The sequence below is a fragment of the Mauremys reevesii genome, linkage group 3 (assembly GCF_016161935.1).
Source record: "Mauremys reevesii isolate NIE-2019 linkage group 3, ASM1616193v1, whole genome shotgun sequence".
NCBI lineage: Eukaryota > Metazoa > Chordata > Testudines > Geoemydidae > Mauremys > Mauremys reevesii.
Window position 1 is genome coordinate 182,592,496 of NC_052625.1, and position 72,089 is coordinate 182,664,584.

The 72,089-nt window shown below is 43.5% G+C and overlaps 2 long non-coding RNA genes and 1 pseudogene across 4 annotated transcripts; 2 read left to right on the forward strand and 1 right to left on the reverse strand.

Annotated features, from left to right (window-relative positions):
* The first annotated feature begins 1,102 nt into the window (after window positions 1–1,102).
* On the forward strand, window positions 1,103–52,295 carry LOC120402264. Of its 3 annotated transcripts, none has more exons than XR_005597089.1 (5): window positions 1,103–2,397; window positions 44,456–44,591; window positions 45,799–46,166; window positions 48,281–48,588; window positions 51,889–52,295. It is a non-coding gene; the product is annotated as an uncharacterized LOC120402264 (long non-coding RNA). The 3 variants fall into 3 exon arrangements; XR_005597090.1 differs by lacking the exon at window positions 1,103–2,397 and adding an exon at window positions 35,996–36,196; XR_005597091.1 differs by lacking the exons at window positions 1,103–2,397; window positions 44,456–44,591 and adding an exon at window positions 45,518–45,616.
* Window positions 32,622–35,944, forward strand: LOC120402263. Its single transcript, XR_005597088.1, has 3 exons — window positions 32,622–32,720; window positions 33,807–33,962; window positions 35,744–35,944. It is a non-coding gene; the product is annotated as an uncharacterized LOC120402263 (long non-coding RNA).
* Window positions 41,839–42,347, reverse strand: LOC120402262 (annotated as a pseudogene).
* Window positions 52,296–72,089: the final 19,794 nt, after the last annotated feature.

Sequence of the window (72,089 nt, forward strand, 5' to 3'; positions counted from 1 at the left end):
GTTAGTCTTTAAGGTGCCACAGGACTCTTTGTCACTTGTAGTAGTAGGCATCATTAAGTCTGGAGAGACCATGGATATGTGCCCCTGAGAGGTAAAGAATTTACTGAGTTGGTTTAATGGCAGCCATGGCTGTGGCTGAAGAGAGACGCTTGAGAGCGACAAGCTCTGCAGCATCTGTCACATTTAAAGGTGATGTTTCGACCTTGTGGGCTCTGCCTTCTGCAAGCTCTTTTCTCCTCTGCTAAGCTGGACAGCTTCCTATCGTAACTTGATTAAGCTCTTGTTTCCACAGGCTACGGTCTTGAGTGTGATCTTCACAGTTATTCACATCCTTGTCCGTTTCTTTGAGGTCTTGCTTGCATACATCCTTGAACCACAATTTTGTGCTTCCTTTGGGTCTTTTTCCAGATGCCAATTCACCATAGAGGAGGTCCTTTGGGATGCCCTCATCATTCATTCAGCACACATGCCCGAGCCAGCGGAGGTGTCTCTGTTTGAGGAGTGTTTGCATGCTGGGTATGCTGGCCCATTTGAGCACCTCAGTGTTGGTGACTCTGTCCCTCCAGGAGATTCCAAAGATTTGACGAAGACAATGCACATGTTGAGCCACTTTTCCTGATGAGAGTATAAGATCCATGCCTCACTTCCATACAAAAGTGTGCTGATAACATATGCATGATAGACACAGATCTTTGTGTGTTCTGTCAGTTTACTGTTTTGCCATACCCTCTTGCTCAGTCTAGCTATTGTTGTAGCAGCTTTTCCGATGTGGATGTTGAGTTCCATTTCAAGTGAGAGGTTGACTGCGATAGTGGACCTCAGGTATGTGAGCTCATTCACCACTTAAAGTTCATAGTTGTAGTAAGTCAACTGTATTCCAAAATATAGAGCTTTGATCCTGAAACAGGATCTGTGCAGATGGAGTCTTCCTGTGGGGTGGATCCCATTGCAAGATTGAGACCTAAATGATAATCTGTGAATAAGGTAATGGGGTACCCTATCGCTGCTGTTAATTAAATTATGGTCAGTATTTCCCAGATAAAACCAGATCTTATTTTAATTTTTGTTATTATGGAGGGTTTTTACATTATCTGTAAAAACATGTCTTAGTTTGAAATTTGACATACAAAATAGTCAATACTAGAATCGATCTTTTGACAAAATTTAATTTGATTTTTTTTAAAGTTTCAGTAGAAAGAAAGTAATGAATGATGGGATTAGACACTTCTTTGAGCTGTTGTATATCAAAAAATAGGAGTTGTGTATGTTGGCAGTGGAGTAAGGGTGGAGACAATGAGCCAGATTCTGCTCTGATTTAAACTACTGTAAATCCAGAGAAACACCCTGTTTTAATGGATTTTTCTTCAGATTTACAATGAGGTAACTGCTAGCAGAATTTCACCCCTACTGTACATTTTAAAAGTGGCTATTGAATATGTGCATTTTCCACTTTGCAGAAGAATTTTACTACAGCTAAATAATACAGATCTACATCTTAAGATGAATGTTCTGAACATACCGTAATGGTGACATATGGTTGTATGCATATTAATAGTATTGGAACTATATTATTCTTGGGAAATAAACTATAATTGGCCCAATGGCATTTTATATTTAAAGCAGCCAATAGTATGTACTTTAATTTTGTATTAACAGCAAGACAATTGTGAGCTAATCTATCTTGTGAACTCTTAAATACTTTCTTGATACTTTTATTCTTTTCTTTTTTAGGGCCTTAATCTGCAAACACTTATACACATGCTTAGCTTTATTCATATGAGTATGGGATGACTCACGTGAGTAAAGATACTTCAGTATTTGCAAGATCAGGCCCTTAAACACTGCTTAATAAAAGAACAAAATTCCCTTAATTTAATATTTATGCTAGGACTGACTTTTCAAAACAGGGATCCAATCCAACTCTTCCCAGGCAAACTCTCACTGGGAGTTTTGTGCAAGTGATATCTGCAAGATTGGCCTAAATAGCACCTACTTAACTGTACATACACCAATTGTCCATGCAAAATTGGCTTTCCTTTGTGCAAAAGGGGTAATTGTTTATGTAAATGATTCAGACTTTGTGTGTATGTGCGCAAGCGCGCCCATGTGTGAGAGGTGCAGTTTATGGGCCTGATTTTCAGCAGTAGCTGAGTAGCCATATCAATTGACATTGATGGAAATTTTTTATTCTAGAAATCAGGCTCTATTTGAGCAGGTTTGGACAATAATGTAGTAAAGTCTGAGATTTATCAAACAGAGCTTCGTCTGAAATTCCTTTCTTTCTCTCTGTTGTCCCAGGAGCACAGGGGTCTCCAAATGGGAGGTAACTACTCAGCTCTAATGCAGTAAAATCACTCATACTTCGGAGACTCCTTAAGCTACCACAGCAAAAACAGGGTGAGTAAAAAATGTGGTATATCATCTGCCTCAACTAATACATATAATAAGTTTTTTAACATTATTTGAACATAGAGTGGCACTGGTGACTTAAGTGATAATCCATTTGAAAAAGTCACATTCAAAGTTTAAACAAAAACAACAAGGAGTCTTTGTAGCACCTTAGAGACTAACAAATTTATCTGGGCATAAGCTTTTGTGGGCTAGAACCCACTTCATCAGATGCATGGAGTGAAAAATTCAGTAGGCAGGTATAAATATACAGCACATGAAGAGATGGGAGTTGCCTTACCAAGTGGGGGTCAGTGCTAATGAGGCCAATTCAATTAGGGCGGATGTGGCCCATTCCCAACAGTTGACAAGAAGGTGTAAGTATCAACAGAGGGAAAATTATTTTTGTAGTGACCCAGCCACTCCCAGTCTTTATTCAGGCCTAATTTGACAGTGTCAAGTTTGCAAATTAATTCCAGTTCTGCAGTTTCTCGTTGAAGTCTGGTTTTGAAGATTTTTTGTTGAAGAATAGCCACTTTTAAGTCTGCTATTGAGTGTCCAGGGAGATTGAAGTGCTTTCCTCCTGGTTTTGAATGTTACACTTCTTGATGTCTGATTTGTGTCCATTTATTCTTTTTCATAGAGACTGTCCGGTTTGGCCAATGCACAAAGGCAGAGGGGCATTGCTGGCACATGATGGCATATATCACATTGGTAGATGTGCAGGTGAATGAGCCCACTGATGGTGTGGCTGATGTGGTTAGGTCCTATGATGGTGACCCTTGAATAGATTTGTAGACAGAGTTGGCAACGGGGTTTGTTACAGGGATTGGTTCCTGGGTTAGTGTTTGTGTTGTGTGGTGTGTAGTTGCTGGTTAGTATTTGCTTCAGGTTGGGGCGCTGTCTGTAAGCGAGGACTGGCCTGTCTCCCAAGGTCTGAGAGTAAGGGATCATCCTCAGGGTAGGTTGTAGGATCAGGTTAGGCCTCAATTTTTCACTCCATGCATCTGATGAAATGAGTTATAGCCCAAGAAAGCTTATGACCAAATACATTCGTTAGTCTCTAAGGTGCCACAAGGACTCCTCATTGTTTTTGCTGATCCAGACTAACACGGCTACCCCTCTGAAACCTGTCACCATCCAAAGTTTAGTTATAGACTAATTGGTATAGAGCAAACAGCAAGTGGAAGACCTCAGTACCTAAGTCTTCCTTGCTGATCCACAGACAGCGGAGCTGGCAGCCTGATTTGGATCTCTTGCACACAGGTGTGAATCTGATGAATAGTTATATGGATGTAAAACCAGTAAAAATAAGATAAAGAATCTGGGCCTGCATTTATAGCCAGCATAGAATCATAGGGTTAGTAGGGACCTCAAGGATTATCTAGTCTAACCCCCTGCCAAGATGCAGAATTTGTTGTATCTAAACCAACCAAGACAGATGGCTATCCCAGCCTCTTTTTGAAAACCTCCACTGAAGGAGCTTCCACAATCTTGGTAGTCAATTCTGTTGTTCAGCTGTTTTTACAGTTAGGAATTTTTTTCTTGAGATTCAATCTAAATCTGCAATGCTGTAATTTGAGCCCATTTTCTCTTATCCTGCCCGCTGTGGCAAGAGAGAACAACGTTTCTCCATCTTTTTTATGGCAGCCTTTCAAGTGGTTGAAGACATGTTCCCCCAGTAATCTCCTCTTTCCAAAATTAAACATACCTGGTTTCTTCAGCCTTTGCTCATATGGGTTGCATTCCATCCCTCTGATCATCTTCGTCACTCGCCTCTGGATCTTTTCCATTTTCTCTACATCCTTTCCATACATTTGGTGACCAAAATTGTACTACACCTGAGACCTAACCAACACCAAGTAGAACAGAACTGTCACCTCCCATCACTTGCATACTGTGCCTCTGTTAATGCAACCTAAAATTGCATTTACTATTTTTGCAACAGCATCACATTTCTGACTCATGTTCAGGTTGTGATCCACCACAGCTTCCAGATCTCTCTTAGCAGTGTTGCTGCCAAGCCAGTTATTCCCCATTCTGTATTTGTGCATTTGTTTTTTCTTCCATAAGTGTAGCACCTTACATTTGTCTCTCTTAAATTTCATTTTGTTGTCTATAGCCCAGTTCTCCAATTCATCAAGATCCCTGTGAATTTTAGCTCTATTATGCAAAGTGTTGGCCACCCCCCACCCTTGGGTCATCTGCAAATTTGATCAGGCATGACACAGTCGGAGGTATGGGTAGGGAACTAGCAACACTATAGCTAACAACAGGAGTAACTATTGAGGGCCAAATTCTGATGTGCTTTCTCAACCTCAGCAGGACTTTGCACCCTCTGACTTCAGAGGGAATACTGGTGTATTATTCAGCATGAGTAAGAGTATCACAATCTGGCTTTAAAAAAGAAGTATTCTTATTCCTATGTGCCCTTTGAATAAGAGGAAAGATCATGGAAAGCAATACAAATGAGAGATTGTTTAAAAGAAATATAAGAATTGACTGTAAATATTTATACACACATTTAATTATTAGAACTAATATATATGGATCATGATTATTTTATTAGTGTTGGTATAAACTGCATTGTCATTTCAATGTGTTCCTTATGTGTGCCACAGACAGATGCCTGAGATTAACCACCAACTGGATTTAACACTATTCAAACATCTGTGCTTTAGGGTATGCCGCATTCTTCTGACATCAAGAGAAGTGCATTAAATATGTGGTCTTTGACATATTAGTGCTTAGTGGAGAAAAAAAATCAAGGAACACTACACTTTGCAATAATAAAGTACTATTTTAGAATGAAATATGTTGCTGCGACTTGTGTGTTTATAAATAAGAGAATGCTCCAGAGAAATACCCATCCATCCTTCTGTTCAGTATATTTAAAAAGACACTGTCAAGGGAATTTTCATCATTTGAATATTTTTTCTTGCTGTTTGTAATCCCTTGGAAGCTTAACACTGAAATTAGCCGTGCTCCATTGTGTACAGATATTAATCTCTTATTGTATAGTTGTTCCTAAGTGAGGGGAAGGGAGCCTTGATTTATTATTTTAAAGCATCAGTATGTTTGTTTTCAAAAGCAAAAGGGTAAGAGTTTCAAAAGCACTCAGTATTGGCCTAACTTGTCTCCCACTGAAGTCAATAGTGAACACCCATAGGGTATGGCTACACTTACGGTTTGCAGCGCTGGTAGTTTGCAGCGCTGGTCATCCAGCTGTGTAGGAGCAGCGCTGGTGTGTGGCCACACTCACAGCTACCAGCGCTGGTGTGTGGCCACATTTGCAGCATTTCCAGCGCTGTTGGGAGTGATGCATTATGGGCAGCTATCCCAGCATTCAAGTGGCCACAACGTGCTTTTCAAAAGAGGGGGGTGGAGGGGGTAGTGTGTGACAGGGCGGGGGGGGGAGAGAGAGGGATTTTGCCAACACTGTGTGTTTAGCTTCCTGACTTGAAAAAGCAGAACATTTTCTGACCCCTTATTCTTAACTCTTAATTGCAACAGCCTGCCTGACTCCTGTTTCCCTGCCTGCCTCTCATTTGATTGTTTACAGCCAGGTACAGATGATCACAGCAAACAGGAGCTATGTTTGTTTTTTAGATAGCAGCAGCGGCAACGGAGGAGCTCCACAGAGCTGTTCACAACAGGGAGGAGGATCTCATTTGATTGTTCACAGATTGATCACAGCAAACAGGAGCTGGTAGAGCAGCTCCGGTAGCAACGGAGCTCGGAGGTTTTCAAAACAAAGACAGGCTGCATAACAAAACAAAGGGAGTAATTTTAGTTAAAAGCATTCTGGGATATCTCCTTATTCCCGGAGGCCAAATAAAGCGGGTGTGTCCACACTTGATGAGCAGCTGGATCACACCAGCTGCAAATCTACCCCCCCCAACCTGGCCAGGTGTACAGCCAGCGCTGCAGCCAGGGAGTTGCAGCGCTGGTTGTGCCCTGCAGGTGTGGACGGGGTGTAATTGCAGCGCTGGAAAGCCTCTACCAGCGCTGCAACTTGCAAGTGTAGCCAAGCCCATAGATTGCAATGGGACTAGAGTTAAGTAAATGCTGACTGCTTTCAGAAATCCCACTCAATATGCATAGGGTGAAACTCAACCTCACCCACTTCCCACAAAGGCCAGTTAATCTTGTGTGGGAGATTAATGTGGAGATGGACCCCAAAGCCCATGGCAGAGTAGCTGCCACAACCCGATCCCACAAGAAGGTTTTGCATCACTTGAACCACATAGTTATGGATTTTCTATTCCATCTACAAGCCATCTTCATCCATATCAGCCTATCTGGACCTGGTGCAAGGCCCCACTCCATGGCATTCACAGAGTGCAGAGGCTGCCCAGTATGGGTATTTAGATGGTAGTCACTGAACAACGCCACCAGTGGAATTAACTGGTGCCTGCGGGACGTTGCAGAGTTCAGTCTCACTCTTGAGAACTGCATCATCTTTGCAGGCAATGAAAGAAAAATATTGGGCCTACCAATCCTGTTAATGTCCCTTGAACTAACCAAATTTTCTGAAATGAAAATATGCTGCTATTTAAGATTAATACATCAAATAACTGATTTCCACAATAGTGCTGTCACCTAAAAATCCCCCTCCTTTGAGCATTGGCAACAGTTATTTCTATCTGCTGTACACTGTATCTTTAGGTATATTTTAGGCTATTTATATTTATGCTTTGTATACAGACAGGAATTAGGAAGAGGGTAAGTTTGGATCAGATACAATGTGTGTGTACTGTGTTAGGAACAGAGTTGTGCAAAATTTTTCAGTGAATAGTGAATCCACCAATAAACGTGTTTTGGGGACACTGAGAATATTTCTTGATTTTTTGTGTCAAACTCAGCAATTGGTTTTGGCTGAAAAAAAATAATTAAACTCAGAACTGTCAAAATTAACTGTTTTTGACATTTTTTTCCAAAAATGTTATTTTGAATCTGAAATGAGATTCTAAACACTTTGTTCAACATGAATGATTTTTTTTTAATTTTAGTTTGGTGAGGAAAAAAAATTAAAAGAATTCAGTTTTGATTTGAAATTAACCAAATTTTCTTTCAGATTTTTCAATTCAGCCACTAAACTGAAAACTCAATTTGCTTGCCTGCTTACAGAAATATTATATCATTTATATTTCTGTATAACAGAGAAGTATACATATATGTATGTATTGCATAGAGAGGATAATGTTAGGGTTTCCATTTCATAGAATGCTAACAACTTTTATTAGTCCATTGTACAAACTGATACCAAAAGTTGAGCTCTCTATGTTGCTGATAATCAAACTCACTGGCAGTAGGAACTGTAAATATTCAAAGTGAATCTCATACCTACATTGATCTTTTGATGATTCTTAACATCCAGAATAACCCAATGTGGAAGTAGGCAAGAGCACAAATGGCTTAATGCCTAGCTATACATTGCCATGTCTTCTGTTCCTCTGAACTAAGAGTAGAACTTCCATTGTTCTCAATCAATGTTCTGCCTGCAAGACCAGGGCAGTATATGACTCTAAAAAGGCAATATCTCAATGTAGATATTTTACATAGTTCAAAACAGTTTATAATCTGAGCTTTGTGGAAGGAAAATGCATTGTAGATGTTATATGGTATCTGAAAAAAACACTCTCTAGTCATACAACTAACCATTTGAGCTGATCATATTATCTATTTCAGTCTGAGAATGACTTAACTTTACAGGCCACTTGGGATTCATTAAATTTCTTAGATTTCTTCACCAAAGTCAAGATATTCTAAACTGATTAGTGGTTTTTAGTGTTTCTGTTTCTGAGTGCTCAGCTTGAGACCCCCTAGAATAGGCCATATGTTCCAAAAGAGTTGTGCATCTACTCTCTGACAATCAGGCCCTTTTTAAGGACACTTAAGTTTGGCATACACACACACAAATCCCAATAACTCTGAGGCACCTAAAAATTACAAGTCAGTTCTAAAAAATCATGGCCAAATGCTTTAGTAGGCTTTGATAGCAGTAAAACAGATATTATAAAACGCTGAATTAAATCAGTCTACTGTTCCTAATATTAAATACAAATATATTAAACATTTTATTTTTAATTCTGAATTAGTAACTTGATCAAGAGTAAAAATAAATAGATTAAAGAGTTTCTTTCTCCCTTAGTCAAGAATAATTCCAGTTATTCTGAAACCTGCATTCAACTACTTAGCCAAATATAATATTCCGTTTGTAAAAGCAAATAGGAAATTATTTAAAATGTCCTAAAATTCCCTAGACCTTCCATTCTCTCATGAGACATTCAAAGTGTCATTGATTTGTTCATTCTTCCTAATGTATTCAGTCAGAGAATGACGTTATTTAGATGACCAATCATAAAATGTCTAACAAAGAATTATATTGGTCAGTTTATGGTTAATCCGTATCTTATTTGTACAAATGATTCAATGGACAGTTAGTTACAAATAACTCATTTGTGAAACTTCAAATAATGCTTGAACAGTAAAAATGATTAAGTGTGTGGAATAAATTGCCCATTGAACAGTTTGCTCAATTCTAATCACACACACAGGAAAAACCTGTGCCCTCCAGTAAGTTTACAGAATTCATTTAATTATTTTAAGGATTTCTTTGGAACTCATTGGCAGAGCATTTGGGCATCTTACAATAAATTAAAAACAAATATTAATTAAAAACACCCATATGGATAGCTTAATGCACTCTAACTGCCTTTTATTTGTCTTACAAAGGACCAGCATACTGACATATTAGTTAATTGAATGGTTGATTGAACAAGTAAGCCTTACACTATGCTCTGAAGGCTGCCAAACTTAGATTCTGGTGGTCTGCCAGAGGAATAGAGCCCTCCATTGAGATCTCTGCCGTGGGCCTTGGAAAGTTTTAATCCCATCACTGATATTAGGAATGATCCAGCTGATTTTATCACCCACAAAACTGGGTTCAAGACAAGTTCAAGGCTTTAAAGATCGTTATCAATGCCTCTAATTGCTGTTGGAAGTAAGCAGGCAGCCAGTACACAGAATTCATGTTTCATGCTTTTATGGATTGGCCCAATCTAAGAAGGGAGCAGTTGAAGATCACATGGGGATTTTCAACTAATTCAGAATTCAAGTTGAGCCCTAAGGAGAGTACCTCCATGTAGATGAAAAAAGGATGGGTAACTAATAAGGACCACATTTGGGAGGAAACGTCCTATATCATATGAGGGAGGGAAAATTAAAGCAGTAGGAACCATTACTCCTATCTGTGGATCCACAGAGTAGTATCCAAGTGGATATCAACACACTGGATTATACTGGGAAAAGCCTGGCATACCCACTGCCCTGTATGCTTCTGTAGATGCTTCTTCCTGCCCACCAGCATTCCATTAATCTTGCCTTCACTGAGCCTCTGATGGTTCTCTTTCATCTAAATCTTGGTGTTGGTCACATACCAGGAAGCAGCAAGACTAGAATATGGGAAGAAGTGGTAGAAATGAGTGTGATTCATTTTTCAACTGAGTTACTTGTTATTCTAATAATAAGAATGTAAATCATTGCCCCAACCTGAGCTTTCCTCAAATAAAGAAATGAATTGTAAGGAATGACAACTTCACAGGAGATGTCTGAGGAATTACAAAACAGAGAGTACGTCTACAGTGCAAAAAATGATCCACACCCGTGTGTCTTAGAGGCCAAATCAACTGCATGGGCTCATGCTACAGAGTAAAATTTGTGGACAAATTGGAGAGAGTCCAGCGGAGGGCAGCAAAAATGATTAGGGAGCTGAGGCACATGATTTATGAGGAGAGGTTGAGGGAATAATCTGCAGACGAGAAGAGTGAGTGGGGATTTGATAACCACCTTCAACTCCCTGAAGGAGGGTTCCAAAGAGAACGAAGCTAGGCTGTTCTCAATGGTGGCAGATGACAGAACAAGGAGCAATGGTCTCAAGTTACAGTGGGGGAGGTCTAGGTTGGATATTAGGAAAAACTATTTCACTAGGAGGGTGGTGAAGCACTGGAATGGGTTATCTAGGGAGGTGGTGGAATCTTCTTCCTTAGAGGTTTTTAAGGCCTGGCTTGATGAAGCCTTGGCTGGGAGGATTTAGTTGGGGTTGGTCCTGCCTGGAGCCGGGGGTTGGACTAGATGACTTCCTGAGGTCTCTTCCAACCCTAATCTTCTATGATTCTATGAAAAATAGCAATGTAGACATTTGGTTTTGATATGAAGCCCAGGCTCTGAAATCTGGTAGGGTTGAGTCTCAGAACCTTAACTCCAGCCTGAGTCTGATCATCTACACTGCAATTTTTAATCCCCTAGTGCAAGTCCAATGAGTCTGAGTCAGTTGACTACGCTCTGAAACTAACTGCTGCAGGTCTTTTTTTTTTTCTCTTCAGTATAGACATACCCAGAGACTTTAAAGACTGAGGGGTCAGATCCCAAGCTGGTGTAGCTCCTTTGATTTTAGTGTCAGTTTACTCTAGCTAAGGATCTGGCTTTAAGAAATGTTTTATGTGCCCCACCATGTAGGGAAGTAAAAACAGTTATGCACTAAAATGTCTATGGGCATGACTACAATGCAGGGGGAATAAACACCTCCTGTGGCACTAAGTCTCAAAGCCCATGTCAGATGACTTGCTGGGTTTCACAGCTGGGCTCCAGCTGAAGCAGGAATGTCTACACTGGTATTTTTAACCCCATAGCATGAGCTCAAGTTGACCCGGGCTCTGAAACCTGCTGCAGGTGAAGAGGAGGGATGTTTTTGTTTTGTTTTGGGTTCTTTTGCAGTATAGAGGTACCATATGTCTGCCAGAATCACTTTCTGCAGCATTATGTCTGTGATGTTGCACTCCATATTTTTATAAAAAAATATTTTTATAAGTGTGGATATGATGTAACTGGAATATGCTTTATGCAAAAGGTCTCTTGTAAGGTATCATTACAAAGCATATAATCTACTGAGTGTGGTCATCCTATTTGTATGAATGTATCATTCTTATATCTGAAACTAGGAATATGAAATATAACGCTGAGGTTCTATTGTAATTATGCAAAGTGTGGGCCATTAATGGTGGTTTGGAATCTTGAATGGCTCCCATTAACCAGGACACTTGGTTGTAAATGGTTCTGTTTACTTGTAAGACTTCCTATATACCTGTGTGCCAGTGAGTGGGTAATGAAGTCTCACAGGACATGTGATCATGTCACCTGAACTGGAATCCATCTTTAACCTGGTGCTTTTCCATTTAGAAGGAGGGATGGGAAACCAGAGAGAGACAAAGGACTCCTGCCTTATGTCAAAGCTATTAAAGGGGTGGAACAGAACAAAGGGTGCCAGTCATGGAGAAATCCCCTAGTTACCATCTGAGCTGGAACTAATAAGAACTGTACCAGGGGAAAGGATTGGTCCCAGACTAAGAAGGAGTCTTGTCTGTGAAAGAAGCTTATTGGAACATCTCTGAGGGTGAGATTTACCTGTATTCCGTTTCTTAAATGTATTAGGCTTAGACTTGCCTGTTTTGTTTTATTTTGCTTGGTAACTTACTTTGTTCTGTCTGTTATTACTTGAAACCACTTAAATCCTACTTTTTATACTTAATAAAATCACTTTGGTTTATTAATTTACCCAGAGTAAGTGGTTAATACCTTGGGGAACAAACAGCTGTACATATCTCTCTATCAGTGTTATAGAGGGCGAACAATTTATGAGTTTACCCTGTATAAGCTTTATACAGAGTAAAACGGATTCATTTGTGGTTTGGATCCCATTGGGTGCTGGACACAAGAGCACTTCTTAAGCACTTGTTAAGTCTGCAGCTTTGGGGGCATGATTCAGACCCTGGGTCTGTGTTGCAGCAGGCTTGCGTGTCTGGCTCAACAAGGCAGGGTTCTGGAGGCCCAAACTGGCAGAGAAAACGGGCTCAGGGGTAGTCTCAGTATATCAGGTGACAGTCCCAAGGGGGGGTCTCTGTGACCGAACCCATCACAATGTCTATTATTTTTTTAAAGCCATTCTCTGCCAACTGTGAATGACAAATATTCAGGTGGGTAAACAAATTCTAGCACATTCTAACAGGGGAATAAGAGGTTGTTGTGTAAGCTGGGAGGGATAGCTCAGTGGTTTAAGCATTGGCCTGCTAAACTCAGGGTTGTAAGTTCAATCCTTGAGGGGGCTACTTAGGGATCTGGGGCAAAAATTGGTCCTGCTAGTGAAGGCAGGGGGCTGGATTCAATGACTTTTCAAGGTCCCTTCCAGTTCTAGGGGATTGGTATATCTCCAATTATTACCTTTGTTTCCCCAAATTTTGAAGTGGACATAGTAACTCCTTTGCGTACAGTGCTTGGAAAATATCAGACCCCAAAGGAAACAGCATATTTTGATGGTAAAGTCACATCTCAATGACAGTGAGTGTCCAACACAGGCTGCGGGTGGCATGCTACTTTCAGCAGATGTGACAGATAGTTCACTGCATACCAGTAATAGAAATAAGAGATTTAGGGTAAAATTTAAGAGTACCTCGGGGTACTGCAATTAAACGCTTGCAGCTGGTCCCGGTCAGCTGACTCGGGCTTGTGGGGCTTAGGCCTGGGGCTGTGTAATTGTGATGTAGACATTTGGGCTCAGTCTGGAGCCTGGGCTCTGGGATCCTTCAAGGTGGGTGGGTCCTAGAGCCTGGGCTCCAGCCTGAGATTGAACATCTGCACCACAGTTAAACAGCCTGGTAGCCAAAGCACTGCAAGCCTGAGTCAGCAGACACAGGCCAGCCACAGGAGTTTAATTGCAGGGTAGAGATACCTTAAGTCTGTCAGAGTCTGTCTACACAGCAACGGGGGTGGGGAGGTTGTTGTAGCATGTGTAGATATATCTGTCACAGTTCAGGGCAACTGCACCTATATTTCCCCTCATGATCCAGCAAAGGCACCTAGTTCCTCAGAAGTCACCTCCCATAGATGGGGACCCAAGTCTCTCTTCCTCCTGGCATGGTTTTTTCCAGGCTTCCCAGTTCACTGGCTACAGTTTGCTGGATCACAAAGAAGGCCCTAAGTCAATTTACCACGAGACTATTTATCCAAAAGTCATTTCTTTGTCTGTTGGTCTCCAGAGAATACAGTTTGAACTAATATATGCGAGCCTCTCCAGGTGGTGGTATTCCTCTGGACATATTACAACCTGAATGAATTTGCCTAATCACCCACCACTGTTCTGAGTTCCTGGAGGAGATGTAGTCATCCTCCCACATAGAATTACATACAATCCCTGGCCCACAATATTACATCAAATGATAGAATCTCTCAAAGATACTGCAGGAAATGGCCATATCTGTCACAATCCCCAAAGCTGGTTTTAATCTACCTAGCTTGGGTACCAGTAGCAATGAAGCCACAGCAGAATGGGTTTCTGCATGGGCTAACTGCCTGAGGATCCGGTGCAGTCCATGCTGAAGCCTGCACTGCCCCAGTATCACTGCTAACAATACTTGGCCTACCTAAATTAAAGCTAGCTAAAATATGTGAGCATGTGCTGCAGTCACACCACCTGATTACAGTGTAGCATACCCTTAGTAATCTATCTCCCCTTTTCAAAAGTGACTGACACTTAGAAGCCTAAGTACTATGGATTTTCAATAAGACTTATGTTCCCATCCTAAGTGCCTAGGCCACTTCTGAAAATGGGACGTGGGGCCAGATTTGTAAAGGTATTTGGCACTAAAGATGCAGATAAGTATCAGATCAGATTTTTTTTAAAGCCTTGTCACTTAAGTGCCTATCTGTGTCTTTAGGTGCCAAATAACTTTAAAAACTGGCCCTTAAGCTCTTACATCACTTAGATTCTTAGAATTTAAGGCCAAAAGAGCCAGTAGATCATCCTCCTGTATAGCATTGGCCATTACATTTTATCCCCGTATTTAGCCCAATCACTTGGACTAACACATAACTTGTGTTTGGCTAAGGCGTATCTTCGAGAAAGGCAGACAGTCTTGATGTGAAGACCTTCACAGATGGAGAGTCCACCACTTCCCTTGTTAGTTTGTTCCACATTAATTAATTAATTCATTCATTCATTCAATCTCCTTTACTGTTAAAATTTTGTGCCCGGTGTCAAATTTGAATTTGTATGTCTTCATCTTTCAGTCATTGTTTTTTGTTATGCCCTTTCCTCTAGATTGAAGAGCCCTCATTTTCTCCCTGAGAAGATACTAAGGGCATGTCTTTATGTACAGTACTACAGCAGCATAGCTGGGCCACTGTAGCGCTTTAGTGAAGATGCTACTATACCAATGGGAGAGCTTCTCCCGTTGGCTCAGTTAATCCACCTCCACGAGATGCGATAGCTACATTAATAAGAGAAGCTGTCCTGTTGGCATAGTGCTGTCTACATGGGTGGCTAGGTTGGCATAACTGTATCACTTAGAGGTGTGAATTTTTCACACCACTGAGCGATATAGTTACATTGATATAGGTCTGTAGTGTAGACCTGGCTCCAGACACTGTAGTCAAGTCGCCTTTCAATCTTCTTTTTCATAAGCTAAACAGAATTGTAGTGGGGCAGACTGCCCCACTCCCTGTGAGAATGGGCTGCAGCAGGCCAGGATGCCTGCGCAGACAGAGCTTATTGTGAGCCAATCAGCGAGGGGCTTATTGTGAGCCAATAAGGGTCCAGTTTAGAGACAGCCAATCAGGGCCAGGCTCAGAGGTGTATATATAAAGCCTGCCCAGAGCTGGAGCAGTCAGTCTGTCCCAGGCTTTCGACAGGGGAAGGTCAGTCTCCAAGGGAGGAGACTAGCACCACGGACAGAGCAATGCTGGCCAGGCTCCGGGAGGCTAGGGAGCTTGATCCCGTAGCCTGCCAGGCTGCAGGTCCTGAAGGGAAGGGCCTAGCGGGTGCAAGGGGCCGTAGGGGAAGTGGCCCAAGGAAACAGACAGTGTAAGGGGAGAGAAGGACAGCGAGGCTGACGCCAGAGGGTCCCTGGGCCGGGACCCAGAGTAGAGGGCGGGCCTGGGTCCCCCCCCTTCACTCCTTGCAGTGCACCCAGCCATTGGCTGTAGGGAGCGGTCATATTGCTACGCCAGATCCCTGACAAGAGGGATTGGACTCAGAGGGCGGTGGACATAGTGACTGGGGTGTGGGACTGCTGATCGCCGACCCCTGGAAGGGGGCGCAGATGGACTAAGGGGCACTGCCGGAGGGCAGTGGCCTCGAAGAGAACGCCGCCGAGCACGCAGTAACGCGGGTCTGGAGACGACGACAAAGGACAGAACGATGGACGGGACACCGCCAGGAGGAGGCGCTCCACTGGAAGGAGCTAATTCCGAGAGTCACCAGCAGGAAGCACGGCAAGGGTGAGTCCCGACCCATTTACACGAATGAACTCTCTAAGTTTACCACTGGAAGACATTTTGTCCAGCCCTCAAATCATTTTTGTGGCTCTCTTCTGAACACTCTCCTTTTTTAAACATTCTTTTAAAAGGTGGACACCAGAATTGGCCACAGTATTTCAGTAGGTGCTTTTGAAATTTTGCCCCGTAGTCTGCACCCCTCTTGCAAATAGAGGATTGCTCCCTATAATGCAGAGTCTAGTACTTTTTCTCACCTTGTTGTAAAAGTTCCAAATGAAGGCAGGTTACAGATTCCAAGGCCAAAAGCAACCACTGTGATCATGTAGGCTGATCACTTGTATAACGTAGGCCTTAGCACTTTCTCCAAAATAATTCCTAGAGTATATCCTTTAGAAAAACATCCCATCTTGATTTAAAATTTTTAGTGATGGAGAAGCCACCTCAACCATTGATAAATTGTTCCAATGGTTAATTACCCTCACTGTCAAAAATTTACACCTTATTTACCTCTGAATTTGTCTAATGGCCAGTACTAAACATCCTTGGAATAGAGGAGAAGGGGGTGTCAGGACAGGACTCAAAGGCCTTGAGCCAAAGCTCACTGAACTCAATGGAAAAAGACTTTCATCAACTTCAATGGGTTTTTCATCAGAGCTGAATTTCCTAATGCAAGTCCTATGGACTCATATAAGTCAGTAGGTGCTGTGGTACATAATATCATATAATAATTATAATTAATTAATATAACCTCTCTGATGGACCACAACCTTGTCGTGGTGGAGAGGCTTGCATGGGCTAAAGACCATTGGAGCTATATCGTCCAGAGCTTTTATACTCCTGGTAGGGTCCCCCTTGGTGAGCAGGTCTGAGGCGAGGCTCCTTGCTAACTGTGGTCCATACTTCAAAAGACCACAACGGTGGATCAGGCACATATAGAGGAACTTCTAGTACTCTGTGGCTGTGAAGGCAGATGAGGGCTACAGTAGAAGGTTATCTTGGATCTCCTCGCCACTGGGTTATCTTGGATCTCCTCGCCACTGGGTCAGGGTCTGTCTCCTGTCAAGTTTTGTGTGGTTACTGCCTGCATGCCAGTTTCCCCATGTTAAGATTTCACATGCAGGCCTCTGCCAAAGGGTTCACAGCCACACAAAGTCCTGCGGCAACAGACGAGTGGCGGGGAAGACAGAAGAGTGATCTCTGGGAGTCTTTAGTCACAAATCTGCATGCAGGTGGCAGCTGTGTGACAGTCATCTTGTGCTTGGTTGAGACAGAAGTGCATTTCAGCAGCAGTGGCTGTGACTGAACAGGCCTTTTCCCCTCTGATCACCCCAGATGGGGAGGGGGCTAGAAAAGGTGCCCCAAACATAGGCTTTCTCACGTTCTTCCGACTGGGTGGCCATATCCAGTGAAATCACTCAATTCTGTGGCCAAAAAAGAGTTATAAGACAATGAATTTCTCCACCTGGAATGTCCACACCTTTATGGACTCAGCACAGTGAATGCCCAGAAAGAAGAACTGCCCTAATTGCCAGAGACTCAGTATTGACATTGCAGCTCTTAGTGAGACCCGCTGGGCCAATGAGGACCAGTTAAAAGAGGATGGAGGTGGCTACACTTTATTCTGGAATGAAAAGCCACCTGAAAAGAGATGCATTCATGGGGTTGGCTTTGCCATCAAAAATAAGATCGCCAGTCTGCTTTTGGAGCTTCCCATAGGGATCAACGAGCATCTCATGACTCTTTGGCTCAAGATTAGCAATAACCAATATGCCATGATCGTCAGTGTATACGCCCCAACATTCGATGACGAGGAAGACAATAAGAAGCAGTTTTATAGAACTCTTGATGCAGCCCTCACAGCCATACCTAAGGCAGACAAACTCATCCTCCAGGGAGATTTCAATGCCAGAGTCGGACGGGTTTCCTAACTCTGGAGAGGCACAATAGGCAAAGAAGGGGTGGGAAATGTAAACCCCAATGATATTCTCCTCCTCAGCAAATGTGTGGAGCATGACCTGCTCATCACAAATACCATCTTTAGGCAGAGTAACAAATTTAAGACTATCTGGAAACCTCCACGGTACAAACACTGGCACCTCCTTGACTATGTTATAGTCAGAACCCAAGACTATACCGACCTCTGTATAACCAGAGCTATGATAGGTTCCTGACAATTGCCTGACAATATCATTGACATTCAAGAGCACTGGGATCAACTTAAAAATACCATTCACAATGCATGTGCTGAAACCATAGGATATTCCACTCATCGGCACCAAGACTGGTTTGACGAAAACAGCAAGGAAATCATAGCATTAATTCAACACAAAAGAAATGCATTTTGTAACTGGCAAAATTATTCTTCTAACAAACGAAAACATGAGGCCTTTCACCTGCTTAAAGCCAAAGTCCAAAGGCAGCTATGTGACATCAAAAACAAGTGGTGCCAAGAGAGGGCCAGTGAGATCCGGGGTTTCGTAGACCAGGATGACATGAGAAGCTTCTTTCAGGCAACAAAAGTTATATATGGGCCAAGCTCCAAAGGCCCAACTCCCTTATGTTCTCAGGATAGCTTCACCCTCCTCAAGGACAATGCAGCCATTAAACAACACTGGAAGGAGCACTTTGAGAACCTACTAAACCATGAATCCATGGTCTCTGCAGTCATCATCAAGTTTATTCCATAACACTCAGCACTGGAACACCTTACTGATCCCCATCTTCTGAGGAAGTCTGGCATGCCATCACTCAGACAAAAAATCACAAGGCACCAGGCCCAGACGGCATCCCAGATGTTTTTAAAGCTGGTGGAACAATGCTCCAGCAGAAACTTGGCCAACTCCTCGACAAAGTCTGGACCTGTGAAGAAATTCCACCTGACTTCAAGAATGCCAACATTATTATAATATTCAAGAAAGGGGACAAATCCTTTTGCGGGAACTACAGAGGTGTTGCTCTCTTCTCCATCATAGGGAAGATTCTTTCCCAAATCCTACTAAACTTCCTCCTCCCCCTTGCCAAGGGACTCCTCCCCAAATCACAGTGTGGCTTCAGGCCATCCCGAGGCACAACCTACATGATCTTCTTGGCACGACAGAGTCAGGAAAAGTGCAGAGAGCAGCACCAGGAACTGTTCATGGCATTCATCAACCTAACCAAGGCCTTTGACTCTATTAACAGTCATGCCATTTGGAAAGTGCTACATAGATTTGGCTGTCCACAGAAATTCATTTCCATCATCAGACTACTCCATGATGGAATGACTGCCACCATTTTGTGCAACGGCTCAGAGACCGAACCATTCACATTAGCACCAGTGTCAAGCAGGTCCATTTCATTGCTCCAACACTCTTCTCCATTTACCTTGCAGTGATTCTGATTCACGGCCACCTTCCTGACAGAATCAGGATTGAGTATTGTAATGGATGGCCTACTCCTCAATCTTCGATGTCTCCAAACAAAATCAAAGATCATGAGAATTGGTATCACTGACCTCAGTATGCAGATGACTGTGTCATTCTTGCACACACAGAGGCAGATGTGCAAAGCACCTTTAAATCTTTTTGAAGATGCCTATCACAGCCTGGGTGTGTGTCTCAACATCGGGAAAACCAACGCACTCTACCAGCCCTCACCTGCACAAACTACTCTTTGTACTCCTCAAATCTCCATCAGTGGAGAACCCCTGGAAAATGTGGACCATTTTCTGTACCTTGGCAGCCACCTCTCCCAAACAGCCAACATCAACACAGAAATCAAATACAGGATCTACTGTGCCGGAACATCTTTTGGAAGACTACTCAAATGAGCCTTCAGTTATAGGGATCTACAAACAGGTACCAAGATCTTGGTTTACACGGCAGTTGTCATTCTCCACCCTTCTCTATGGATGTGAGACCTGGGTAACGTACAGACGACATCTCAAGTGGCTGGAGTGGTTCCAGCAGAGCTGCCTCAAGAGGATTCTCAGGATCAGCTGGGAAGACTGATGCACTAACATCAGCATTCTCTCTTCAGCCAACATTAGCAGTATAGAAGCACAGGTCATGAAATACCAACTCCACGGGGCTGGCCACTGTGTACATATGCCTGACACTTGCCTCCCGAAGCAACTACTCTTCTCTCAGTTAACAGGGAAGAAGGGCTCGCAGAAGGCAGAGGAAGTGTTTAAAAGACATACTGAAAGTACATCTTAAAAAGGGAGGCATCAACCCAACAAACTGGGAGATTTGATGCGGAACAGAACACAGTGGTGCCACACCATACACCAAGCCACAGCTCACTTTGAGGAGAACAGATGTTCACAGGAGACAGAGAAGTGACAAAGGAGGAAAGAAAGGGCACAACACTTCAGCCAACAACTATATCTCCTCCAAGATTACACCTGTCACTTCTTTGGGAAAATCTGCAGGGCAAGAATTGGGCTCCTCAGCCACTTAAAAACTCACTAATGAACCCCCCTTGACAGACATCATCCTTGCATCGAGGTATAGTCAAAGAAGAGACATAATATAAAGAGATTTGACTAAAATGCAGAAGGCTGTGGTGCTCGTAGATCAGATGCCTGCTCAGGCCAAGTCCCTGGGTCTCACTTAACACTGACAAATGCGTAGCTGGAAACTAGTCTGGCTTACTTGTGGATCAGTATCGTTAAAATAGATATTAGTGTTTAGACTTTCTGGAATGCTTGTATGATGCTGCATGTATTAATCCTGCTTATAATATCTGTACCCCATGCTATAAGACAATACTTGAGTGTTTGCTGTATAACTGTAAAACGTTTGTTTTGAAAGTCTGTAACCCATCAAGCAGTGGGGAGGAGGGGGACCCTTCACCTAATGCAAAATGTTGGGTTCCTACAGAAGGTGTTTTCTTCTGCCCATCACGAAAGACTATTGAATTCAAATTGGCCATTATGGAACAAAGACTTTGTTGATTGCCATGCACCCCCATGAAGACGTTACATGCAGAAGCACTTGTCCCATCAGCTTGGACTCTAGGGGGGTGTGATAAAAATCCCTGACCAGAAGCAATTGGGGTCTCTTTATGCTGTCTGGACTCTGAAGGGCAAAGATTCCTAAAAACAAGCAAGAGATCCCCAAGCTGCTTGGTGTGGGTCAGCCCTAAAGGACATACAGAGCTGCTTATTATAGAACCTTAAATTATCTTTTTAAATCTAAGACTGTAACTCGTTTGTGTGTTTCCTGTTTTAAACCTGTACATAACTCTCAATTCTTTTCTTAGTTAATAAAGGTTTAGTTAGTTTCTTACAGGTTTGGCTACAGGCATTGTCTTTGGTTTCAGATCTGAGTACAAATGATCTGGGGTAAATGACTGGTCCTTTGGGACTGGTAGTAACCTGAATATTGTTGTGATTTTTTTGGTGTAAAGTGACCCTATATCACATAGTCTAGTTTGACTGGGTGACAAGATAGCCTGGAATGCACAAGGGAACTGTCTGTGATTCCATGGAGAGACTGTTATAGTTAAGATTCTATCACAGGTTTAGTAAAAGTCAAGGACAGGTCGTGGGCAATAAACAAAAATTCACAGAAGCCCATGACTTTCCATGACTTTTACTAAAAATACCCTGGAGGCGGGGGACACAAACAGAGTGCTGCCGGGACTTGCAGCTGTTCCTGCAGCAGGGGATGACCACTACTTCTCCAGCCCCCATGGGGGTTGACAACCCCGGCTGCTGCTCTGGCAGACCAGGGACCACTGTTCCGGCGGCCCTGAGGCTGGCCCTTGGTCAACTGTTCGGTGGCCCTGGGGCTGACTGCCAGACAGTTGTTCCAGGGACCACTCCAGCAGCCCCAAGGCCACCTTCACTCTGGCAGCCCCAGGACAGGCCACAGCCGCTCCAGCGCTGCCCCACAAGAAGTCACAGAGGTCCCAGAAAGTCACAGAATCCGTGAATTCTGTGAGCTCCATGACAGAATCGTGTCCTTAGTGCTTTAGGAGTTCACACTTTTTACTGGGTGGGTGAAATCTAATAATAGAACATTGTCATATAATACAGATAATGGTAGCATAAAATCCCTCCTGGGTAGCTGTACTGAATCTTTACCTGTAAGGGGTTAGGAAGCTCAAATAACCTAGTTGGCATCTGACCAGAAGGGCCAATGAGGAAGGAAGATACTTTCAAATCTGGGGCGGAGGGAGGTTTTGTTTGTGCTCTTTTTGTTTGTTCCCTCTTTGGATGGAGAGAGAGACCAGGCAGGTAAAACATCTCCTGAAAACATACCTGAAATGATTCATATAAGATTACAAAAACTGTAAGTAAGGCAACAAAATGCATTAGATTAGCTTTTGTTTTAGCTTGTGAATTTTCCCTATGCTAAGAGGGAGTTTTAGTCCTGTTTTTGTAACTTTGAAGCTGAGCCTAGAGGGGAATCCTCTGTGTTTTAAATCTTTTATTACCCTGTAAAGTTACCTTCCATCCTGATTTTTTCAGTTGTGATTTTTTTACTTTTTTCTTTATAATAAAGTTCTCCTTTTAAGAACCTGATTGATTTTAGTGTCCTAAAGATAAAGGGTCTGGTTTGTACTTACATTAAAGGCAATTGGTTCTTATATTATTCTCAAGCTTCCCCAGGAAAGGGGGTGAAAGGTCTTGGGGGAATATTTTTGGGGACTCCAAGTGACCCTTTCCCTGAATTTTGTCTAAATCACTTGGTGGTGGCAGCAATACCGTTCAAGGACAAGAAAAGAATTTGTGCCTTGGGGAAGTTTTTAACCTAAGCTGGTAGAAATAAGCTTAGGGGGTGTTTCATGAAGGTCCCCACATCTGTACCCCAGAGTTCAGAGTGGGGAGGGAACCCTGACAAACATACATCCAGTTTGGAGTTTCTGCCCTGCTTTTTGACAGTCTGCCCTCAGGTTGCCACTTATGGCCGTTAGCTACTCCAGACAGGGTGACAAAGGCGATTAAAGCATTCATTATTTCATAATTGTTTCCCTGTTATCATGTGTAAATTTGTATATTAGGAATCCCCAACTAACATTTAGGTAGGATCTCTTATTTTTTAACCTTACCTGTAGGTCCTAGCCAACAAGTTTTATTCAGACATTGACAGGAAGCATTCATAGATCTTTTTGTTCTTGGTAGTCTTCACTCTTATAACTGCACTGTGTTGGTTTAAGCTCTGACCGATCAAACTTCACACATCAGTCTATCAGACGCCATCAAATAATGGCATTTTCTATCTAGAAAGACAAATGAATACAGATGACCTGGATTAAAAAATGCGAGCTGCACAAATCTAAAATGTTCCCCTGGCGAATTTCACACTTGACTGAAAATTATCTAATGACAATTGCTGCCTGTGCAATTCCAAACTCTGTCTTTGGTTCCTGCTTAAATAACTCTTTATGAAGCATAAAATAATAGATTAGCAGTGAAGCAGGGAATTAAACCAAAGTATCATTTCCAGTAGCAGGACAGGCACTGGCTTTTCTTTCCTAAGGACTGACCTTTACTCCAGTAATGAGAAAGTGATTAATTTACAAAAACACTTACCTAGTCCCATGCTGCAATATAAAATGCACAGCATCTATCCATGGAAAGATGAGGCACTGAAAAGTGTTTTATTAATTTTAACTATTATTCCATTCATTTCATTGTAACTGTTATCATTTAGAAAGAACAAAATTTTGAATGGTGTGCAGGAATTCAAAAGCATTTGGAATCCTTGTAGCCTGGGGGGAAAACACTCTTCTAATTGCAGAGGCTGGATATTACTTTTTCTTTACCTGCTTGCCCCTTGGGGTCAGAGCATTTTAGCAGAGACCCAAAGTACAGGCAATAGATCGAATTTTCTACTACTCTCAGGTGAAAGATTAAACTTTTCTGAGGCTCAGTGCTATAAAAATCAAATAATTAGCCTGGAGCTTGCTTTCATTTTGAAACTCCCCTGTGTGCCTCCTGAGGATGTCATCAGAACACAAAGAAGACAGAGAGGTTTCACAGCTTTTTATTTTCTCAGCTAGGGGACCTGCTCTAATCATGGTGCCACAAGCTAGAGCTGTTTTCTTTTGTTTTGTTTTTAACACTTATTTGATGAGGCTTTCAAACTTGTCCCTGTTTGCTCTTGCTTTTGTGTGATATGGAAAACAATGAGCTGTATTACCCTGTTCATGGTACATGTTTGGTAGGATATGTTGATTTTTGTAGCCCAATGGCAGGGGTAGGGGCTATAGACATTCTAAAGAGAGAACATGGTTGCTGCTGGAACAGTTGTTTCCATGGTTTTCAACAACCACAGCAAGCACCACCTCTGTTCACCTCCCTGTTGATACAATTCTCAACAAATTGGCTAACCTCATCTACCTGGTACCCAAAATGTTATGTCTTTTGATCTAATACACGTACAGATGTCCTGTTCAAATGAACAGTATAATAAATACCAGTGTATAAATTGCTCTCCATGGCATTGCTGTCCAACTGCAGCTGCTAAAATCAAATAGATATTCCATTTGTTCTTCCTTTCAGCAGAAAACATCAGAGCAGAATACAGTCAAGCACTTTTATAGGCTCTTGTCCACTTGCACTGATTGGAGGACTGTACAATATATCTTTGGCCTTAGAAGCCTCTCAAGCTCCAAAAGGCTGCATATCTTGGCTCTGCAGTAGGTCAGTTTCTTCACAGAAAGATTGGTGCACTCTGGATAAGCTACATCAACAGATATCTTTGTTGTTGCAAGTTACAGAGTTGTGCTGCTTGGTCTTTTAGTGTTTTATACCTCCCACCCGGCCAGCCCCTTTGCCCCTTCCGACTGGTTGCTTGACTTTGAGATAGGGGTTGCTAAGTGTGCTCTTGAGTAACAATTTAACTACTCTTATCTGTTTTCATTGTACTAACAAATCCAGCTGACTAGGCAGAAGCAACATCACAGTGTCTTTTCCCCTTGTTTACACATTTTAGTATAAGAGTATCAAAAAGTCAAACCCAAAATTCTATCCCAGGCTAACAAACAGACCTATATACTAACACTCCACCCCTTTATTTTCTTTTCTTCTAAGACCCTCCTGCCCAGGTATCCTGGGAAAAGCATAGGACATATGGCGGCACATTTCCTGAAAAGGCCAGCTATCAAGATGGAACGTGTCCCCTATGCAGTATGATGCCCTGCATGTTCTCTCGTATGGACATACTGCACATATATTCCAATGAGTGTGTGAGACTCCCCATAGAAATGGGCCCGAAAAGGTTGGGTCTGGGTTATCTGTTACACTGTGGTGAAGGGCCAATTACATTACTTATATGTGACAATTAGTGGTTATACGTTGTGGGTCTGTGCCCCCCTTAACCACCGTAGTATACATTGCAAAATTAGCATACTTAACACAGTCGGCCAATAGCCACAATAATCCACAGTAATATTGTCAGCCCTGACCATCATAATATAGTCCAGCATCTGGGTCACCACCAGAAACACTGCTTCTCCTCTGTTGATAGGGTTAAGATCCTTTTAACACCATTCTGGAGAATATATTTTAAATGTGTCCCATTGTTTATAGTGGCATTGAGCTGCTCCTGCAGGTTTTGCATGTTTTTGTCTATATCATGAGTCCACTGAATGTTCACAGAGAAATGGGGTATTGTCCAAACCAGCTTAACCACGTGGTATGGAATCAGGTATTATGCACTGGTTCGATTGTCCACAGCAATGAGTTCCACAGATCCATTCATGCACCGAAGTCCTGATGGCAGTGTGTCAATGTGCAGAATTGTGCCAGATGCTGGTGCACTTGTACTCCCAAGTGTTATATTGCAGAACTGTGTGCACTCCCAGCAGAACACTCCATACCCAATACATTACATACATTACACTCAATCGTCCATTCCTGGCAACAGGCCATTGGGTCTGCTCCTCCATGGCCATCGGAGAGGGACACTTCCAAATATTTTCTCTGGACAATTACTTAACTGAATTATTGTCCAATTTACACCATTCCGTCTTCCCCATCTATCCCCCAGTGGTTCCCAGCAAGCCCTTCCCTGTCTCATTATTCCTACAGGACTTATGGGGACCACCTTAGTTGCTGTCCCATTCCAAAGTACCACAGTAACTATTACATAGGTGCTAGCCCCACTGTTGGGTATTTTGTATTTCCATACACACTTCCCCTCAGATTAGCCTCTGAAGCCATCCCCCCCTCCCATCACAAGGTTCCCTGTCCATTGCATTAACTGCAGGTTCACCTCTGCTGCCCTTTTCCAGCCTGTTGCAATTGCAGACAGATGTGCCAGTAGCTCATTGATTTTGCTTCTGCAATTTTATATTCTGGCTTATCAGTTACTTTAGTTACTCAATGGTCCCCCAGATACACTCAACCCTATGTTTCCTGCTGCCCACAAATACCTTTTCCGGCGACTATTCCATGTGTGTCCCCTCACCCACCAATTAAACTGTTGCTTCAGTCCTTTTATATATGTACTGCAGTTGAGGTGTACCCGGTCCACTCACCATTCTCTGGGATGTACCACCCATGTTATGGACTGGAAAGACACGTTTTAAAGTGCTGGTTGCACCCGCTCGCACAGTGGCTCCTACAAATTTGCCTGTCAGGAAGTATTTCTGGCTTCAGGCTGCGGACAGCTTAGATCAGGATTCTTCCAGCTTGACATCCATATTACCTGTGGGGTCACATTAACAGCAACAATTGTGATTAGCAGCAATGATTGTTCCATCCCAGGCCAGGGAATCCTTGGGTTCCCCTTTGTAGGTACACCTATAATATGCATGTAAAAATTTATACGTCCTCCTTCTTAACCCCCATTTTGGGCCTTTTTATTGATTTCCCAGCTTGTTGACTTTTGCTGCTATATGTGTTAACCCTCCTTGTACAATATCCACCAAAATAACAGTAATAACAAGACAAACAACAAAAACACCTCCTCCAACCACCTTTAAATCCTCTCTGATGACCAGTCAGAACTGTGAAGTCTAACTGTCAATCAAAGCTGTTACACAACAAGTCTTAGAATTATGGGTTGTTTACTATTATGGTCTGAGGACCCTCCCTGCAGTGCTGGAGTGACTTTTACTTAACCTCAGTCCACATTCTGCTTGACAATACATTAGCCATAGGCCAAACTGCTTGAAACTGCCAATTCATCATCCTTGGCTGTGTGCCAATATTGTGTGCACACTTAAATTATCAAACTTTTAACTTATAAACCATCACCTTATTTCTTTAGTATATGCTTAATTGTTAACTTATACACCTTAATGTTATAGTCTACTACTGCCAACCCATTTCTTACCAATTTAATTAATTTTATTTCAGTTTTTCCCCTATTTTTAGTTAATAGTGGCAAAGCAATGTTCTCAGTGCTGTGCTTAAGAAACAAAATAGCTCTTCCCAGGTCTACTATTGCACAATGGAGAAAGGGACGACCTGGCATCCCTCCATCTGCCAGCCTGGTTTCTGGATGGGCAAAGGACCTAGAGAATTCTTGCTCAGAGGAGGTTCAATCCATCTTTCTCAATAGAATAAAACCCTCCACAAGGAAGTGCTATGCCACCAAATGAAGAGGTTCTCCTTGCGATGTCAGCAACATCAGTTACCTCCCGAGGAGCCCAGGATTCCTCTTGTACTGGAATATTTTCTCTCTTTGAAATCATTGGGCCTATCCATCCAGTTTCTGAGTACAATTAGCAACTGTTGAGGCCTTTCATCCTCCAATAGAGAAAAGCTCAGTTTTCACCCATTCCACAACAGTAAAGTTACTAAAAGTTATCAGAGCGTTCTCTCAGTGTTGAAACCTGTCTGCTGAGATTTGAAGCTGGTGCTATCTATACTTATGAACCTACAATTCGAGCTCTTGGCCTCTGGAGTTCTCTCACATTTACTGTGCGGGAAGCCTTCCTAACTACTATCACCTTGGTCAAGACAGTGGATAAGCTCCGGGCCCACATGGTGGACCTGCTTTATACAATATCTTTCACAAAGACAAGGTGTTCCTGAGCTAACACCCCAGGTTTGTCCCCAAGGTTCCTTCTAACTTTCACTTGAACCAAACAGTGCAGCAGCCTTAAGCAACCATTTGACAGGCAGGTACCTGTTAATCCTTTACAAATCCTTTCCTTGCCCCAGCACTCAATTGTGTAAATGTTAGCACTTCTATTATGGAAACCTAGGAATTTTCACACTGAATCAGACCAGTTGTCCATCTAATCCAGTATCCTGTCTCCAATAGTGGCCAGCAAGATATAAGGACCTTGCAGTAGCAATATATGGGATGATTTGCCCTCTCTTCCCCCATTAGTTCTCATCTTGATGTCCAGTACTTAAAGATGGGCTTAATTACTGGAACACAACGTTTATATTTGTTAACACTCCTTCCACAACATTTATTATAATTAATTATAATAATTCTGCATTTTCTTGATACCCATATAAATGTCCAATCCCTTTTTTGTATCCTTGTAAATTCTTGGCCTCAATGACTTCCTGTCGCAATGAGTTCCATAGTTTTTATAAGTTTTGAATTTCCTACCTTTAAATTTAATTCATAATCTCTTTGTTCGAGTGTGGTGAGACAGGGAGAACAGAAGGTCCCAATCTTCTTTTTCTATATCATTCATCATTTTATCATGTCCTGTCTTATTCATCTCCTTTCTAAGGTAAGCAATTCCAGTCTTTTCAGTCTCTCTTCATCTGAAAGGTTTTCCAGGTCCTTCATCATTCTTGTCACTGTTCTCTGAACCACCTTTAGTTCTGCAATATTCTTTTTGAGATGGGGTGAGAAGCACTGTGCACGGTATTCCAGATAAGGCCACACCATTAATTTATCTGAAGTCATGATAATATTCTCTGTATTATTCAGCATCCTAGTCCTTATGAATCCTAAATCTTGTTTGCTTTCTTGACCATAGCTGTATACTGAGGATGGGTCTTCACTGCCCTGTGTACGATGCCCAGGTCCCTTCCCTATTTTATTTGTCCTTCGTAGTATAGAAAAAATATTTTCAGGTCTTTGATATTATTAGGCACAAATTTAGGGGTTGGTGGTGAGAGATCATTGAGTCAGGTTTCTGTGGGATACTTATATAGTAGCTGTAAGCAAATTGTTAGTCTCTTTTAATCCTATGGGTCCAACAGTGAGATCTTGCATTGTACTGCAGAACTGGGGGAAGCGGTCATTTTGAATTAGCTCTTGAGAAGAAATTTTCCCCACAGCAGTTTAAAATATTTTAAAACTTCATTCCAGTAGAAAACCTATGCATTAATAAAATGCAGGTTTTTCAATTATTCAAGGTTTAAAGCTGCTTGTAGCAGGGTTCCCACCATGCCCCTCTGGATTCAGCCACTCTCCTCCATGAATCAGGGACACTTCAGTCTGGTGCAACACCCATATTCTTTATTTGTGAAAAGTTTCCAGCTATATACAGGCTTTACACAGGCCTGGCCAGCTACAGACTGGGCAGCTCCTACTCCAACTGAACCTGACCTCTTAGTCTCCACCCGCTTCCTCTCACTTCCTTCCAGCCTTATAGCTCCTGCTAATGAGGCTGGCAGGTGTGGTCAGTTACCCGGCAAACATAGGGCAGTTCATTCAGCCTCAATCCATTCTCCCTGATTGGGGCTGGGGTGGCAGGTGCTGGTTAAGGACTTCTCCAGCAGCACCCTGCCATACAGATGATAGGTCTAAATCCAAAATGGCAGCAGTTCAGAATTATGGTGGATTTAGGATAATTTCAAAATAAATACAATAAATTAATGGAGATATCCTATCTCCTAGAACTGGAAGGGACCTTGAAAGGTCATCAAGTCCAACCCCCTGCCTTCACTAGCAGGACCAAGTACTGATTTTGCCCCAGATCCCTAAGTGGCCCCCTCAAGGATTGAACTCACAACCCTGGGTTTAGCAGGCCAATGCTCAAACCACTGAGCATTGGCAATTTGGTTATGTTTTTATTTCACCCCACAAAATAAAAACATAACCAAATTGCCACAGTAACTTGTAAAGCTATCCTCAAATTACCTTTGTGTTATTTGACCAGCTCTATTCCAAACACAGCGCAAGCCTCTGCTCCTCACTTACAAAGCATTCCATGGCCTATCTGCATGTCTGCTCTCATTTCCTCTATAGCCCCTCTCATGCCCTACAGCCCATCAAGCTTTTCTGTTTCTTTTGATCCAGATGGTGGTCTGGTTTAGAGGTCCATCAATTTACAATAGCTGAAAAGAAGCTCAATTGATTTCCACTATCTGAGAAGATGGCCCTGTGCACTCCAGAACTGACTCATCTTTGGGGAGCTCCCTGGTACATATGCTCACTGTGCCATCCCTTAAAGAATGCAGCATATGTTCCCCTCTCTGACTAGCCAGCTCTGCTGACCAGTGCAGGGGACAAAGAAGAAGGCTATGGTCCTGCCGCTCCATTGCCCCTTTGGAGGACAGTTGTGCCACAAGGAGCATTCAAGGAATAGTGAGGACATTAAGAGAGTACAGGGACCACAGCTGTGGCTGGTCCCTGTGGTGGGTCACAAGCAGGTTTGGCAGAGTTTGACTTTTTTAAAATAATTTTGATGGATAATATCAATGTTTATTTTAAGCACTTTTTTGGTTTATTTAAATGTTTACATTTGTGCAGAATTATGGGGCTTAAGCATTTTTTTTAAATTTTTATGCATTTAAAGTTTCATAGTTGCAGAAAATTAGGATGGACAGGGTCAGACAATGATGATTTAATGACTGTAGAAGATGAGATTAAAAGTGTTAAACTTTCCAATTGTCAAAACACAAATTGTCACTATCACGTGTCAACATATGCAAAGTAAATACTTTCAAATCAAATTCTAATAAGTTCTTAAGCAGCATTTTTCTGACTTTGCCTGTATGTAAATTTTGATGATTATTTATTGACATATGCAGACAAAAATCTAATCCTTCCAAACCTAATCACAAGGAAAAGAAACAATTAGATCTAACATTTTGTCTTTTCTCTTTCCTCAGTTTCATGTCTTGTTACATTTGGTCCCTTATGCTTGGAATAGCCTCTCAATTATTGTATTTCAACCACCCTGAGATCTATATTCAGAATATCAGCCCATTCAGCAATGCCCACATGTGACCATGCCCACATCACTCTTAATAATAATGATAATTAACTTGTTGCCTGACAATGGCACCCTGAAGTCCCAGTCTAGGTTCCCCTAAGTGCTGCTCAGTTGTAAACTCTTCAGGACAAGAATTCTGGGGCTTTGCTTGTGGCAATATTCTACATGTTGTAAAATGTCAAGTGCAGCTGCAAGCACTAAATAAATAATACATTATCCTCATTGTGGGACTCACTGGAACAACTTGCCATTTTATCTAACCTTCCCACCATCTTCGCACCGCCTCCCTGAATTCAATTTGTGAGTTCAGCAGGGAATGTAGTTACTGAACAATGACTGCTGCTCGAAGAAGCCAACATGGTGTGCTTGGAGAATAAACAGCCTTTTCACTTTTCTCCCTCTAAAAAACCCTTGTAAATTTACTTCAATTCTGAAGAAAAAAAAGACCGTGGTGTTCAAGAGAACTAAAACAGTGTGAGTCACAAGGAGCATTTATTCTCTGTAAGTGAGAAGGAAGGCAGGGGTTATTTTTTGTCCCTCACCCCACTCCCGGTCAACTGTGGGGGTCTTAAACATTATTAGCACTGGCAAAGACCTAAGTGCCTGCTAAAAGTACGGTAGAAAGGATAATCCAGCCCTGTTTTAGACACAAAAAGACATTAACATTTCAGAAGCAGAGGTGTTGTATGACTCAGGACATATAAAGTAAAAATAATTTCAAAGAGAAAGCTAGTGTCAAACAGCTGGTATAGGGAGACAAGTGGCTTATAGGCATTTGTAAAGTCTGCCTTTTGTAACACTTTCTCCTCTTCCTCTAGGCACAAAGTGAAATGTATACTTTGTGTCTGTTTTCAGCATCTAACATATACTTATCCCTAAGCTCAGAGTGGACATTACTGAAGCTTTCTTTTGTAGAACGTGTGATAGATGCCAATACAACTGGACATTTCCTATCTGCAGTAATTGCATTTCTGATGCTAAGTATAGGAAATTTAAACAAACAACATCACCACCACCAAGTAACCCTCTGTTTTATTAACTTTCACTCATGGAATCCTAAACCCAGATAAAGAGTTTTTTGTTTTTGTTTACTCTGGACCTCTCCAGAAATTTGTGGGTGATATTCACTACTCCTGATGCAGGGAGGAGCAACTTATACTTCAGTGCTACAGCAACCCTCTGTGCCCCAGAATAGATTAATTCCACTGATATCCCTTGAGGTTACTGCACAGGGGAGGTTCTACTACAGAAGAGCCTAGTTTATGGAGGCTGATTATAGGATACACTGAATCAACACATCCCATGTTTATGCACTTTCTCAATGAGCATTGCCCACCTTTGGGACTACATTACTCTCCCATTGTAGCTCTTCCGTTCTCCTCCCCTCCTAGCCACGAAATCATAGTGGCTGCTCTGATCTGCTGCAACATGCTTAATCCGACTCAGCAACAGATTAGGTGGGGGGTTCTGTAGTAAAGTGGTTATCCAGAGTTTAACTGGGTTACTTAGAGTATTATGGGCTGGAGCTATGATCCACCCTTCTCTAACTTCCAGTTTAGTTAATGGGTGTACCCTCCCCCATTCTGTTTGTATGTAGTTGAATAAAGCAGCACATTCCCAGCCTGCAAAACGATAAGTGATGTGTGATTCTGATGCACTGAGTGGACCCTTGACAAAATTGGTGATGAGGAATGTGGTAGAGTAAACTGTCACATGATGTGAGTGGAGGGAGACAGGTATCTCTAATTAGGCAGTCCTATTAGAAGCCCCTAAAAGTGGGATGGGTCTGGGCCTATATAAACCCAACCCAGCTCATTTCAAAGGTTAAGGGGGAGGAAGTGCTTTAGCAAATGGGGAGGATAAAACAATGCCTAAGGAAAAGACTCCTCTTGGGAAAGGCGAAGGTACAAACACCTGCTAGACAAAAGGTACTGGGGTTTGGGCAAAGCAGGCAAAGGCTGGGGGCTGCCTTCCCAAGAAAACTTGCCAAGATGTGAGAAAATGATGGAGAAATGGGCCTAAAAGGCTTGAGTATAAATGATAAGTTAAATTCTGATATGCCCTGTATCACCAATACTGCATATCCTTTGGGCTTTGATTATTTGTTTTCCATTTCCTCACCCCCACTTCATCCTGTGGTGGTCAGATCATCCTGGTCCATCGTGTGTAGCTTGCCCCCATTAGTACATTAATGATTGTCTACCAAACTCCCTGGGGCTGGTGAGGATTCACTGTTTCACAAGTGTAAGCAGGGTCTAAATGAGCTCTCCCCTGACATCTAGTGACAAATGGGGGGGGGGAGATTCAGAACCAAACCATATTTACATAGACACACTTTTTCTGCCTAGGTGTTCAGCTGGCAGAGCTGCTTTGCCAAAGGAATCAATGTTGGCTGATTTGGGGTTACAATTCACTTTTGTATCAAATGCTGGGGTAATGAAATATTATCCTTATTGTATGCGACAAGGGAAGCTGAACTACACTCAGTATATGCTGATTGAGGGGGTCACCCTAGATTGAACCTTACTTGCTCAGTAGGAGGATAGAAATGCCAAATTTCAGCAAAATATAGTGGGGGTGGAGACAGGTGTTCCTACCTGAAGGCAAGGCTGCTGCTTAAATACCATTTGGTCCTCCTTTTTCCAGTGTATGACAGAGCTGATAGGCCTCAGTCAAGAGTCCTTATTTCTGTTCAGTGATTACTAGAACTGAAATCACTAATGAGTAGGTGTAGGGACTACATCTTAGATGTGGTGCGGGGATAGTGTTGTATGAAAGACACTGAAGGAGTAGCAGCTGAGATGTTAAGCTCAGTTCTTAGTGACTTCAGCGGATAAGGGGTGGACCCTCAGAATGCAGCTTTGCAGAAGTGGCAAAGCAGCAGCAGCAGCAGAGATAACAGTGGCAGTGGTAGAGTATGATAGCATGTGGTAGCACAGATAGCAGCAGCAGTGAGCAAGTTGCAAAATTGGCAGCAGATACATTGCTTGGTGAACTTCCTCCTCCCTTTTCAGGGCTGGGAGGTGAATGACTCTCTGAACTCTGGATCTTCCTTGACCAAGGACAACTAACTGTGAGCAGGGTGAAGCAGAGAGAAACAGGAGTGGCGTGTTAAAGGGACATTCATTTGTCAGACTTTCACATCACAACACTGCCCAATGCATTGTGGGGTGAATGCTTGCTTAAGGTTACATGCTTCCAAATCGTGCTTGTGGTTTTTTTCCCAAACTAATGCTGGGTTCCCTTTGCCTTTTATTAAGTTTTCCTTTGCAATGTACAGGCTTAGTGCTTGCAAGCGGGGAAGTGTTGCCTCATAGAGGAGCCCAGGAGTGGTGTTTAGTTTTCCCACATTACAGAGTGGGAGCTCGAGCCAGTTCTGCTTTGTATTAAGAGGAACCCCTAGATATTGAACCCAACCCTTGTTACTGACTCCATCTGGCAGAAGAGTTACACAAGGAAGAACATAAGAATAGCAGTGTATGGTAAAATTCCTCAGTTAATGCAGAAAATAAGGAGAGTCAGCAATATTTTGAAAGACTGGAACACTATTTTCTTGCAAATGAGATTATAGATGAGGACAAATGGAGACCAATTTTCCTCAGGGTCAGTGGTTGCAAAACCTACGCTTGCTTAAGGAGTTTGTTGCAACCTCAGAAACCTGGAGATAAAAGTTTAGAAGACCTGCAAAATATCTTAACAGAGCTCTACACCCTAAAGCTAAACGTTATTGTGGAATATTTCAAGTTTCATACTAAAATGAGGCATCAAGGTGAAACTGTATCTGTGTATGTGTCAGGGCTAAAAAGATTAACGGAATATTGTTCATTTGGAAAAGTCCTAGAGGACATTCTGCAGGACAGATTTGTTTGTGGCTTTGATAATGAGAGAATTCAAAGAAGATTGCTGGCAGAGGAGAACTCAACCTGGCAGAAAGCAGTAGAATTAGCAACAACAATGGAAGCAGCATTTTTTTTAAAGTACAACATTTTCACTTAGAATTCAGGGTGAATCAAACTGACTCAATAAAAAACACAAAGCCAGCAGCAAGAGACTCAGACTCCTGAGAGGTATTTCTGCTGTGGAGGAGCTCATATTGCATCAGTTTATAAACTTAAAACAGCTCAGTGTTATAAATGCCTCGAGATTGGACACATGACCAGAAAAAGCGAAGGTGACTATCAAGCACAGGAGGGTAGATTACAAAAGATCAGAGGAAAAGGGAAAGCAGAGGGGTTTTTACCTTGGTTGGGCGGGACAGAAAATGTGGTACATACTGTGCATTGTCTAAAAGTGAAGGAAGTGGGACCTTAGGAAATAATGGTATAGTTAAACAATCAGTCAGTCCAAATGGAATTAGCTACAGAGACTTCAGCTACGGTGAGCAATGAATATACATGTAACACCTCCTGGGTGTGGTGTTCTGTTCCATCTAGTGGCACCAGGCCCACTTAGAGCTTGAGTCTGCTACAGCCTTAGCTAAGGGCCATATGGCTTTTAGCTCATGTAGTAGAGGCTCATGCACTGAGCTCTGGTAGCCCCAGGCTCAATCCTGCCCACTGACAACCGGGGGTCTGTTGGTGTTATATACAGATCAGCAATGCAAAGCAGGATTGAATATAAAAGTGACACTGCACACATACATTGGAGAACCCATACAGGTGGTAGGTTTTGTGCTTGTCCCTGTAAAGAAAATGTTACCACTCCTGAGGTGAGATTCTGCTGGGCTAGGACCTGGGTCTGCATATCCTTGTGCTGTGAGTGTTGTGGAGCCAAGTAGTACTGGATGTCCTGCCCACAGAGGCCCTGACTAGCAGAGCCTACCATGTTCTTTATTGCCCCCAGCATGCTATTTTAGGCCTATGGGAAACACCAGTAAGCTGTTTATACAACAAGGCAAATCCTTGACTTGCTTCTGAGACAGATCCTGCTTTGTTCCTGCATCCTTGTGTAGCCCAAGGTCCAGTGTGCTTCAACAGCAGCCAGGGGAACTACATGTTGTGGACAACAAACTTCTGCATGTTGGGAGAACTTCCTGGTTCCTACCAGGATGTACCCTCTGCCCCCGCACAGCAGGAGGTCTCAGCACTGACTGAGATGGGAGCACATAGCAGGCAAGCAGAGAGGAGGCTTCTGGACTGTAATACTGTTCTATGTTCTTTACAGAATAAAGCCTGGTGGTTTGTCTGAATGGGTCTGGTCTGAGGTGAACACACACTGACACACAACACAAAGCACACAAAGGAGCTTCAGACCCACTTTACCAAAGTTGTGTAAAAAGTTACAAGGCAGGCTTCCCTTATCTTGAACAACCTCATACTGAGCCAGTGAATAGGAAGGGGGCTACACCTGCCTTATCCCAGCCTCTGTCCTGCCTCAGACCCAGCTCTGCCTTCCTTGACTCCAGGTAACTGACTTCTGACTCTTGATTTTGATTCCTGGTACTAACTCTGGTCTGACTCTTGACTCTGGCATCTAGCTTCTGACTCTGGTTCTGAGCCTCAGTTCCATTTCCCAGCCCTGACTCCTGCTCCAACCAGTGGACCTGACCACCCACGTTCCTGACCCCCTAATGACCTGGGGACAAATGTAAAATCTGTTAGGCAGAGATTGGTTGCAAGAACTAAAACTGAATTGGGAGGAAATGGTCAAATTAGACCCTAGCAAAACACAGCACTCCTCGACACTCACCTACACATTTTTAAAGAAGGGTTAGGGACCCTGGACGATATAATGCCCAGGATTTATACCCGGGATGGGGTCAAGCCAAAATACCTTAAAGTAAGTCCACTTCCTTATGCCCTCACAGAAAACTTAGCAGTATAGACACTATCAAGGACTTTTATTAGTATAATAGATTGCAATATCAGCAGCACATTAATTTTCCAGTGGGCCATGGAACTTTTGCTGAAAGGTGTCCCATGTATTTTAGTGAGGATTGATGACAGTCTCATCACAGGCAGTGTGGACATTCTCAACACTGGCAAAGGTACTTCAAATATTTGAAGGCCATGGGACTTTGCTTACAAGAAAGTAAGGGCTTTTTAAATAAAGAACATATAACAGCTATAAGAATGGCCATACTTGTCCAACCAATGGTCTGTCTAGCCTGGTATCCTGTCTTTGACTGTGACCGATGCCAGATGCTTCAGCATGAATGAACAGAACAGGGCAATCATCAAGTGATCCATCTCCTGTCATCTAGTCCCAGAATTTGGCAGTCAGAGACTTAGGGACAACCTGACCAGCTTAGCTAATAGCCTTGGCTAACAGCCTCGAGAGGTCATCTAGTCCAGTCCCTTGCACTTAAGGCAGAACTAAGTATTATCTACACCATCCCTGACAGGTGTTTGTCCAACCTGCTCTTAAAAATCCCCAATGATGGAGATTCCACTACCTCCCTAGGCAATTTATTCCAGTGCTTAACCACTCTGACAGTTAGGGTTAGATGCATGTGAAGAAGTGAGGTTTTTTACCCATGAAAGCTTATACCCAAATAAATCCATTAGTCTTTAAGGTGCCACCAGACTCCTCCTTGTTTCTGACAGTTAGGAAGTTTTTCCTAATGTCCAACCTAAACTGCCCTTGCTGCAATTTAAGCCCATTGCTTTTTGGAGGTTAAGAAGAACAATTTTTGTCCCTCATCCTTGTAACAATCTTTTACATACTTGAAAACTGTTATCATTTTCCCTCTCAGTCTTGTCTTCTCCTGACTAAACAAACCCAATTTTTTCAATCATCCCTCATAGGTCATGTTTTCTAGACCTTTAATCATTTGTGTTGCTCTTCTCTGGACTTTCTCCAATTTGTCCATTTCAGGAAAGATGGGTGGTGCCCAGAACTGGATACAATACTCCAGTTGAGGCCTATTCAGCATGGAGTAGAACAGAAGAATTACTTCTCATGTCTTTCTTACAATACTCCTGCTAATATATCACAGAAAGGTGTTTACTTTTTTTTTTTGCAACAGCATTACACTGTTGATTCATATTTAGCTTGTGATCCACTATGACTCCCAGATCTATTTCTGCAGTGATCCACTATGACCCCCAGATCTATTTCCTAGGCAGTCATTTCCCATTTTGTACGTGTGCAACTGATTGTTCATTCCTAAGTGGAATACTTTGCATTAGTCCTCATTGAATTTCATCCTATTTACTTCAGACCATTTCTTCAGTTTGTCCAGATCAATTTGAATTTTAATCCTAGCCTCCAAAGCACTTGCAACCCCTGCCAGCTTGGTATTGTCTGCAAACTTTATAAGTGTACTCTATATGCCATTATCTAAATCATTGATGAAGATATTGAACAGAATCGGACCCAGAACCGATCCCTGCGGGACCCCACTCCTTATGCCTTTCAAACATGACACTGAACCCCTGATAACTATTCTCTGAGAATGATTTTCCAACCAGTTATGCACCCACCTTATACTAGTTCCATCTAGGTTGTATTTCCCTAATTTGTTTATGAGAAGGTCATGCAAGACTGTATCAAAAGCCTTACTAAAGCCAAGATATACCACATCTACTGCTTTCCCCCATCCACAAGGCTTGTTACCCTGTCAAATAAAGCTATCAAGTTGGTTTGACACAATTTGTTCTTGACAAATCCATGCTGACTGTTATTTAACACCTTATTATATTCTAGGTGTTTGCAAATTGATTGCTTAATTATTTGCTCCATTATCTTTCCGGGTGCAGAAGTTAAGCTGACTGGTCTGTAATTCCCCGGGTTATCCTTATTTCCCTTTTTTATAGATGGGCACTATATTTGTCCTTTTCCAGTCTTCTGGAATGTCTTCCATCTTCCTTGACTTTCCAAAGATAATTGCTAATGGCTCAGATATCTCCTCAGCCAGCTTCTTGAGTATTCTAGGGTGCATTTAAGCAGGCCCTGGTGATCTGAAGACCTCTAACTTGTCTAAGTAAGTAATTCATCCTCCATGAACTATTTTTGATTTTTTTTTAACACAGTTATACTTTTGGCCTTCACAACATCCCTTGGCAATGAGTTCCACAGGCTGATACTGTGTTGTGTGAAGAAATACTTCCTCATGTTTGCTTTAAACCTCCTGCCTATTAATTTCATTGGGTAACCCCTGGCTTTTGTGTAATGTGAAGGAATAAATTCACTTTCTTCACTTATTCACTTTCTGCACATCATTCATGATTTATAGACCTCTATTATATCCCCCATTAGTCATCTCTTTTCTAAGATTAATAGTCCCAAACTCTTTAATCTCTCCTCATAAAGAAGATGTTCCATATCCCTAATCATTTTTGTTGCCCTTCTCTGTACCTTTTCCAATTCTAATGTCTTTTTTGAGCTGGGGTGACAAGAACTGTGCATAGTATTCAAAGTTTATATAGTAGCATCATGATAGATAATAAGACAGTAAATATCTCTTTCCTAACAGTTCTTCAGACTTGTCACCTAAAAAAAATTGCTTGGGTGTGGGAATCTCCCTCACATCCTCTACAGTGAAGACTGAAACAAAGAATTCATTTTGCTTCTCTGCAGTGGCCTTGTCTTCCTTAAATGCTCCTTTAACAACTTGATCACCTATTGGTCCCACTGATTGTTGGCAGGCTTCCTGCTTTTGATGTACTTAATCGTTTTTTCCTGTTAGTTTTTATATCTTTTGCTAATTACTCTTAAAAAAATATTTGGCCTGCCTAACTATACTTTTACACTTGACTTGTGAGAGTTTATGCTTCTTTCTACTTTTTTCTCAATGGGATTTGACTTTGAATTTTTAAAATATGTCTCTTTGTCTGTAACCATCTTTTACTCTGTTTAGTCAAGGTGGCATTTTTTTGGTACAACTACTATTTTTTTTCTTTTTAATTTGGGCCATACATTAAATTTGAGCCTCTATTATGGTGTTTGCTGTTTTCGGGTTTTTTTTTTTTAAGTTTCCATACAACTTTCAGGTATTTCACTCTTGTGACTGTTGCTTTTAATTTCCATTTAACTAGCTTCCTTATTTTTATGTAGTTCCCATTTTTGGAGATAAATGCTACTGTGGTGTTCTTCTTTGGTACCTCCTGCCACCCCCGCATGCTTGAAAAACAATACTATAACAGTAGGAATTCCCATCCATAGAGATTCTATGGTACAGTTGTTTAATTTAAGATTTTTATTATATTTGACTCTACACTTTCTTTCACATATAGTGTCACTCCCCCAGCAGCACAACCTACTCTGTCATTCCTATATATTTTGTACCCTGGCATTACCCTGTCCCTTTTGATTATCCTTGTTCCACCAAGTTTCTCTGGTGCTTATTATACCAATATCCTCATTTAATACCAGGCACTCAAGTTTACCATCTTAGTATTTAGACTTATTGCATTTGTATACAAGCACTTACTTGTCTGCCTTCATGTGATATAATTGCATGGGACTCTTTTTCATTTGACTGTTTCTCTTCAGCTCCTACCAGCTTCCATCCTTTCTTCTTTATTAGGATATAGAGAATCCCCATTAATAGATCCTCCTCTAAGGGATATATCTGTTGGCTTGTCTCCGAGGTCTCTGTTTTTATTTTACATGCCAGCAAGCTGGTTCCATTTTGGTTTAGATGGAGCCCCTCCTTCCTGTACAGGCTTCTCTTTTCCCAAAAGGTTCCCCAATTCCTAAAAACAAAAAAAACAAACAAACAAAAAACCCATAAAACACTCCTCCATATCCTTATCAAATCCATAGGTTGAGACCATGCAGTTCTGCCTGTCTACCTGGCCCTACTCTTGGAGCTGGAAGTATTTCAGAGAATGCTACCAAGGAGGTCCTTGACTTCAATCTCTTAGGCTATGTCTATACTACCCGCCCGGGTCGGCAGGTAGCATTCGACTTCTCGGAGTTCGATATATCACGTCTCATCTAGACGCGATATATCGAACTCCGAACGCGCTCCCGTCGACTCCGGAACTCCACCACCGCGAACGGCGGTGGCAGAGTCAACGGGGGAGCCGTGGACTTCGATCCCATGGCATCTGGATGTGTGAGTAGTTCGAACTAAGGTAGTTCGAGTTCAGCTACGCTATTCACGTAGCTGAACTTGCGTACCTTAGTTCGACCAGTGTAGACCAGTGTAGACCAGGCCAAAGTAACAGACTAAATTTGGCCTCCAGGCTTACCTTTCCCAATGGTACCTAGATGTACTGTGACCACAAGCTCCTCCCCAGACCTGCACATATGTCTGTTTAGATTTCTCGAGAGATCTGCAAACTTCACACGCAGCAAGGAATTTACCATGAGGTTCTCCTGGTCATCACAAACCCAACTATCTAGATTTCTAAGAAATGAATCCTCCATTACTATTACCTGTCTGTTTCTAATAACTGTGGTCCCCCTCCCCCAGAGAAATACCTGCAGTGCGAGAAGGTACCATGACATCATCTGGAAGGAGGGCCCCAACTAGGAGATCATTTCCCTCTATTCCAGTTTGATGTTCTCCTTCCCTGAGACTTTCATCCTCCTCAACAGCACGGAAGTGGCCAGACTAGGGGAGGCCCTGCTATACTGTATCCCATGAAGTCTCAGCTATGGAGCTCTCTGTCTCCCTTAGCTCCTCCAGCCAAGCCACTCTGGCCTCTAGAGCCCATACTCTCTCTGTCTCTGAGGGCCATGAGCTGCTTGCACCAAATGCACACACATGTCACCTGGCCACAAAGCATGTAATCAGACATGCATTCAGTGTGATAAACTGGTAACACCTGTTCTGCTGCTGGACTTCTGCCTGCATTATTTTTCAATCTTGCAGCTTTTTTTTGGTTTGGTGGTTGTTGGTATTTTTTTTTTGGCGGGGGGAGAAGGTGTTTCTTCACCTACATTTAGAGAATGTTTGGCATATCTGGCTCTCACTCACTCCCTCTCTAAACTCCCTTGCCAAATGTCCCTGTTTTCAGCTCTTGCTTACTAGCTCCTCAGGTCACTTTTTTTTTTCTCTGGGAAACTTTTGTTTTCTTTAATTGATCAAAGTGATATATTGGCATCAATCTGTCTCATGCCACTTGTACAAACGGGTGGAGGGGAGCCAGGCCCAGCCCCAGTCCATGGCTTCTGCACATTGACCACAGTATCCCCTAATTACTCCAAGGCTTTTACAAGGGCCTCACCTGCTTCTATGTTAATCTGGGCTTCTACTTTAGCCATTCCATCAGGTGCTGCACCCAGATGGGATAAGGCCTTATCCAGTTTTGATTTAGCAGTAGCGAAAGCCAGCATGTCAAAAGTGGCCACCTCTTCTGCCAGCAGCTGCACAAAGTACTTGGTTGCTGTGCCATGCTTGGCAAAGACCATCACAACTCCGGGATTCAGGACCTGCAGGGTGGGAACGTGAGCCTCCAAGATGCCAAAGGAGCCACTCAGTGTGGAAACATCCACCTGCTTCACAATGGCTCCATTGTTCAACACCTGCGTGGGCAAGGCGAAGGTGAAGGACATCTGGGCTGGGCCGGCAGCTGCCTCGACATAAGAGTGAGCTGGGGCCTGGAGGCCAGGCAGGTACAGGGCAGGGGCCCGAAGGCCAGGAGTTGGCGAGCAGGCAGCATGGTGGGGACCAGGGCGAGCACAGAGCAGAGCAGCGAGGCCACCCAGGGTCACTTTGGAGATGGCTTTTTAAAACCCTGAGTAGTCAAACCCACTGTTTAAGGGCTCCTAAAGGGATTAAGGATCAAGAGTCATTATGAGACCAGAAGTAGTGTACCCGGGCTACAGAATAGACAATGAGGGGATTCACTCTGTAGCAGATCACATCAGAGCAATTAATCAGGCTCCTGCCCCTTAGAACACAGCTGAGCTACAAGCCTACTTTGGTATGTTAAATTATTATTATAGGTCTCTTCCAAATGCTTCAGTCCTTTTAGAGCCCTTGCATCAACTCCTAAGGAAGACGCTCCCCAGGTATTGGGGGCGGGGGGAAATAGGAAGAGAGTGCTTTCCAGGAGTCTAAAATCTACTCAAAATCTTTAAAGTAGTTCATTTTGACCCCAGGCAAAGAATTAATCCTATCCTATGATGCTTCCTGAGATATGATATAGGGACAACTTTGTCAGAGAATGGCCAATTGGCTATGTCTCCAGATCACTGACTAAAGCTGGATGAGGTTGTTTTCAGTTAGAGATATATCATTTTTAGAATACAAAAATTCATCATAGGCTCATAGACTATCAGGGTTAGAAGAAACCTCAGGAAGTCATCTAGTCCAACCCCCTGCTCAAAGCAGGACCAAACCCAACTAAATCATCCCAGCCAGGGCTTTGTCAAGCCAGGCCTTAAAAACCTCTAAAGATGAAGATTCCACCACCTCCCTAGGTAACCTATTCCAGTGTTTCACCACCCTCGTAGTGAAATAGTGTTTCCTAATATCCAACCTAGATCTCACCCCATTGTAACTTGAGACCATTGCTTCTTGTTCTGTCATCTGCCACCGCTGAGAACAGCCAAGCTCCATCCTCTTTGGAACCCCCTTTCAGGTAGTTGAAGGCTGCTATCAAATCCTCCTTCACTCTTCTGCAGACTAAATAAGCCCTGTTCCCTTGGCCTCTCCTCATAAGTCATTTGCCCCAGCCCCCTAATCATTTTTGTTGCCCTCCATTGGACTCTCTCCTATTTGTCCACATCCTTTCTGTAGTGGGGGCCCAAACTGGATGCAGATGTGGCCTCACCGGTGCCGAATAGAGGGGAATAATCACTTTCCTCGATCTGCTGGCAATGTTCCCAATAATGCAGTCCAATATGCTGTTAGCCAGAAATTCTTGGCAACAAGGGCACACTGTTGACTCATATCCAGCTTCTCGTCAACTATAAACCCCAGGTCCTTTTCTGCAGAACTGCCACTTAGCCAGTTGGTCCCCAGCCTGTAGTGGTGCATGAGATTCTTCCCCCCTAAGTGCAGGACTCTGCACTTGTCTTTGTTGAAGCTCATCAGATTTCTTTTGGCCCAATCCTCCAGTTTGTCTAGGTCACTCTGGATCCTATCCCTACCCTCCAGCGTATCTACCTCTTCCCCCAGCTTAGTGTCATCCTCAAAGTTGCAATCCATCCCATCATCCAGATCATTAATGAAGCTGTTGAACAGGAGAATTTGCCACACACCATGGACCAAATTTTACAGGCATGGAGTTTAAAAACTTTATGAGCAAATATGGGATTAAACATATTCAAATTTCTCCATTGTAGGCCTGAGACCTGATCACCCCCATCCCATATTAAACCGGCCCTGGGTGAAACTCAGGGAGTTCACAACCAAAATTGAAAAAAGAATGTTCTGCTGCTGATAAAGTGCCCCCATCTCAGAAATATCCCTAACGAAAGTTATAACCAATAAGGTTGTAAAGTAGGGACATCCAGGCTCTGAGAAATTAGGGAGAATGCAGAAAGAGACTCAACAAATGGTAAAATAAGCTCTAACCAGAGCTTTTATGCTGACCATCTACATAAACAGAGAAGGTCACAACTAAGTTACAATTTGTGCATGAAAGATCAAATGTAAAAACTTGGGTGGTAAGGAGGACACATAGGTGCCAGTGTGTAATTGGGTAAAAGTTTGCTATTTAGGAGTGTGGCTAATGTGATAGGTTTAATAAATTTGAAGGAGAGAGCTAGTTTTACCTATACAACGTAAATGAAAAACAATGCTCTTTGGGAACCATTTCAGGACCTCAGTTCAACATCAAGCTGCTGGAACTCTGACCCCTCTGCACACCTGTGATGAGCAGAGGCATCGCCGGGAACCCCTAGATGAATGAATCCTGACTGGCCAGCAGGAGAAATATGTCTGTATATTGGGAGTGGTGAGCATAAGAGAGTTGCTTGGTATATGTATTCTTTGTGTGTTGCTAATAAATAGATGTTTAGAGAACAGCTGTTTAAGGCTTTTTCACTGGGTAAAGGTTCTGCAGACCCGTAAATCCCTGAGGCCGAAGGGAAAGAATGAGTACTTAAATTGACCAGGTTTCTTCCTGAGCCCAGTGGGTAAGGTTAGGTACCTTACACCCTGAGTCCTCAGGACTGAGTCCTGAGTCCTTGGAAAGGACAGAGTGGGGGTGCCTACTTTGACCAGGTCACACCTTGAGCCCTTGGTAGCCTATTGACAGGGTGCTCTAGATTTTTGCGGGTAACACTGTTGTTGTCAAGTGTGCATGTGTTCTCTCTATGTGCTGTCCTGGTTCTGCACAGATAGCCAGCCCAGCAGACCTTGGAGAACTGCTCAGAAAGACTACGGACTTGGTTCAGTGGTGAAGGTGCTCGGATGGGTTTATTGTCAATAAATCACAGTCTTAGTTCCCTGGATCAATGTCTACAGGTAAACCAATGGACCAGCTCAGTCAGCAGTGGAACTTTCTGCTGTCCCCTAGACCTGACAAAGAGTTAAGGTGACATACCCCAACATTTATAGATTGAGACAAACAGAGCTGGCTCTAGGCAATAGCGTAGGATGCTGGTGCTTGGGGCGGTCAATTCAAAGGGGCGACACTCCGTCCGGTATTGGGGCGGCACGTCCAGGTCTTCGGTGGGAATTCGGCGGCAGGTCCCTCATTCCCTCTCTTCTTCTTTGAGTTGCTGCAGAGTTGTTGCCGAAGAGGAAGAGAGGGAGGCCCTGCCGCCGAATTGCCGTGGAAGAAGTGGCGTGATTAAGCTGCCACTGAAGTGCTGCCACTCGTCTTTTTTGCCACTCCTGGAGCTGGCCCTGGAGACAAACAATCTGGGATAAAAAACACGTGTGTATCACCTTACGTGTTTCATGATATGTTTATCTCCTGATGCTTCAAACTAAACATCCCTATTCATCACCTCTGTCAAACCATCTTATTTTGTGGTAGGTTGGGGTGTTCTTGTGCTAGCTTGCTGGAATGTGTTTACTCATTCAGTGTGTTTTAGCAATGCTAGCAATACCTGTGTCAAGTTCATGTACCAGATGCTGAACTTGCAGACAAGCATCTACTTTCTAACAGAGCCTGACTTCTGCTCATAGCCTAACTTTTGCTGATTTTGTTTCAGACCTCAGGCCTTGCCCTAGGCCCGTGCACACTCGCTCTCTCCCTCCTATACCCTTATCATCAAGCTTCCAGTGGCCTAGCAGAGGGAGCAGTAAGGACTTTTAACGAGGGGATGAAGATGATGGAAGCTTGGAAACAAAGCTGGGTTGCTTCCTTTAGCAATACAAAACCACTCCTCAAACTACAACAGGCATTAGCTCATCCCATTGTTTGATGGGGAGGAAGATAAGAATTCATTTGGACTCAATCCATCACAGCATGGGGGGAAGTGTTGAGGAAGCAAGCTTTTCAAAAACATAACCTTGACAGAGCTTGACCCAACGGACCTATACCAAAAGTTTCAGCACTCCGCAGCCACTGGGGATTCAGGTACCATCCTAAAGCAAACTGGAACTTGTCTTTTAAAGTCTGCTTATTAAGTGATGGTCAAGTCGTAAGATGACATCATGTACAACCACCAGAGCCTTTCCCATTGAGTGGTGATTGCCTGGAGGAGCCTAATCTAGAAGAGGATGCAGTGTGATCAGAAATGACTGAGAGGGAGAACTATGGGACCAGGAGAATGGGGGAAGTGGGTCTTCCCCGCCCGCAACCCCCTGGGTACAATGGAAAGACACTACCCCATGATAGAGATGAGCCCTGTATTATTTAAAAGACTACATATGGGCTGTAAATTAAGAGTGAATGGATGTAGTAATGCGATTAACTGGGTTAATCACATTAACTACACTGGAGGGGAATTGATCTAAGTTATGCAACTTCAGCTATGTGAATAATGTAGCTGAAGTAGACATACTTAGATCGACTTACCATGGTGTCTTCACCATGGTGAGTCGACTGCCACCACTCCCCTGTCGACTGTGCCTAAACCTCTAGCGGCGGTGGAGTACAGGAGTCGACGGGAGAGCACTTGGGGATTGATTTATCGTGTCTAGACTAGACGCGATAAATAGATTGATCACTGCCCGCCAATCCAGATGGTAATGAAGACATACCCTCAGAGTATAACTCCACTCCTCCCTTACTTCCTGTTTAATTAGCACGTGTTTTCCTTGCTACACCACTCTGTATGTAGTTGAATAAAGCAGCACATTCTTAGTCTGCAGTTCTGTAATTACTGGGTGTTTCTTGTGTACTGAGTGATCCCCTTTACCAAAGCTTTGAAAGTGGATAGGGCGGGCTTTGTGGCCAGTAGGAGGGGAAAGGGTTTTGTGCCTGGGGGAGATGTGTTTTCGGTGAACAGGATTTTTGTGTGTCACTCCATTATGCAAAATGCTAGTGGGGAAAGGCCAGTGTCTATGGTAGGGTTGCCAGGTGGCCAGTTTTCAGCCAGAACGCCCAGTTGAAAAGGGACCTTGGAACCTCCGGTCAGTACCATTGACTGAGCCATTAAAAGTCCAGTTGGTGGCACAGTGGGGCTAAGGCAGGCTCCCTGTTTGCCTGGCTCTGCACAGCTTCCTGGAAGTGGTCTGCATGTCCATCTGGCTCCTAAGTGCAGGGGCAGCCAGGGAAGCTCCAGACACTGCTCCTGCCCCAAGCACCGGCTCCACAGCTCCCATTGGTTGGGAACCACAGCCAATGGGAGCTGCGGGGGCAGCGCCTGCAGGTGCGGGCAGCACACACTGTGAAAAGCCACCTGGCCACCCATCTGCCTGCCAGAAATGCCAGACACTTCCGGGAGCAGTGCAGAGCCAGGGCAGGCAGGGAGGGCTGCACTGCCGACTGGAAGCCACCTGAGGTAAGTGCCACCCATCCAGAGCCAAACCCCCTGCCTTAGGTCAGAACCCCTCCCACACCCTAACTCCCTCCCAGACCCCCCAGACTCATACCCCAATCCCTTGTTCCAGCCTTGAGTCCCCTCCCAGAGCCCACACCCTGCACCTCTTCCCACACCCCAACCCCCTACCTCAGCCCTGAGTTCCCTCCCGCACCCAAACTCCTTCCCGGAGCCCTCACCACAAACTTCCTCATGCATTCCAAACCACTTGAGCCCTCTCCTGCATCCCAAACCCTTCAGCCCCACTCCAGAGCCCGCACCCCCAGCCAGAGCCTGAACCCTCTCCCACACCCCAACCCACTGCCCCAGCTCTGAGCCCGCTCCCACACTCCAAACCTCTTGTCCCCATCCCAGAGCTCCCTCCTGCCCTCCAAATCTCTCATCCCCAGAGCCTGCACCCCCAGCTGGAGCCCTCACCTCCTCCCACACCCTAACCCATTGCCCCAGCCCAGTGAAAGTGAGTGAGGATGGGGGAGTATGAGCGACAGAGGGAGGAGGGCTGGCGTGAGTAGGGGAGTGGCCTCAGAAGGGGCAGGGTTTCAGGGAAGGGGTAGGGGCAGGTCAAAGATGTTCGGTTCTGTGCAATTAGAAAGTTGGCAACCATAGGCTGTGGGTCTTCATCAATCTCCCAAAAACCCAGGGAGGATCATTAAATAATGCTGAGTGGGTCACTATCTAACCTTTCCCCCGCTCTGCTTTCCCTCAGCCCACAGGAAGGAGGAGGCTCATGAGGCAGCAGCTGACTTGCAAGCCCATGGAAACTGCTGAAAGTGAGCAACATCCAGAGGCACGGTCTTTGGCACAGCCCTGGGACGTTCTGGAAAGTTCCTGCTATCCAGGCCTCTGACAGCCATGAATCCTGCTGTCATTCTGTGAAAGGACCAACCTCACTTTTATCCTTCAAAGGTTTAGGTGGAAACTCCTTGACTTGAAACTCATGGAGGTTCGCAATCTCCTACCCTGCAAAAGGGATGATCTGGCTGAGCTGTGAGCAGTAACTTTCGCAATACCAAGGTACCATCTCAAGGTTTCTCCTTTCAGTTTTTAAACCCTGTGTGTAATATCCAAAGGAAAAATAAAGACTTGCAGTATTCTATGCCCCAGTGGGGATTAGTGTTAGCCTCTCGCTTGAAAGTTTGGGTGTTTGATTTTTTTTCATCAAAAAATGTATCTTTAGAAATGTTGTTATTGAAGACACTTGATGCATGACTTTTTCCTCTATGCTCTTATGAAGGCTTAGAAACATTAATCCATGTTCAGAAATAATTCCCTTCCATGTAAATTTAACTGAATTTCTATAATTTTGTTATGGTAGAGAAGATAAATAGCTAATGTTTATGAAGAGCTTTGAATATGAAAAGTATCCTTATGAAACCAATAGTTTCTAGTGGCAGGTAAAGCACTGCCTCTCTAATTTAAATGCTTGAAAACTTGGTGGCTTTATTCTATTTATTTCTTTGTGGGAATCTGGCAAATATTCTTGACCTCCTTGAGTTCACTGGGTGGAATGGGACTACATAATGCATTTTTATGTTAATGAAAATGTGATATTCTTTTCCTAAGAAGTATATCCCACTGATTTTCTGAAATCAACCCAGTAAAGTCTGGCTTTGTGGCTTTATTGCAAATACAAATGTTCACTTTTTGTTGTCTTTTATCTCAGAACTGTAGTGTTATATTTGCATTTGTTCGAAGTATTCATGGATTTAGGCGATAGATGTGCATAAATGTATTAGATTAGCATTAACAAGCCAACATTTAGAATAAATCAGTGGGTCCATTCAGGTAAAGTTCTTTCCCTCCACCCTCAACTTCCAGCATTCCAGTTAATTCTGTCTTTCAGCTGAAATTAAAAGCATAAGTGATCAGGAATCTCTTGGTCCATTAATTAAAACTCCCATCAAAGTGCAAGTTTTGGCACAGTAAAGACTCAGAGATCAGACTCAGAGATCAGTTATTAGAATGTTTGTATAATCTTAAAGCAGCTGAAATCCTTCCATAAATTACTTTGCAAATGTATGTATGTATAACTGGCTTTCATAACGTAGACAATCCATCTTCCTTTCATTCGCTTTTTTAAAAAACACTTTGTATTACAGTAATGCTTCTATCCCAATCAGTATTGGGAGGCCCATTGTTCTGGGTGCTGTATAAACATCTATGAAGACATGATCCCTTCTCTAAGCACCTTAAACTTTGAAGAAAGTACAGTCCAAAACATTCAAAAGCTAGGATCTATCCAGATCCCCCTACAGTCAATTGAAAGACTCCTGTTCACTTCAGTGGGAGTAGGATCAGACTCTATATTTTCTTAGACAACTGTTGATCATGCCAATATCTTTTCATCATAAAACTGTGAAGACATAAACTGTGCTACCGTATAAGGCAATCACATGTGGTTTTCATTTAACTCTGTGGTTTTGTACTGTTGATTGGTAAGTAAAATCTTTAAAAATAATCATGATAATGAAGGTCCTATCTGAGGATGCACAATTGTTTCTGAGCCCGCTGTTAATGTTTTCGGTCAGTTAAGACCGAATTTTTAAAGCACAGCTTCTGAACTTGCTGGCTTGCTTTTCATCACTGCAAATGGCACTGCTTAGCCATTCACAAGGAGTTAAAATTTGAATGAAACATAGGAGTCGGCGCCTATGACTGGAAACCAGTCTCCTTCATCTGTGTTAGGCCTTGTCTACGCAAAACAGTTTTGCCAACAGAACAGTGGAGGTGTACACAGTGCAATGTTCTTCCCTCTGATTTACCTCTCCTGCTATGGCTACATAATAACGCCAGGTCAATATGCAGCATAGAGCTTTTTGCAACAAAGTTAGAGCAACTCAGTATCACTTCACTTGCTTATGTCTCCCTAAGTGGCCTCCAGGAGGTATCCCACAATGCCCATCATGACTGCTCTGGTCATCAGTTTCAACTCTAATCTGGCCCTTCAGCTGGGTACACAGACATGGGCCCCTCCCCCTTTAAAGCTCCAGGAGTTTTTGAAATTCCACTTCCTGTTTGCTCAGCATGCAGAGTTCACATAGCATCTTCCCAGCTGACCATGCTGACTTTGCTTGCTTTCTGCAGCAAATGTGCTCCCGCCTGGCATACGTTGGAGTTGTTGGGTCTGTGGGAGAGGAAGCTGTGCAGTTGCAGCTCTGGTCCAGCCATAGTAACTTTGATACCTACAAGCAGATTGCTTGTGGCATAGAGGAAAAGGGGCACAAAAGGGACACACAGCAGTTCTTTTCTAATATCAAGGAGCTGAGGCAGGCAACCAGAAGGCAAGAGAAGCCAACCATTGCTGTGGCGTCGCACTGAAGACATGCCATTTCTAGAAGTAGCTGCATACCCTCCGTGGCAGTAACCCCATGTACACCACCAGCAGTCCCTACTGTTACTTCAGGGGGACTGGAGGCAACTGCCTGCAGAGGCAACCCTGAGGATAAAGTGGTGGATGAGGAAGTAGAGTTGGATGTGGAACAGGCGACAGGATTGTCCAATGACATAGCAAGCCAGGATCTCTTTTTTACTCCAGAGGGGTCTAGCCAGTCCCAGTACTCCAGCTCTGGCATGCCTGAAGCAGAAGAGGGGAGTGCTGGTAAATACTCATTTTGCTTTGATACCGCACAGTGACATGAGATAGAGGTATCCGTTATTTTGTTACATGGTGCACATAGGAGAGGCAATAGAAATTAAAAACACTAGGTACTGTTTTCATTTGCTTCTTATTCCCCTGTGCAGCCATGCAGTGGATATCCTACAGAAAAGTTTGCTAATGCACATCGGGGTCTCCTGGGAATCGTCCATAGAAACTCCAGGAAATTGTCTGCTGAAGGTTCCTTGGCAGAGCTGCTTGTTTCTTCCCGCATTGTAGGATACTTTGCCACACAAATTGGCAGTTACTTCTGCAGGAACCTAAGTAGCACACAAGCAAGCAGCATATGGAACCAGTCTGAAGCCACACGCATGCAGGAGATGCACGCACCCTTGCATCCTTGGTTACCCTCAGTAATGCGAATATCAGCTTTGTTCACCCTCACCTGTGCAGAATGGTGCCAGTACTCAGAGTAGTGTCCCTAGGCACTTGTAGTGATCCCCTTCTGAAACCACCCAGACCTTTTGTCCTACCTCCATCCCTTTCCTCTCCCTTCCCCCCGCTCCTTCCCTGGGCTGAACTCACCATGTTTGGTGTTCTTGCTGTGCTGTGTGCTTGTGAAGGGAAAGTGAGAAAGAAGTGTATGTAACTTTTATGATTCAAGACGGTGAGTGCGCTCACAATACTGATTCTGTGCATTGTTTCTTTTGCTTCTGCAGATGTGCCCTTGAGGGTCAGCTCCTACACACTGGTGGAGTGACTCTGTCAGATAAGGAGGTGAACAAGGAGGAGTAAGGAGGACCTGTTTCCAAAAGTGCTTCAATTGTCTGTCTGATCATGTGGCTAGCAAGTACAGAGCAGGGAGTGAGAAAAACTACAATGGATAGTCAGGAGAGGATTAAGGGGCAGGAGAGATGATAAAGCTCATGGAGGACACATCAGAGATGCTCAGGTCCCTGACTGCACTACAGTCGGAACATATCCCTACTTGACTCCTCCTACAACCCATACAGACCTGCGTTCCATACCCTCCATTCCACACATGTTCCTGACCTGTTGCAGTACCCCCTGTACTCTATCCCTAGAGACATGTTCCATAATGACAGCTGGATTAACACACAGCTGTGAGAGACTCATCTCAGAGACTGCTGCTCAGTGTCATGTCCCTTTTAAGAAATGGACATGTGTGTATTGCTGTTTAATAAAAATTTAGTCTTAGAAATACAATGATTCTTTCTTTCTTTTCTTTTCTGTGCTGCACATGGTGGGTGAAGCAGAAATTTATACACAAGGGTAATTGGCACATTTGCAGACTACAGTTAATGCTCAGGCAGCACTCCATTACAAGGGTCATTCATTGTGGCAAGTAAACAATGCTTGGCTGAATGCATTACAGAAAGACCCATTACTAGGGCTCATTGTCAAAATGCTGCTTCAAAGCCTCCCCGATTTGAAAAACTCCCTCCTACGTTGAGCACCTCTAATAGCCCTGGTGTCTGGCTGCTCAAAATCAGTCACCACCAGGCAATCCAACTCAATGCTCCACCCCTGCAGAAACTTTCCCCCTTGGCTTCACAAATGTTATGCAGAGCACAGCAAGCTGTTATGACAATGGGAATATTTTCTTCACTGAGGTCTAACCTGACAAGAAAGCCGCGTCAGCAACCCTTTAATCTTCCAAACGCACATTCAAAGGTCATTCTGCACTTGCTGAGCCTGTTTGTTGAAGCACTACTTGCTGTTGTCAAGGTTTCCGCTTAAGGATTCATGAACCATGGCAGTAAGGAGTAGGCTGGGTCTCCCAGGACCACTATTAGCATTTTCACATCACCTATTGGAATCTTCTGATCTGGAAAGAAAGTTCCTGCATGCAGCTTGCTATACACATCCGTGTTCCTGAAGACATGTGCATTGTGAACCATCCCTAATCATCCCACATTGATGTCAGTAAAATGACCCCTGGTGAGCTACCAGTGTCTGCAATACCATAGGTAAGTAGCCCTTTCTGTTGATGTACTCCATCACAAAGTGGTCTGGGGCCAAAATCAAGATATGTGTGCCATCTATTGCCACGCCACAGTTAGGGAATCCCATTGCTACAACACTATCCACAATTTCCTACATGTTACCCGGAGTCACAGTCCTTTGTAGCAGAAGGTGATTAATAGTCCTTCACAGTTGCAGCACCACAACCCCCACAGTGGACTACCCAATGTCAAACTGGTTTGCAACTGACTGGTGACAGTCTGGAGTTGCCAGCTTCCACACTGCAATCACCACTCACTTTTCCACCATGAAGGCAGCTCTTATTTTGGTGTTCTTGCAGCATGGTGCAGGGGCAAGCTTGGTATACAGTTCCAGGAAGATGGCTTTGCACATCCAAAAGTTCTGCAGCCACTGCTGCATCCCAAACCTGCATCATGATCCAATCGCACTACTTAGTGCTTGTTTCCCAAGCCCAGTAGTGACAACCCGACATGTGCAGCTGCTGAGTGAATGCCAACATCGATCTTGAATTGTTTCTTTCTATGGCACACAGCAGGGCAGGCACACAGATTCATTTTCAGATCCACAGTTCATGAAATACTGCAGGATCAGCCACGTTGTGTTCATAACACTTATCACAAGACTGGAGAGCAGTGCAGGATCCATGCTTTCAAGCAGATGGCGGGTGCAAAAAGTTTACAGGGTCAGTTGACAAATGACGTGAAACATACTCAGAAGCCCAGGGAATGACGGGATGGAGAAAACCACATCACTGGCAATGAGCCCATCCCCATGATGCACTGCAATCCATTCCCGAACTTCTAGTGGCAGAAGGTGGCAATTTGCACAGTGGGATAGCTATCCACAGTGCACTGTTCTCTCTGTCAGTGCTAGAGAACCAAATGTGGATGTGCTCTGCCAACACAAGGAGTGTCATGTGCACGTGCACAAGCGATATTATTACAGCGGATTATGATCGTTGGCATAACTTAAATGGACTTAACTCTAGCGTGTAGACATGGCCTTAGTATGGTTAAGATGTGCATTGAATTTATAACAGTGTGTTTTTAATGTTTAGTCTTTTATGCAATGCTTATAAGTTGCTGCGTGCATTAATTTCACTTATAATAGTTCTTCACACAGTGCATAGACAACCTGTGGCACTCCTTGCCTTAGGAGGTTGTGAAGGCTAGGCCCATAATAGGGTTTAAAAGAGAACTAGATAAATTGCTGGAAGGTTAAGTCCATTAATGGCTATTAGCTAGGATGGATAAGGAATGGTGTCCCTAGCCTCTGTTTGTCAGAGGGTGGAGATGGATGGCAGGAGAGAGAGAGCTTGCCTTAGCCCCGCAGCACCGCCAGACTTTTAGCACCTACAGTCTCCTGGTTTGGCTTCAGTAGCCTCGGGGAGCTAGAGGGAGGAGGAATTGAGGGAGGGAGCGGGAGGAGTTGATCAGCAGGGCCAACGGACCCCCCTGGAGTTCCCTCGGGGACCCCCAGGGATCCGCGGACCCCAGTTTGAGAAACACTGCCCTCGTTAACTACAGGATTGGCTACAAGCATTGTGTTTAGTAAAAGAGATAAGGTACAAATTGACCTGGGGTAAGGGAGCAACCTGAATATTTTGTGATCTTTGGTGTACAGCAACCACCTATCACTAAGGCCAGCTTGCCTGGATGGCTAGATGGACTGGAATGCTCCAGGGGACTGTCTGTGACTTCATGGTAAGACTGTTCTAGTGCTTTAGGAGTTCACATTTCTTACTGGGTTGGTGAAATCTAATAACAGAATATAACCAGTCTGTCCTGCTTCCTGACAATCTGCCCTGAGGTTGGCCTCACAGGCATGAGCCATGCCAGACTGCAAGACAACCTGCTCATAGATAGCTATTATATGCATTGTTATATCTATTTCACAGCTGATAAACTGATGCTCACATAGGTTATGTCTCTGAACCTGCCCTATTGACGTAATGTGAGATTTGGCATTGACTTTAATGAAAGTAGGACTGAGTCCTTAAATGACTTGCCAAAAGTCAAGCAACTAATTAGTAGCAGAGCCAATAACATAATCAAGGCATTGTGATTTCCAGTCCATACTCTTCACGTTAGAAAACTCTATCTGCTAAGTTTTCTGATGCTCTTGAAAATACTAGAGTTTTCCTAACCTCATTCTCCTGGGCCATGTGGGCTATTGGAATTATTATGGCTTTTATTGACACTTCGGCATCTGCCCTCCTGCTCTATACTTTCAAATTAGTTTGAAAAATCAAGTGTAAAAATTGTTCTAAACTGCCTAAGTGACTTAGGACTCATTGTAAGCTGTTACGGCAAATATGACAAAAGTGTCTGTCTATTTACCCTTAACACTGAATTATATCCCATGTAACCCTTGGGTGTAAGTCAATGCAAAGTTTGGCTCTAAATGCACGTTAAATAGGTCAGTTCTTAGGAGTGGGAGCAAAGAGCTTAGAAACACTAAGCAGAGAAAGTTAAATTTAGTTCAATAGCGAATGAAGGACAAAATCTTGCTTTCTAATTTGCAGTGTGGATCTCTTAGGAACCCACTGACTCTCTGTTGTGTAGCATGCAATCCAATCCAGCATGGAAAGTCCATGAAGGAAAAGGAAAATACAACCAGCAGTTTCAAGGAATTTATATTTCACACTGGGCTTAATTCTAATGCAGAGCTGGATGAATTATGGATTTTTTTTGTTGCAAAAAATTGTTTAAAAATGTTGGGTCAAAAAACCCCAAATATTCTAAGCAAATATTCTGCTTAGATTGTGAGCATTTTTCCATGTTTTATTTAAAAAAAAAGACAATTTCTAAAAAAGTAATTTTAAATTAAAAAAATGGGAACATTTCATTTCCAAATTGTCAGAATGAAACACAGACTTTTTAAAAAAATCGTAGGGTGTTTTGACGAACAATTTGGTGAAATGGACAGGAATTGACGACATGTTTGTGTCACAAAAACTGCATTTTTACACATACACAAGTTCTGGATGAAAATTTTTTACCCAACTCGATTCTGAAATCCTTACCCTGGGTCAGCTTCTGTAACCTTACTGATAGTGAGTAGTATCTTACACATGAGTAAATACGTGAATTTCAGTGGGACTATTGATGGAGTAAGGTTTCATTCAATATGAATAAGGGTGGCCCTCTGACCACTAAAGTCTGTTTTTCTCTCTGTCTTTAGGCAAAGTTGTGTTGAGACTGTTTGCTGAAAGCAACAGTACAAGAGTATACATGTGCAGGAATATCTCCTGTGTTTGCAGGGTTATTTTGAAAGCCCTTTGTGGGTTGGAAGTTGGAAAGGGAAAGAATCTGGTTTTATTTTGTGGAAAAGCAGAAGTAACAGTGGTGTGCTCACTGCATGGACAATGGCAAAGACACAACTTTATTAGTTAAAATACAAGCAAGGTTCCTAGCAGGGAACAGCCTCATGCAGTCACTCGCACTCCATTGATCCTTTGTCAATCACCACACTAGGAGGGTTTCTGGCTGCTTCTATTTGCCTGATAGCATCCATCCCCTTTTCAGGGGTTAAGCCAAGAGGGGAACTCAACCCCCAGCCACCACCGCCATCAAGCACTTTTTGGGGGAAATCTCCCTAGAGTAGAGCATTTGCCCCCCGGGGTGTTAGACGTACTGCCTTCCTCTTGTAAGGGAATGCCCTCTGGCTGCCCACCACCCTACCTTTTTTGGATTTGGAGTCCAAATCAGTGAGTTCCTGCACCGGGCCTCTGCCAAAAGTGACAACTCAACAATTCTCACATAGGTCCAAACTGTGACCTCTGGGAGGGGGGAGAATTCCAGACCTCCCTTTGCCCCAAACTCAACCTCTAGGTTTTGCTGAAAGGAATGTGAAAAACCCAACCAGCCTCACCTAGTCTGGTGGTATGGGGAAAAAATCCTTCCCTGTCTCAAAGTGGCAACCCACACAGCCCACAGGGACCTTCATAAGGTAGGCAAGGTGGGTTGCCTGCTGAAAACAAGCAAACAAGCAGTGGCTCTGAGCACCTGGCTCTTATCATGGCTCCAAATATTGTGCCAAATCATGCAAGACTTTATAGTTCTAAATCACAGGCCAAATCCTGTGAGACCTCAAGCCTACCCCACAAGTCCTGTAGGGGCTGACAATCTAGCAGGGCCCATCTCATCCTGTCCTTTTCCCTTCTCCCATGGTGGGAGCCATCTCTACACACCCCACTGCATGGAAGAAGGCAAGGACACATGGTATGGATTTTAACCAAGCCATAACTTTATTAGTCAAATTACATCCAAGGTTTCCACTGGGGACAGCCCAGCACAGTCACATTGATCCTTTGCCAATTATAGTGGGATCCCACAACAGCAGGATCTAATCATCACACTAGGAAAGTCCCTGGGCTCCTCCACTTACCCACAAGCATCCCTCCCCTTTTTGGTGGTTGACCTCAACCACCAGCCAGCACCAGCATCAAGTGTATTGGTAGGACAGTCCCCCCAGGGTAGTGCCCAGGCCCTTGGTTTGCTTTTGCCCACAGGGGTTAGAAATGATGTCCTCATCTCATAATGTGGTGCCCTCAGGATGACCATCTTTTTGGAGCTGGAGCCTAAATCAGCAAGTTCCTGCAGTGGGTTCCTGCCACAAGGGGGCAGCCTTGTCTGATAACTGAGGACTCCAGCCACATTGCCATTCTCTGGTTGGCCTTCCTCTAGGCCCTAGCTACCTTATGTGCAATCTGCTAAACCCTGTGGGCCAGCATCTCTGACCATATTAGTCCCACGCCAGAAAACATGTTTGCCAGCAGTCCAATATCCCGGTTAGCCTTCTAAATCAGTTCAAGACTGGAGCACATTCCAAGGTTGTTCTACCCTAGGTGGCTAATGATGATGTCCATTGTGTCCTCCTGGGTGCCAGCCCATGCAAGAAGGGCATGAGCTGGACCCAGTGTGTGCCCTGTCTGCAGTACCAAGACAAAGTCGCATCCCTCCCAAAGCCCAGCTGCAAGCCTTTCACCAAATTGCATGCTGTTTTGTAAGCCCAGTGCACAATGCTGTGCCTGCGAATCCATGTCCTCAGCTGTGAGCATGCTGCAATATATTCAGTGAGATCAGCATAGAGAAGGAAGCAGGCATGATTAGAACCTGTGGCACATATGGCCCACACTCTGCATTGGTTTCCCTGCAGGTAGCTGCACGTAGGACTTATAAGCCCTGAATCACTAACATACTGTAGCCTGGATCTCAGACACACCCAGATCTAACTGGGTAGTCACTGTTGCAGTTTCCTATACAGAGCAGCACAGAGCCACCGCTTCCCCTTTCATCTCTGAGCTATGGAGCTTGAGCTATGGAGTCACCTTCCCAGTGCACATCGAATGGCAGCTCCACGGAAGAATCCTGACTAACTGTCTAAGGATGTGTAGGGTTACTGGCTTCCTGACATTGCTCTGTGTCCCCAGCAGCTCAGGCCCAACCTTTCAGCATCCTACAGGCCATGAATTCCCAACAGGGGTCTGGATGACCTGCAGAACAAGGACACCCCAGCTAACCATTAGCTATAGTTGGTGGCACCAGCCTCCGCCTATGTAGTGAGACCATAAACTGCCAAATTTGGGATTCTGATATAGGCCAGGCCCTGGGCTGTCCCACAGATTCCCTTGAATGTCTGAAACTCTTGAAACACCATTGTGTAAGTCAAAAAGGTGAGTGGTACAAGGGATCTCTTGGCCATGGATGCTACATCTAGTAACCAAGAGTCCATAGGGCTAGTGCTCAGACTCTGTCAACCTGCCTCTTAACAGCTCCCCCACACAATGCCTTCCAGCCATAGTCCCTGATCAATTTTATTCCACTGCAGGGAGGGGTTCAAAGCTGCCTTCATTATAACATGCTCATCATGAGGTGCTTGAAAATGTATTATGTGTCCTGTGTGTAAGATCCAAATACTTCAGAATGGGCCCATACGTTGCTGGGTAGAGCTGTCCCATCATTCCCATGTAGGTGACGTAAGCCAGTTGTCCCATTTCCTTGTTCTCTTGAGGGTGGGGAGCCTTCTCTTAGTCCTCTCCTCTAATATAGGTTCCTTAAAGAGAAGGGAAAATATGGTCATATACTCTGCCCTCCATATCTTCTCATGTATTGACTGGCGAAGATGAGGCCCTCCACCCCACAACTGATCAGAAGCAACTGCACACAAGAGCGAATTCCAACCCGCATCAGTAGACTTGTTGGGTTGCTGCAATAAAGGCTGTTGGGCAGGGAAAGGAGGGGCATGAGGCTGTGTAGCCATAGTCTGGGGGCAAGTAGCTGTGATGCTGGAATCTGTAAGGCCATCATCTGTGGAGCCGGTGACTGGAGGGCAGGTAGCTAGGGCAGCCTGGGCATTGGGCGCGCGCACGCATGCACGCACACACACACACACCCATCTTGTATAGCTCTCCGCCCCATTTATGTTCCCCCCCTTGTCCTGTTCTTCCCATCAGGACTGACCCTGGCACCCAGCCCATTGCTCTCACCAGAACTGCTGCATGGACCAGGGTGTCCCAGGCTGTACCTGACCGCTGTTTTCCAAGGATCCGAGCCGATCTGAAATGGATTGCATCATCTCCCTATTCCTGGCTGCTTAGGATGTGGGTCCCTTCTTGGCCTCATGCTCTTTTCTCTCTCTTCCTGAACTTTCTGTTTACCTTCTGGTCTGGGATAGCAAACACACAGCCCCCTGCATCAAGTGGATGCAGTGGGTCTGTTAGCCCATTCTGCTGCCCCATGGGGGCCCAGTGCCAGCTCTGCAGCCAGCCGGCCATGTGCCCTGCATAATCCAGCAGGTGTGGGTCATTCCCAGACTGCTGCTTATGATCCATGTGCTCTGTGTGTTCTGTTCCTCTTCCACTGCTGGAAACCAGCAAACAGGAAGTAGCTCTAAGCACATGTCTCTTATCATGGCTCCAAACAGGGCCGGTCCCGCAGCTTCGGCGGTAATTTGGCGGCGGGTATGCCGAAGGTGCGGGACCGGCAGATCACCCACAGAAATGCGCCGAATCCGCCTGACTGCCATGCTTGGGGTGGCAAAAAACATAGAGCTGCCCCGGCTCCAAATCTCATGCCAAATCCCACAAGAGCTTGTGGCTGCAAATCATGGGTCTAATCCTGCAAGACCTCAAGCCCACCCCAGAAGTCCTATGGAGGCTGAATATCTCACAGGACCTGTTCCGTCCTGTCCTTTTGCCTTCTCCCCTCGCAGGAGCCATCACTGCCAATAAAATACGTGGCAGCAGTGAAGGGAGGGAGGGAGGCATAGAGTGGGTTGGGTGTAACCACCACCACCAGGAGTAGCAGAGCTTACAGCGTTTGGCAATCACTCTCCTGCTTCACAGCCTGTCCACAATCTGGGAACTCAGCTAAACTATCACGCACATTCCTTGTCTAGTAATTATGGAACCACCTCTTCCTCCTCCCTTATCCATCAGGATTTGGGGAGGACAGGACAGTCAGAGGCATATGAATCAGAACCCCCAACATATGATCTTTTCCCCACTACTCTGTGACATTTACCCCTTATTAGTATTTATTATTATACTGTCACGCTAGTGCCCACAAGTCTCACTCAGGTTCCGGGCCTTGTGCTAATATATAATAAGAGAAGATCCCTGCCCTGAAGAATTTACAATCTAAGTTAAGCTAAGAAGCAACAGATTGATATGTAGCTTGTCATTTGCTATGCATTATAACCAAGATTTTCTGTGTCAGACACTGTACAGAGAATCACAAGTAGAGGTAGTAAGATTGGGTTTAACAGAGTACACAAATAAAGCCGAAGAGAAAAGTAATGCTGCTGTAGCTGTGGAAGGTAATGTCAGTGGCCTACTGTGTTTATTTTTTAATAAGACAGGATTTAGTATAGAAATGAAATTGTTCATGTCTGTCTTCTCTCATTATATATTGCCTCTGGAAGGAGGTAAATTGTCAACTTCCCTTTGTTGTTCAGCCACAGTAGCTTTTCAATTAATAATAATTTAAAGACAAATTGTTCTGTGTGGACCTTGTGTTCAGCAGTGAATGACACCTAAAGCATTAGCTACCAATCTGTTTTGTTGCTGCAACTCGCTACACAGTAAGACATGAGTGCCTGGAAGGGCCCTGTTATTTTATTTTGTATAGGCTTAATTTTGGTTTGAAAACCTTCTCCTTGAAGAGCATCACTCTTTTTCATTTATGATGATTCACCTTATAGGCCCTTGCGCCAAACTCCTCTTCTGCTTTCATTTATCAAGATGTGACATGATAGAAATAGCAGGATGGTTATCTCACTTGGTATATGTCAGAAATGTTGTTTAGGGTTCACTGCTGCTTGTTTCTTTCTTCTCTGCTGGGCTATGTCATACAAGCAAACATAAAACTAACATTTCCTTACTTTTGAAGTCTTAACTGTGCAATCATTATATAGTGGGGGGAGAGGGTTGTTGGTTTTTTTGTAAGTTTTTTGGTGGGAAATCCTTAGATGGGATTTTTTTTTTAAGGAAAATAATTCACAATCTTCAATTATTTGGCTAGATGCCACTGGAATAGCCTACTCCATTCCAGACGAATACTCGGGGTTGAAAGGGCTCAGTTGGAGCCCTGTCTTCCTCACTGAACATCTTCCAAGATGTATCTCCGTAAGTGTATAAAGAAGAAAAACTGTATGATACTACAGATTGTTTTTGAGAACTAGTCTGTGTATATGTAATTAACTGCCTTGTGACATATACATGCACATACAAGGAAGAAGTATTATGGATGGAGGGCAAACTTTGACATTTTCTGGACTTCTGAATGCTCACCTTAACATTCTCTTAACATAGGGTTTGTTGTTTTTTAAATGCCTTTTCCCCTGGCTTGTCTTTTATTTTTCAAAAGGAAAAAGACATTCCATGATTGGGAACAATTTGGCTAAACCCCACTAGGATGCCTTGTCTGACACTGGGTGTACATTCACTGATGCAAGGGACTCTGTGGAACCCTGCCTCGTTCACTGGATATCTTGCCTCATTGAGACAGGGCTCGAGAGTGAAGGTGGACCCTGTGCCACTGAAAATTTTGGGCCCAATACAAAACCCATTAAAGTCTGTGGAAAGACTCCCAGTGCCTTCAATGGGCTGTGGATCAAATCCTCAATGTGTAACCTTAAAAGAGTACACTGAATGAAGCAGGCTCCACAGCAGCCCTGCTTTAGACAATGTACACTCTATTGCACAGCAGATAAGTGCATATTTTTGGGTACACAGTTAAATCAGTCATGTACACAGGTGCAGCAGAAAACAACGTATATTGTTAAAAATATTGCTATAATAAAAATACGGTGGCTTGGCCAAATAAAAAGCTATTTTCACTGGAATTATCTCCATGCCAGGGATTATATTGGCAAGAAATTTCAGCTTGTTCCTCTATTCCTTTCAAAGCTATATCTGTTCAATAAAAGGCTAAATAAATGTTTTTATAATGGGGGAAAATGTATTTTTTTTATTCTCTGTTCCTTTAACTGAATTGTTTTTCCTGAAAATCTCCAAACTAAGGGCTTGTCAACTTTTAAAATGCTACAGCAACCTAGCTGTCGCAACTTCACCACTGTCTCCCATTGGCATAGATAATCCACCTCCCCATGAGGTGGTAGCTAGGTCAATGGGAGAATTCTTCTGTTGGCTTAATACTGACTATGCAAGGACTTAACTATTCCACTCAGATATGTAAATTTTTCACACCCCTGAGCAACATAGTTATGCCAACCTAATTTTCTAGTGTAGACCAGGCCTTATTCACCCACAGTAAAAGACCCAGACCTTGACATTTTCAATCTAATAGGTGACAGTTATAAGCAAGGAGTTATTGTATATGAAAACACAAAAGCAAATTAATCTAGAGTGTGCCAGCTATAAATGAATGGAAAGTCATTAACATCAACTCACCAACATCCAGCACAAAGGGTCATCATTAAGAGCCCAGGTTCAACTTTCATTAAATCCAATTAGCCTTTCAATTGACTTTAAAAGAGAGTTGGATTGGGTCCCAAACTGAGATGCTTTTGCAGTGGGGGCCATCAGTTGAGGGGAGCAAGGCAAGGCAAATACCAGCAGCAAACACTTGAATCACCAGCGGCTGAGAAAGTAGGAAATTGCTGCAGTACAGCACTAAGATAATCCTCAGAAGTGACTGGCCATTGCTGTAATTCCATGTCCTCACTAGCAAAACAGAAGAAGGCCAAATCCCCACCTGGTATAAATCAATGTAGTTCCAGGGACTTCAGTAAGACTCTGCTGCATTACATTAGCTGAGGACCCAAAGGCTTTAACCTTTCCAATAAAATATTGTATTTAAATGGGGCATTTTCTCTCTCCAAAGCTTTCATAGAATCATAACACTGGAAGCAACCTCAAGAGGTCATCTAGTCCAGTCCCCTGCATCAACAGAGGCCATCTAAAAGTGCAGAATTGGGTGCTGAGATCCACCACACTATTCTTGAGTTCAGTATGCTGCTTTTCCTGTTGTTGTTGTTCTTTGTCCCTAATGACCAAAGATGACATTGATGATTGTTTTACATCTTATGAGTACAGTTGTGGCTAGCAAGACCAATGTGTGAGTGGCAGTCCATTCCAGATGAAGTGCATAGGTAGCTCGATGCTGAGGAAAAGATTGCAATCTCTGCCTACCAAGTCTGCTTCTGTTTATGGCTCAGACTCTGTGCCTCAAAGATCCATATGGTGGTAAACCCATCATTGCCTACTGCTTGCCAGTATGATCTTCTTCACTGTAAAACTTTCCTTAGTCCTCAAAATTGTTTTCAGTGGTAATGGCTTGTGCTGAACCATTCACACTCTCTTGCCCATTCAGCTGTGCTCCAGTGGCATGTATATTGGCAGGGGTCAGGGTGCAGTCTATGGCTGTTGATGTGGAATCGTTCCTGTATAGTAGTTGACAACTGCTCTGTCTGCATCCCGTGCTAGGCCATTGTAGAGTATAACAGTCCTATCTGCCATAGAAACTGATGAGATCCTTCCTACTAGCCTGCTAGCTAGGGGCAAGGGTTAGTGAGTGTTGGGATGTTTTCCACATATCAGTGGCCCCATTCACTCTATCTTTGGGGCACCATGCTGTTCTGAGATCCCTTGCAGAATTTTGCCACTGCCAGCTGAAAACCAAACATCACATACCTAAGAAAATCTTAGGCCCTGCGAGGCAAGGCCAAATAAGTGTTTGCAGTTATTGCTATCAGAATGGGAGATTGGGACAAGAAGTGAATGTATTGTGAGAATAGGAGTGTTTGGATGGCCGACCTTGGTCTTGAGTATCTCTGATATGTAAGTTTATTATTGTTATGACTAGAAATGTTTTTATGATAAGAGATGAGTAGTTTCTTTGAAAGTAGAAGAATTGGTGACCCATTAGGGGTTACTATGGTGACCCACTAAAAGTTACTGTAGGTTAAATGCTTTGTTTGAAGTTAGCGATAAAAGATTAGGCAAAAGAATTTGCTTTGGAGCAGTCCAAGGAATCTTTTTCCCTCTTTTTCCCTGTTAGGCCGCAAACTTCAAAGCATGATATCATCCATATTTCCTCATGCAGTGTTAATACACACATTTCACAATGATGTTAATCACCAGTGTATCATTAACTTTCACAAAAGACCTCACTCTATACACTTTTATAATACAGAAATACTGAATACAATCAGTTGATTCAATTGCTTATCACTTGAGATCCAACTCCTCTCTTTATAGTAAGCAAACATTTGTAGTGCATTATTTTGAAAAGTAAAACCCAGACCAAGCTTCTTTCTTCTGCTGGGGCAAAGATGCCATGCTGTCTCCTACTCCTCTTGTTTCTTGATGTCTTTAAGTATGTAAATGTATTTTCATTGTCTCTGCCTAACAGCTGGGCTGCGGGTCAGAGAAGCAAAGCACATTCCTTTGTCTAAGGCAGACTTGTTTACCAACTCCCTCTGACATGCCTGGTTTAATCACACAATCATAATTCTAGCATATATTCATAACTCTTAGTACACACTGCATACATACATCACACAAGAATATTCATGATTAGCAAGTTGAGAGGCATAACTTGAAAACTAATAAGGCATGTTTTTTGTACAAGGAATATTACAATAGTGTTTAGGCTGAGTACAGGGGGTCACAGCTCAGAGTCATAGCATGTTATTGGCATATGTACTGTACCACTTATGAAGGTAAATTAATTTGGTGAAATAACTATTTAAGTATTAGGGCAAGCAGACATGAGTTAACTGTCAGGCTGTGAAGGATAAGGTATGCTACAATCCATGCTATTGTGGGTATAAATGTTTTTGAGTAGCTGACACAACCTAAAACCATTTTTGACAGCAATTCATGAGTGGGGGGGGATAGGGAAAATGACATTCAGTATGACCCGGTCATATCACATTAATTGCATCACTCAAACTGCCACACTATGTCCTGATGAGGGTTGTGTAAACCAAACGGTCACTTGTTGCAATGCCAGACACCGGACCATACCCACAAGAGAGAGATTGTATTCCAGTAAGGTCTTTGTTTAATTGCTGCTTTCAAAAACACCTTTAAAAATCAGATAGACTTTTAGAGAAAAATGAGCTTGGTGCTGGAGCTATGTGAAATGTTTGTAGCAAAGCTCATAACCATGCAAACCAGAGAGAGGATTTTGTTACTCCCCCTCCCAACACACAAAACAGAATTGTATGGGCCAGCTTGTGTAAAGCAGTAACTTTACTGACTTGAATACAGCTATGCTGATTTATGCCAACTGAAGACCTGGTTCTATATATTTAACTAGGTATGAAAGAAAAAGAGAGCGAGAAAGAGAAAGAAGTGATTATCTTTGAAAAGTCTTGGAAGATGGGAGAGATTCCAGAGGACTGGAAAAGGGCAAATATAGTGCCCATCTACAAAAACCGAAAATAAGGACAAACAGGAGAATTACAGACCAGTCAGCTTAACTTCAGCACCTGGAAAGATAATGGAGCAAATAATTAAGCAATCAATTTGCAAACACCTAGAAGATAATAAGCTAGTAAGTAAAAGTCAGCATTGATTTGTCAAGAACAAATAGTGTCAAACCAACCTAATGGCTTTCTTTGTCAGAGTAACAAGCCGTGAGGATAGGGAGGAAATGGTAGATGTGGTATATCTTGACTTTAATAAGGCTTTTGATACTGTCCTGCATGACCTTCTCATAAACAAACTAGGGAAATACAACCTACTATATGGAGCTACTATAAGGTGGGTGCATAAATGGTTAGAAAACTCTGCCAAGAGACTAGTTACCAGTTATCTCATAAAGTAGGTTTTCCATTCCTCTAATAATTTATTAGCCCTTCTCTGCACCTGTTCCATTCTCCGGTCTGCCCCTGGAGTTCTGCAGCTATGAGCCACCCCTTTACTCAGTTGCATCTGAAGAAGTGGGTATTCACCCACGAAAGCTCATGCTGCAGAACGTCTGTTAGTCTATAAGGTGCCACAGGATTCTTTGTTCCCTTTACTCAGAGCAGATTTTAAAGTTACAATGTAGTCCAGAGAGAGGTATATCTTTTAAAAAAATTTCCAAATCTGAGAGATGTCTTAGGAATGTTTTTCTAACCTTTCCCAGTGGACACTCTCTGCAAGCCTGGAGACCTGGGTTTTTGCCGGATAAAGAATGGACACTGCCATAATTTCTATTAAAAATTCCTGTCTCAGTCTGTAAGAGACCACCTTTCGATCTTACTTCTGGGGGAATTCTGTGCCAAAAAAAAAATTCTGCACACATTTTAAAATTCTGCAATATTCTACATATTTTATTTGTCAAAACAACAATAAAACCACACCAGTTTCAATTATTTTGGTAATATATTTCAAAATACCTATCAGCAAGTATGTCTGTAACAATACAGACAACAAAAAAAGATTCAGGAAATGTTTTCTGACAAACAGATTCCTTACTGGGCATATAAATTCAGAACTTTGAGTAATAATTCATTTAAGCTACAATACAGAAACATATTTCCTGCACCCCTCAGAAGCAATGCAAAGGCTTGGGGAAGTCAGGGTGATGAAGGAGCTGAGAGAGAGGGAAGTAATAACTGGGAAGGAGCCTGGGGGGTTGTTGGATGCGGGTGGGAGAAGTATGGAACAGGTTTTTGGGGCAGGATTGTTAGGGAGCTGGGGAGCCTCCCCCATTCAGACCCTGGTTGATTCCTAGCCTCTTCCATTCAGTCAGGCACATCTGCCCCATCCCTCTCTGTCCCTGAACCCACACTCAGCCACCTCCTGCCCCCATCTGGCCTTGCACCTCAACTCCCATTTCCAGTCTATCCCCCACTATCCCTTTTGAACCCCAGTTAATGTGACCCCCAGAAGTCCCATATGCCCTGCTATGGTCTGTATCCCCCATATCACGTCTCCTTACCTGATCATGCAGGAAGGCCACTGTGAGGAATGCAGCCTCTCCTCCTCCTTATCAGCTGCTGACTGCTACTGCCAGTGAGCCATCTGCCCTCTTTTCTGGCACCACAGCAGCTCCTGGTGGGCAAAAGGCATAACTGCAGCACCTCTCCAACAATTTATTTTCTGCAGAGAAAAGAAAAAATCTGCAGGGGCTATGCTAAGTTTCCTGTAAGCTCCGCAGCCATGCAACAGCCTATTTAGCACCGTGCAGGTGCTCAGGGAACCCGCCTGGGGACCTGACATGGCTGGGGCTGAGGCATCCCTCCTTGGCCCCAACCTAGCCCAGCCCCCAACCTGCCACAGCTGGGGGAGGGGTGGCCCAAACCCAGCCTCAGCCCAGACCTGCTGCGGCCATGGTGCCCCTCTCCCAGCCCTCCTGCAGCTCTAGCCCAGGCCTGCCAGGGCCAGGGGCGCCTATCCTGTAGCCCCAGCCCTGGAGCTGCCGCGGCGGGGAGAGGTGCCTCTCCCCCACAGCCCAGAGGCTGCAGGAGGAGGTTGAAGCCAGTGATCTCATACGTGGGGGCTGCAGGAGGGGAAAAGGGGCCAGTGATCTCATGCCTGGGAGTTGCAGGCAGGGGCTGGGGCTACTGGTGGTGTGCTCAGAGATCAGAAGTATTGTGCACCTTGGTGTTGGTAGGGAGCAGAGACGGTGGAAGCAGCTTAGTCTCTCTGGCCATGGTTAGTCCCAGTGGGCTCCCACGCCTTCCCTGGCCTCTGCCGGGGGGCGTTGGAGTGGGAGAGCTAATTGCTTCTTGCAAGTTGAAACGTGCATGGGGTGGCCACTGGGGCAACTGTGAGCCAGTCAGGTTGTGGAGCAGATCCCCTGCCTGCTTCACTTTAATATGCCTTCCCGGTGAGGCGTGCAGAGGGGAAAGTGGTTCAGTGCAACCAGGGAGTTGCCTGCCAAGCTTCTGACTCTTCCAAAGTTGCCCACCAAGCTGCTGGCTCTTGGTGGGGAGCCGGGTTGGGCTGTAGTTGCCTGCCTGGCAGGGAGAAGCTCCCAGGGCTCGTTAGTGCCTGGCTGCTCGCTAATCACGGGTGGGAAGAGAAAAGCCCCAGAGCACCCTCCTGCACCCCAAACACTTCATCCCCAGAGCCAGCACTCCAACCATCTGCACCATCCCTAAGCCCCTCATCCCTGGTCCCACCCCAGAGCCTGCACCCCGACTGTCTGTCCCAGCCCTACCCCACTCCCATACTCCGAACCTTTGGCCCCACCCCAACCACATGAATTTTGTTATGTGCACCAATATGAAGGCACCAATAACAAAATTCATTCTGCACATGGGTGGGAAAACTGGGGAGATGAAATTCTGTGCGCGTGCAGTGGCACAGAATTCCCCCAGGAATAGGATTTGCATACCAGGACTAATGAGTGATACAGAATTTCACCTCTCACACAAGCTGTTCTCAGAATTTTGTCTTTATCCCTCAAGTCACTGGTTTACAAATTACAGTATTTCCAGCCAACAATTCTTTATTAAGCTTCTTGGCTGGAAGCCTGTAACTCTTTTCAACATAGATCAGATCACTACCTCAAGTTCCAAGACCTTCACAAACCAATCTTCTAAGAAAGTAATCAGGTCCCATTCTCTGCACCCACTGACAGGCCAAGGATTCTGACATTACATGCTTTCATGTGATTTTTATACTGTTTCAATTTGGTTCTACAGCACATCATTAACCCTTTGGGGAACTCTGTGGGTAAGTCCAAATCACTGTACATTAATATTGGTTTGAAAAAAAAATCAGCTAAAACAACATCAGTTAACTTACAGCAATTATTTCCATTTCTGCATTATATACACCACATTCTTCTAAGCATCACTCTGGCAAATCATTCCAGGAAATAGCAGGCTTCTAACAGCTACGCTATTGCAAAGAGGCTAATAATATTTTTTTTTAGTCTCTGCCTATATCCCTCCTTAGTTGTGATCCTGCAGGGAGGCAGGATGATCTATTGAAGTAAGTATAGTTCAAGTATTCCCAAATTCTAATCCTAGCGCTGCCACATGTGAGGGTGCGTACTGTTTCGTTTAATCTGGAACAGAAAATGAGGCAGGAGGAAGCTGGGGAAGATCCCAGGGAAAAACACTACAGAGAAACAGTTAATCAGAGTAGTTTTAGTAGAATATGTTTTTCTTAGTCTAATACAGTGTTAGAAGACTGTTATTTACCACTGTCACTTGACAACACTGATTTGCTGTGTGACACTGGGCAAGTCTTACAGTAGTGCCAACGTGAGGCATTCAAAAATTAGGATGCAAATCCCAAAAATCATAAAATTGACTAAAAGTCAAAGTCATATGTAAAAGTTGGGAGAGGGGTTTGGCTTTCTGGTTTCTGATCTTTTTCTCCACAACCATGAGAACTAGAAATTTACTTTGAAAAGAAAACAGAAACTGAGATTGTCATGTAAATTCTTGACTCCGGACGCTGGGCCTTTCAGAAAAATACCAAATATGGTGAGACCTCCAGTAAAATCATGAGGGTTGGTAATACCACTGGCATAATCTCTCTGTTTCTCAGATACCCTAATATTTAAAAAACGGGAAAATAATACTTCCTTTTTCTTGATGTACTGTGAGGATTAGTAAACTAGTGTTTGTTCAGTGCTTTGAAAGTTTATATTGCTTAGTATGATTTATTATCCTTCCACATGCAACACCCACCCAAAGTGTGTTACAAAGTTTTATTTCAAAAGTGAATGAACAAACTAGCCTGGCTGCACTACTGTATCACCCACTCAAGCTCAATGTACATAACCACAATCAGTAGGTTGTCTCCAATTTTTTTCCTCTAAGACAGTGCACAAAGAGGAATCACACACGATTCCAACAGGGGCCAGCACTGAAGAAAGTGGCTTGACAAAGCCCTGGCTGGGATGATTTAGTTGGGGTTGGTCCTGCTTTGAGCAGGGGGTTGGACTAGATGATCTCCTGAGGTCTCTTTCAACCCTAATCTTCTATAATTCTATGAAAGCAAACTTAGAAGACTCACCAGCCCTAAGAATTTAAAGATTCAGCTGCATAGAATTTAAACCTACCTTAATCTTCCTTTTATGCAAGGTTGGAAACTAAGTACTATAAAGGAATTTAACATCCAATTTAAGAGCCAGCAGGGAAAAATATGCCAAATAAAATGGAGAAAAGATAAAGTTAAGTCAAAGTGCTTCCTCTCAGTTGAGTGCTCTAATGACCCCACCTACCAGTTCTTTATTGTTTTAGAACCATCTTCCCCTCATTGCATCATCTGCCTCTCCTTTATTTTTGTAATATATATTTTTAAAATGTCAAATTTTCTTATTATAATGGGGCAGTAGCTGCAACCTGGTTCCCCTAGCTTTTGGTTTCTCAGAAAAGTTCACCTTTTGCGCTGAAGTTTTCCATAACTGATCTTTGCTGGAGGGCAAAGTTGTTTTGGGAGGTTTCAGCAAAATTGTTTTGGGGGTGATAGGAGGGTGAGAAATATATCTCAATTATTATTATTATTTATTTTTGAAGGAAAGAAAAAGTAATGGTGTCCTTTTTTGGACTAGCCCAAAAGGCTGAAGTTTGAAAGATATCATTTGACATGGAAATAGCCCTCACTGAGGAAGGTCTACACTCCACAGCCTAAGCCACAATAACTATGCCAGCAGAGCCTGCCAATGGACACACAGCTTATGCCAACTGGAGTTCTGCAAACAGAGAATCACCATCTTCATGAAGGACATTAGCTATCCCAACAAAAGTACTCTTCTGTAAACATAGTTGCATCTATATTGAGGTTTTTGTTGGAATACTTATGTTGGATAGAGGATATGATTATTTCATAATCTTAGCTGATACAGCTGTGTCTGCTTTTTTAGTGTAGCAGGCCTGAGAAGCAGTTCATTGTCTTTTTCTGATGGAAACTGGTTTTATTTTGAATGAGGTTGGGCATTTGAAAATCTCATATTGAACAAGTTCTCTAGATTTCTCATTAATGGGAGTGGAAGACGATGGATCAGGCCCTAATTGCATATCTCAAGCACAACTAAATTAGCTTTGCAGTCAGCTGTCTTGCTGTCATTAACATGGAGAACTCACTGAAAAAAGGGCATAAGTGGAACAGTTACTGTCTGCCTTTTCTATTTAACAACTCTTTAAATAGGCAAGTTTGTGGCAATCCATGGTCATGGTGCTACCAGCAGAACATGAAAAGTCCCCCATACACCTAAGTCTCAGGCCAAAAACTTGAGGTTAAATACTAAACTTCCTCCTTTGGGGGCAGAATTTCCATGCCAAGAGTTGTCTTTGGTAGGGAAAGGCTTTAAAAATGACTGTTTATAAAATAAGCCCCCCCGCCACACACACAGACCAGTATCTGCTCATTACAGGTTAGAGCTAGCCCTAATTAGATAGCTCTGGCTTTGCTGGCAGGTAGTCTGGGTTACCTCTGTTTGAACTTGTACTTCAAGCCATTCTCCACTGATATATTTATTACATCACA